Consider the following 72,089-nt stretch of genomic DNA (forward strand, 5'->3'; position numbering starts at 1 on the left):
AGGCACAATCTGTGGGAGAAATAACTGAGAAGCTGGACTTCATTAAAATTAAAAACTTGTCCTCTGTGAAAGACAATGTCAAGAGAATGAGAAGACAAGCCACAGACTGGGAGAAAAACATTTGCAAAAGTCATATCTGATAAAGGACTGTTATCTAAAACATACAAAGAACTCTTAAAATTCGACAATAAGAAAACTAACAATCCAATCAAAAAAGGGTCAAAGGTCTTAACAGACATCTCACCAAAGAAAATATACAGATGGCAAACAAGCATATGAAAAGATGTTCCACATCATACGTCATCAGGGAAATTAAAACAATGAGATACTACTGCATATCCATTAGAATGGCCAAAATCCAGAACCCTGAGAAGACCCAATTCTGGTGAGGATGTGGAACAAGGGAAACTCTCATTCATTGCAGATGTGAATGCCAAAAGGTACAGCCACTTTGGAAGACAGTTTGGCAGTTTTTCACAAAACTAAGCATGCTCTTATGTGATCCAGCAGTCATGTTCCTTGGTATTTGCCCAGTAGAATTGAAAATTTTTATTCACACAAAACCAGAATGCAGTTGTTTATAACATCTTTATTCATAATCACCAAAACTTGGTAGCAACCAAGATACCCTTCAGTAGGTGAGTGGATAAATAAACTGTGGTATGCACCGAAATGAGCTATCAAGCCATGAAAAGATATGGAGGAAGCTTAAATGCAAATACTAAGTGAAAGAAGCCAATCTGAAAAGTCTACATGCTGTAAAATTCCAACTATATAACATTCTGGAAAAGGCAAAACTGTGGAGATAGTAAAAAGATCAGAGGTTGCCATGAGTTAGAGGGAGGGAAGGACAAAGAGGCAGAGCAAAGAAGATTTTTAAGTTAGTGAAATTATTCTGCATGATACTATAATGGTAGATACATGTCATTATACATTAGTCAAAACCCGTAGAATGTACAACACCAAGAATGAACCCAGAATGTAAGTCATTCTGTTGAGGGCAAAAGTGATGTGGCCTAAATACATGGTCTCTGTTGGTAATTTGAACTCAGAAATTTTTGGAATTCCTAATGATAGATCATTCCCCAAGCCAGTATCCCTAAAAACAATTTCTTCTGCCAAGGCTTTGACAGGCACAGGGTAAAAGAACCAAGGTATTCTCTTTAGCAAGAACTTGGAGTAATGATACCTTCATTGCTGATCTGCAACAAATCCTTTGGATATCACATAAGCAAGTAGTAAAGTTAATCTCTTATGAAAATTAGGAAGTCTAACAGGTTCTATTCTTGCCTGAATAAGAGAAAATTCCACTTGCATATGTACCCAGCATAAGGATTTTCCCCAGAACGTGTTCACCAGAGACCACAGCACTCCATTCTTTTGCACATAGCAAGGATTATTAAAGCAGAAGAATGTTAACATGTTTGATGAAGTGGCCCTAGGCATCTGTCTAGCCGTAGAATAGCTTCAGTAACTCCCATGGAGGAGTTCTACATAACATGGGCCCCTGCTATGCTACCAGACAATAATTGTAGACAGTAAGGCTACATCACTAGATAAATTAACCTGCTATACAGAGTTTCATTTATTTATCTCCAATACATTAAAGACTAATTGCTGGGCACCTGGGTGGCTCAGTTGGTGTAGCGACTGCCTTCGGCTCAGGTCATGATCCCGGAGTCCTGGGATCGAGTCCCACATCGGGCTCCCGGCTCAGCAGGGAGCCTGCTTCTCCCTCTGACCCTATCCCCTCTCATGCTGTTTCTCTCTCTCTCTCTCAAATAAATAAATAAATAAATAAAATCTTTTTAAAAAAATAAATAAAGACTAATTGCTAACATTATGTTTGTTAGATAACACTTGTTATAACCCTTCCTGATTTGTACATATTAAATCTATTTCTCTTTCTTTTAATAGCAATCCTGGTTAATCTCTACCTTAAAAATAGATATTCATGCTATGCACTATGGCAAATCCTCAATTCAACTAAATTTCATTAACAGACAATGGTTCTTTGTGCAGTTGCTCAAAACACGATCTCCTGATGACCTACCAAGTTAAGACAAACTCTGTGGAATGACCTTCAAAACTAGATTTGTCTCAAACTACTTTTACAAATTTTTGCCCATGTGTTTTTTTCTCTCCTTTTTATCCTTCTGGCAACCAAATTGGACCCAACCCTGTTTCTGAACAGAATTTTTCCCATTGGTCTTGTTCTCCTCTTGCCCATGCTCCTTCTGTTACATTTGCACGTCGGAAATATGTATCCTTTAAATTAATTATCAGTTCTTAAAGCATTTTCTGATACTTCCAGTTAAATGGGAAATCTCCTTTATATTATTAAATGCCTTGTACCTATTCCTATAAAATTAACATTTTGATTTATCTTTAAAATTTATATACTTCTAGTGATACTATAAGCTCTATTAGAGTAGGAATTATATTTCGCTTGCCTTTCCACTAATGATAAATTATACAAAGTAAAATCTCAATATATATTAGAAGTGAAATGAATTAAATTTGACATATTTCCCTGACTAGGCCTCCACTTGTACGTAACTTTTTCTCATTTCCATGTGTTGCCTTGAGGAATAGTACTTACATTGTACAAATTTAAAAATAAATACAGAATTTGGCATTTCCCCCTCCTTTCTCTCTTCCTGTGATGATGAATATTCGAAGATGTTAATCCTTGTGAAGGTAAAACTTTGATGGTGTCCTTGGAAATCAAAGTCCTTTGAAAGATGTTCCAAACATACGATTGTCTTTCTTTACTATTGGAAACAGATTTGAGGGTCAGAAAGGTGTTATCTCCATTTAAAAAAAAATGATATATTTGGAATCAAGTATAGACTAGTCTAGCGTAAAAACAATTCCTTTTTCTTTCCCTGTAGCCATCATAAATAACATTCTCATTTCTGATAAATTACAAAGTTTCTGCTTTTGAATTTGTCTGAATACACGTAATCTTTCCCTCTTAGAGCAATAGATTGAATTTGTCTAAATGTTTCTAAGAGTTCTATGTACTTGGTCTTATTGTGGCAGAAGTAGATAACTACTAATTACAGATGCTGCTATTGTTATGCTCAAAAAAGAAAGAAAGGAAAGAAAAAGAACCCCTCTGTTTTAAAATTTGCTTGGACTGAGTGCATGGACTCCATTTCCCGAAGTGTAGAGTGATACAGCCCACTACATAAATAATGAAAGTTACTGTAAAACCTGTGTCCCGCTAACACTCCCTTGATATTAAACAAGGGCAGTTCTGTCTTTTAAAATACTAACCCGTTTATTCTTATAACATTCAATCTCTTCTAGGAATTTCAACTGCTTTTGAATTTATAGATTGTTTCGGATTATTCACAGTAAGTGGCCTGTTTCTCTCGGAGTTTCTTTGAATTGAGAAGCCCCCCGGGGAGGCCAGAAGAGAAGAGAAAGGAAACAAGCCTGACTCACCATAGTCTAGTTAGTTTACAGTTTAAAGTGAGTAATCGAGCCGTGTGACCAGCAGCGTGACCTTCAACTAGTAAGTGCTCCTTATGGATTTACAGTTAGGAGCCTTTTAATTTGTGCTCTAGTCTTATCCAATATAAGGCTTAATTAATCCCTCTGTCTTTTTGCAGCCTAACTTAGGACAATCATACTAACAAATTTAGAGGTGCTATGTCAATTTAATTAATCCATGCTCCGCTGAATTTCAGCATTCAAATATATTAATGTACTGATTGATCTTGTTCTTTTTTTTTTTTTTTGGTGGCGATTTTATACACACACACACAAACACGCACATCTGATGTCTGTATTATTTTCACTGAGTCACAAAATTTCACTCTGACATGGTTTTACTCTTTATTTTAAAAGACAAAGTGCTGAAAAGTTTAGAATAATGCTCTTTTTCCCTTTGCCCACAATAAAACTAATGTGAAAGAAGAAATATAATTTTGCCTTAAATAATTATATTAACTAATGGTCAATTAGTATAAAAATATTAAGTCCCAGTCACTCAAATGGCAAGAATTACCTCTGCACTCAGCTGCAGAGGCTGGTGCTCAGTTTCACTGGAAGGAAATTGGTATTAGTGTCATGTTGTAGGAGTATCTACTAATTTTACATAGAATTACCTGTGTAAGTAATTCTGCTGCAGAGACAAAAAAATAACAATGTATGAATATCAAAGCTTTAGGAATATTTATTCTTCATTTTCTCCAGGTTGAGTAACAGTCTGTGTTTATGATCTGTGTACCTCGGGGGAGATTAGTAATATTTATTGAATACTTTCAAAGTGCTTGGAAATAATGGTCAGAGAAGAACATAAGAGAACACGATCCCTGTGTTCAAATGTCTCTATTAAAAGGAAACAAGATCTTTTGAGGCTGCTCCAGGTATGTTCACTTAATGTAATAGTGTTTCTGTAAAGATATATGTAGATATATAGTTCTGCAGATTGAATCAGGTTTTTTTTTTTTTATTTGTTTAAATGTAATCCTCAAACCTGCTTTACAATAGTATTCTGTCCAAGCAGAGAACCTTAAGACTTGAGAATCCAGTGATGGAAAGTCTTTTCAAGGTACACAGAACAACTGCTTCTATCACAGCTCTCCTGGTTCTGAGAGGTGTGGTAGATTTGAAAAGAAATCATGAAATTATCCTAATTGGCTTCAGAAAACAGCCTTGAACTGAGTGAGCCACCCATCTTACATTTCTGAAAGTCAACATTTGTTTTGGTGACACTAGACATGGGGGCACTCCATGGGTAAGTGGTAGTTAAGCACCTGTCAGGTGGATGAGTTGCTTCCTGCCAGCTTTTATGCGTTGGCTTCCTCTGTCACTAAAATCCACTGTGGTGATGGCCATGGCTATCTCCACTTCTCCAAGAGAAACTGCTTGAGCAATAGCAACCAAAGTTGGGAGAGGAGTAAAGTTAGAACCACTTTCTCCAAAAGGTGGCCAACTATGGGGCATCCAGTATGGTTTCATGAACTCCTCCTTAAGTCAAAATGCATGTTATAAAACTAGATGTCTTTTAAGAGCACAGGAATGTGTGCTTGGATGTAGATTCCCTTCTCACCATTTGGGGGTCGAGGTGCCCTGTCTCCCTTCCTACTTGTGGTAAGAAGGATTTAGCTGTATATTGAAAAACCTCTACGTCTCTATAAGGAGTACTCCCACTTCTTCCAGTTTAGACCCTCACTGATAGGCTATGGATGTTGAACAAGAAGAAGGGGACAAGGCTGAATGGGATCCCCAAAGATTTAGCTTTCATAAATGAGACAAGTCAATGCATCCTCTATTTGTATCTTCTATTTGAGATAATAGCATTTTCCCTGAGTGGAAGAAGAAGGACATATTTTAAATATTCTTTGAGTTCTAGTCAAGTTTAATTAAAAAGACCTTTATCCTATAATTTTTTTTAAACTGGCGTCTTCTTGTATTTCCACTAAATGGAATTGGCTATGGCTACTTCCTACTTCCCTAAGCTCTGTAACAAGCAGGTATAAGGGAACAAACACTTATGTGTAGAGGAAAGTTTTGTGAGAGGGATAAACTTTTTGAAGAGGGATAATTTGATCACTTGAAGAAACTACCTAAAGGCAGACTTCAGGAATCTAGGTATGAAGTATCTGGAGACCTGGAAGTGGCGTCATCAGAAGAGACTGGTCTAAGCAGCGGATGAAGCAAGTGACAGAATCAGCAGAGGGCAGTGCTGTGATGAAAAGACTGAAGATTCAAAATGGACTCTAAACCACATACAAACGTTAATTCAAAGCGGATCATAAACATAGAGGCAAAATCTAAAACTACAAACATAGGAGAGAGTTTTTCAGATCTTAAGTTAGGTAAGATGTCTTAGGAGGGACACAATAATCATAAACCATAAAGGAAAATCTGATAAATTGGATTTCATCAATTAAAATCTTTTGTTCTTTGAAAGATATTGTTAAATAACTGAAAGGTCAAGTTGCAGACTGGGAGAAAATTTTTTTTTAATTTTTTTATTATTATGTTATGTTAATCACCATACATTACATCATTAGTTTTTGATGTAGTGTTTCATGATTCGTTGTTTGCGTGTAACACCCAGTGCTCCGTGCAGTACGTGCCCTCTTTAATACCCATCACAAGGCTAACGCATCTTCCTATCCCTCTCCCCTCTAGAACCCTCAGTTTGTTTCTCAGAGTCCATAGTTTCTCATGGTTCATCTGGGAGAAAATTTTTTAAAAAATTATATATCCAATGAAGAACTAATGTGCAGAGTACACAAAGAATTCTTTCTTTTTAAATTGAAGTATTGTTGACACACAGTGTTACATTAGTTTCAGGTGTACAACATAGTGATTTGACAAGTCTATACATTATGCTGTGCTCACCACAGCTCACCATCTGTCACCTACAGTGCTATTATAATTTTAATCTTTTTTTTTAAAGATTTTATTTATTTATTTGAGAGAGAGAATGAGAAACAGAGAGCACGAGAGGGAAGAGGGTCAGTGGGAGAAGCAGACCCCCCGCTGAGCGGGGAGCCCGATGTGGGACTGGATCCCGGGACTCCAGGATCATGACCTGAGCCGAAGGCAGTCGCTTAACCAACTGAGCCACCCAGGCGCCCCTATAATTTTAATCTTAATAAGAAAATAAACAACCTATTTTTTTAAATAAGCAATAGATTTACATAAGCATTCCCCCTAAGGAAAATATGCCGATGAAAAAGAGGCACATGAAAAGACGCTCAATATTATTATTTATTAGGGAAGTTAAAACCACACTGGATACCACTGCACACCAATTAAAATGATTAAACTGACAATGACTGACCATATTAAGTGTTGGCAGAATGCAGAGCAACTGGAACTTTCATACACAGTTGGTGGGAATGTAAAATGGTACTATCAGGAGGCAGTTGCTTATAAAGCTAAGTATGCATTTAATGTACAAACCAGTAATCCCATATCTAAGTTTTTACTGAAGAGAATTGAAAACATATGATTGCCCAAAAACTTGAATATGACTATTTATACTAGCTTTATTCATAGTGACCAGAAACTGGAAACAACCAGGTTCATCAGCTGGTGAATAGATAAACAAATTATAGTATATTTATATAATGGGATATTATTTAGTAACAAAAGGAACAAACTACAGATATATATATACAACATGGGTGAAAAAAGCCAGGCACATAAAACTGCATGCTATAAAATACCATTTCTATGAAATTCCAGAAAAGGCAAAACTATAGTGAAAGGAAAAAAAAAAAGAAAGAAAAAAGGTACCACCATAAGCCAGGCCATTAGAGCAAGAGGCATGATGGGACTTTGAGGAGTAATGAAAATGTTCTATATTTCAGTTATGGTGGTGGTTATATGACTGTATTAATTGGTCAAAACTTACCAAAGTATACACTTAAAATTCATTAACTTTACAGCATAGGAAATTATATTTAAATAAATCTGATTTTAAAAACTGACTTACAGGGGTGCCTGAGTGGCTCAGTCGTTAAGCATCTGCTTTCGGCTCAGGTCATGATGCCAGGGTCCTGGGATCGAGCCCCATGTCGGGCTCCCTGCTCAGCGGGGAGCCTGCTTCTCCCTTTCCTACAGCCCCTGCTTGTGTTCCCTCTCTTGCTGTCTCTCTCTGTCAAATAAATAAATAAAATCTTTTAAAAAAATAAAAAATAAATAAAAACTAACTTACAGTTACTGAATTTGAAAACAAAACCAGTAAATAAAGGAATTAAAAAGACCAGTAAAGACATTGTCATGCTTTAACTTGAGGGAGTTCACATACCGGAAGGAAAATATCATTTTCTCAACTAACTAAATGGACGGTCTTGGACAAATTGTATAACCTCTATGACCTTTAGTTGTCCCCAGACATAAAGTAAGGAGAGTCAACAAAGTGACCTTTCTTTATAGCTCTGAAATTGACAAAAGGTTTAGGTGTTTTTATATCAAGGATAACCAGTTTGAAGAACGTTTAATCAAGAATTTTAGTTCCATTTTATCAGGCTATATTAATAAAAATGAAAAAGGAAACTCTGATTTATGTAGTTTGACAGTATTTCAAAACAAGCTGAAATGGAAAGTTTGAATAAGCAAATACAGGAAAGAAAGTGGCTCCCTAAATAAAGTTTTCATATAAAAAATTCCTCTGATGTACCTCTATTTGCACAAGACTGTTTTAACAGTTCTGAGGATTAGTCACTATCAACACAGACCAGTGGAGTTTAGGGTATCAAAAACACATGGAGTTATTAAGTGGTAGACTTGAAAATATCCATTGGTGGTTGTCATTAAGAAAAAAAGAAACAATAGATGAAGTGTTAAAATGGTGGAAATATAACAGGGAAACCTTGTGTTTTAAGAACCACAATACTGAAATAACTTCAAGGGATTGGCTTACACTCAAACAGGAAATTGACCAAATCAACATTTGGCTTGAGATAATGAAGTGATAAAAGGAGCAGAGGGGGGAGCACAACTGTGCAGGAGAAGGAGGCAATGGAAGTTGTATGTTAAGCTACAAGGCTGTTTCTGAAAGTGTTTTTAATTAAACCTCTCCATTCACTGTTCTTGAAACTTAAATACAATACTGAATTAGTGCCTTTGGGAACAGGTATAATAAAAAAAAAAAAAAAAAGGAAAAAAGAAAGGAAGGGAGGGAGAAAAGGAGGAAGGGTAACAAATTGGACAAGCAAAAGCACCTCCATCTTTTCTAGAACAAATTCTACACTGTTTTTCTTTATTGATGGCCCTATTTCAGACAGTAACAAAGCAATTAAGAAAACAAACCTATCGTGAAAGCAGAGGAAGAAGGGACCAAATTGCACAAAAACAGCTAAAAATGAGTGCTGGCTGTGCCCTAATCCCTGCCTCCCCAATCTCTCTGACTAGGATTGAAGCTGAGTTCAGATCCGGAACCTGGTAATAGGAACTTGATTATTAGGAGGCAAAGCCTGGTAGCAAGACCCAGGACCACACCATATGAAGCAGTTAACCAATGAAGTCAACCAACAAGAGTTGAAAAAGTACATGAGGAGTTAAACCAACTGAGGCTTAGAGCCCAATATAGATTTAGTAGGTAAGCACAAACAGCCTAGGAGTGAACTAAGAAGGCTTTCAAAAGTTATATCAAAGCACATAAAAATGTTCTCTTTCTCTCTCTTCTCTCTTCTCATCCCTCTCTCTTCCCATAATTATTTATTTCCTTATCCTAATACAAAATGGAATTGACACAAATACAGATCACAGCAGGGCTCTAAATGGCATAGGGTATTTTAGTTTGTACATTGGATAGTCTTTGAAGTAATAAATAATAATAGCTAACATTTACAGAATACTTTCTATGTATCCAGCATTGTCTTAGCACTTTACAAAACAAAACAAAGCAAAAAAAAAACTTTGTAAGATAAGTACTGTTATCATCCCCATTTTATAATGACACAGTTTAAGTGACTTACCAGATGTCATACAACTTAAGAGGAAAGTGGCAGAGTAAGAATTAAAACCCAAGAAATCTGGCTCCAACTATTATTAACAACCATAGGCCAATGGAATAGCCTGAGAGGGATCCAGAACTAGAATGAAAACCACCTCTTAGCATGGAGATGATCCCTGGAAGAGCAGGCCCAAATACAGGTGCAAAGAGGAAGTTTAGTCCCATGGGTAGAGCATGGTGTCCAGAGGGTGTGGTGATATTTAACAGGTGGTGGTACAGTCCAGCAGTCAGACTCAAAGAGGTTCAGCCTGGGTTGAGGGGGTTCCAACAGATCGAGAAAGAGCATTGGGAGGAAATTCAGATAAGAAATTGTCAGTAGGGCCCCTGGCAGCCATTTCAGATGGCCCCCGTTCTAGAAGTAGAAATACTAGAAATGGCACCAAGATAGAATTCAAACAAAGAAAACAAGAATGGAACCCAGTTACCCTTATTGATGAGAATGAAGCCATCACCATGTTTGCACCAAGGCTCAACCTCCCCTGGGCTGCTCATAGCCAGTGACTGAGTACAGTAGGGATACCAAAGCAGACCATGTCCTGGGAGATGTGGGATTCTTTGACAGGCTGCTTTGGTTTGAAAAAGCCTTGCCTAACTTTCCTTAGATGTCATAGTAAGCTTCTACACAACACTTTTTCCTTCTTTTCTTCGCTAACCATCAGTTATGATCTAACACCCCCCCCCACCTTCCTCCTCATTTCTTTTTACAGATGTTTCCCCTAATAAAATCCTTGCACCTTTAATCCCATCTGGGTTTCTGCCTCTTGTAAGACCCAGACAAACAAAAACATCTTACATTTGTATAATACTATACAGTTTACAAAGCACTTTTACATATTTTTGCTCATTTGACCTTTCAAGAGTTTTGCAAGGTAAGCAGGGTAGGTACAATTATACCCATTTTACAGGTTTGGAAATTGAAGCTCAGAGAGATCCAGTGCTGTTGATTGTTGTGCAGCCTCTAAGGTGGCTCTTGACAATCCCTGCCTCCTGGTATTTACATCCTGTATATTCCCCTCCCCTTGTGAATAGACTGGACCTACTGACTGGCTTTTAATGAACAGAATATGACAGAACTAATGGATTGTCACTTTGCAGATTAGATTATAAAAGACCACACCTTCCATCTTGAGTGCTCTGCCTTGCTTTCCTTTGAATCATTTGCCCTGAAGGAAAATAGCTGCCATGTAGTTAAAGCAACCCCATGAGGAAATTCATGTGACAGGGTACCAAGGCCTGCCAACAACCATGTGAATTTGGAAATAGATCCTCCACCTTTACCCCCAGTCTAGCCTATGGCTGAGACCACAACTCCAGATGACAGCTTGACTGCAACCTCATGACAGACTTTGAGCCAGAGCTACCCAGCTAAGGCACACTTGGATTCTTGATCCACAGAAACGATGACATTATAAATGTTTATTATTTTAAACTGCTAAGTTTGGGGGTAATTTTTAAGTGGCAGTAGAAAACTAATAAATAGTAGTCAATGTTCAAAGTGAGTAAGTAGCAGAACACACCATTGAAACTTAACCCAAAGCTTTGTCTAGCTGTGTCATACTCTTATCTCTACCCTAAGTTGCGGTGCTACCTTTCTCCATTCTTTCTTTCTTTCTTTTCTTTTTTTTTTTTTTTAAAGATTTTATTTATTTGACAGAGGGAGCACAATCAGGGGGAGCTGCAGGCAGAGGGAGAGGGAGAAGCAGGCACCCCACTGAACAGAGAGCCTGACATGGGGCTCGATCCCAGGACCCTGGGATCATGACCTGAGCTGAAGGCAGATGCTTAACAAACTGAGCCACCCAGGTGCCCCTCCATTTTTCAACAAATAAATTTGACTCACTAGTTTTTGTTTTGTTTTGTTTTATGGTATGGTCTATTAAGCATTTTTGCTATGATAACAAACATCCCTCAAATTTCAGTGGCCTTCAACACTGAACATTTATTTTTGGTTCACGGGTCTGTCAGTTGGCTGTGGCTCTGCTAGACCCTTCCCAGGTCTGTTCAGGTCTGTTCTATATATCCTCAAATCCCAGACTAAAGAACCAAAGCTACAGGGGCTGTCTTTGTCCAGAAATGCTGTTATTAATGGTAGAGACAGGAATATAAGAGGCCAAATTAAATCATCTAAATATGTTTATAGTTTCTGCTCAGAAGTGTCATACATCATGTCCATTCACATCCCATTGGCCAAAGCCAATCAGTTAGCCAGCCCAACAATGTGACAGGATAGTACATGCTGCCTAGAAAGGCATGGGAAGTTACAAGGCAAAGAACATGGACTTACATTACGTGGGAGCTATAGGTGGGAAGAATAATATAATCTCCCACATATGATAATGAATGGTTATGAATTTAGATTGTATCAATGGTTGAAAAATTATTACCTAGAAATTTTAAAAATTAAAGCGTTAAGTATAATAAATTAGTCCCCTTAGAGTACATATGAAAACACCAACACTCACTGAAACCATTGAGCAGAAGGATAGAAAACACTAGATTGTCATTTGGAAAAGGAATTGGCAAAGCAGCCACGTTCAAAGTGCATGACTGTGGTTTAGTCATGATATCTTTTCAGTTATAACTTTTAGAGATGGGAAATTGAATTCTCAATACTACTCTCACTTAAGAGGTTTTTTTCTACTCTGTTTTTAAAATGGGCATGAAGTCCCATGGAGGAAACATGTGAGATCTCTTGCTTAATCCATGAAATGGTTACCACACCCTATCAACCCTGAATTGACCAGGAACATTATTAGAATTTCTGAAAAGTTGTTAGTGCTATCCCTTGAAGGAAAAAGAGAAAACGAAAAAAAAAAAAAAAAAGTGATGCAAATCTTCTCTCTCTCTCTCTTTTTTTTTTTTTTAACAACCAAACGTTCCGGTAATGATTTTCCACTCTTTGCCTATCTTAATGCTTTAAATAGATTCTAGGTTAAAAATAACTGCTAAAATAAAATAAGAAATAGGCAGCTAGCAAATTAGGAAGTAGGCAAAGCTAATTAAAATAATTCTAAAGACTATTGAAGGCACAGTCCTACTAGATTTTTTTAAAGAAATGTCAATGTTTCAACCTTTTCTAGACAGTTTTTTCACAGCTGATTTTGAGATTAACTTCAATGTCACCATCACATTTTTGAACAAAAATATCACAGCAATGATATGTGTTAATGTCTAGCAGTCCTGCTTATGCTTTGACCCTGGATAAAAAGTGACCTAATATGTACAGTGGCCGGAGAGGGGAAAAGTAAGGGTTTGAGGAACCAATGCAAAATTATTCTGCTACAAATAGCACTAGGAAGGAGGCATACACAGGGTGAGCTCTCTCTGCTTGCACCTGAGGCTGAGAGAGATGAACATTTCCAGGTTTGTATGAGCTTAATTTCCAACGTCAAGGTCAAAGTTTAGATCATCATTTAAAAAATTAATTAGTTAGTTAATAAATTAATTAGTTAATTAATTAATTTATGGTAAGAGGAATTGGAGAGTTCAGTTCTATTAGCTCCTTCCAGCCTCCAGTTCTTTCAGAGCTAGTTCATCTGGGTGGAAAAATACTTAGGTGCAATCTACCTGTTTATGCCCAAGGTTATAAAATTGCAGTATGGTTTTTAAGTCTGTTTAGCAATGTCTTAAACAATACAAGGAAAATATTATTCCCTGAATGTTTGTTATGTGGGTTGGTCATTTTTTTAAATCTTTTCTGTGGGTCCTTCCCCAAGTTATTGAATTCCCTAATTTTCTTTATATTTTTATTTCCTTTACGATTTTAACATTTTTAATTTCCCTCTCTCTTTCTCTCTCTCTCTCTCTCTATACACACACGCACACATTATGTTTCTCACACTTAACTAGCCATAAAAGCTGAAAAGCATTTTTATTTGTCGTACTTATCAGTAAATCAGGCTCTTTTTTTAAAACATAAATGTATAATGCAAGTAACTGAATTTTCTCTTTAAATATACTTTTTTTCTTACTTATGTACCTTATTTTTAATGTTGTAAGGGGCCTGCTCTGTAGATTTCAACATTAAAAAATGCCTCCTACTGTTTCTGTAACACAGTGAGATTGAGCATTGGGATGTTGACACTAAGGACCTCTCATAGATGTCATTAGGAATAGCACTTAAACACTGAACTTTTTATTAGATGAGCCCCATGTTAAATGAGATTAAATATGTTCTATTGAATATTCGATTCCATAAAAAGCCACATAGCTTACTATGTTAAAAACAAACAAACACTTGAGAGGCGCCTGGGTGGCTCAGTTGGTTAAGTGTGTGACTCCATTTCCACTCAGGTCATGATCTCAGGGTAGTGGGATCAAGCTCCATGTCGGACTCTGCACTCAGTGCAGAATCTACTTGTCCCTCTCCCTCTGCCCCTCCCCCAGTGCTCTCTCACTCTCTCTCAAATAAATAAATAAATAAAATCTTTTTAAAAAATTAACACTTGAATAATAGTTTAGAACTACTTTTAAATAGGTAAGTCCATATAGTGTTTTTGGAGTCTTTAATACATATATCTGTGGGGTACACAAACTCTAGGCCTTAATATCCTTGTAAAACAAGATCACTAACTTAAATGAACTTCAAGTTCTATTAATTTATTTACATATTTTCTGAAATTCACCAAACCATCTTTAGCAAGTCACATGAACTTCAATTACTTCTGCAAGATTTGTCATAGGAAGAATTATAATAAAACCTCAGATCTAAAAACTGCATAGATTAAGTAAAATGGTACATTTTTTAAAGGTATCTAAAACATTGAGAAATTGTATTCTGATATTTCTGGTTATGATTTCATTAATTAATATCTTGTTATACTTGAAGATACAGAAATTGTAATTTATGCCGTTCTAATTAAACACATTTAAAATACAAATAAATAAATGTAGTGCTATATACAACTTTGTGACTTATAAGGCCCACATGCTAGTTTATCATTCATACTTTTGTACTCCTTTTTCTTAACAGAAAATCTAAACTCATCCATATTTGGATACTAATATCACATGCATAGATTTTTGTAAATACATGAACTTAATAATATAAATAATAACAACTAGACAGTCCCCCAGGAATGCCATTAAAATCTGACATAACTAACAGGAAAATTACACTCACATTCTATGGTGAATCAGAACACTTAGTTAAAGCTCTTTCCATTCTCTTGACAGTGTTTCCTGTTGTTGGCCACAAGCAGAAGTACCAAAAGCTCTGAGAAAAGTCATTGTTGAAAAGAGCTGGTAGGTAAGTCATTCTCCCACAACTTCTAGACACAAATTCAAAATTAGAAGGACTCTGAGACAAGGAATCTCTGGTTATCCACTAGGACTATGTTTCCAAATATTTATTATGCATCTATCCACCGCTGATTATAAGAAACATTACTACAATGTTTAAATGAAAGCAGTAAAAATCAGTGACCATGAACATTATAATTTATTTCTATGTACACTACAACCAGCAGCACTTGAAATTTGTTCCAGTTTTAGTCAAGGCTCTGTCCTGAATGACTAACTGAAGCAACTGAAGTCCAAATTAAATCATATTGACGGTCCCTGGCTATGCAACTTGGCAACAGAGCCTCCTGGCATGCTGTGTAGACACAAGACAAAACTAACATGTTCAGGTTGCCTGTAAGCAGAGCTGTAGAGAGTAAAGCTATATTTTAGGCCCAGATAGTGATACTGAATTAATACTACCCACTATACAGAATTTTCTTTTCTTGTAATAAAATTTCTTTTCACCGATAGCTGTTAAATAGCGGGTGACAACCAAAATGAGGACTACTGTCAAAAGGAGCCAATCTTATGTGTGGGTGATTGTCTTTATCATATCGTTTAAAGTTGTTAAATGGAGGCTCTCAAAATTCAGTCTCCACTGTTGTCTGAAGTCTATCAGTAATAATTCCTTCTATTGGGGTACAGAATACTTTTTCATATGGCTGTTTTTCAGCGGAGATAATTTAGGGAGGGATGCCCAAATTAAATACCCAAAATCTTAGAATGAATGAATTTATCAGGTATTTTATTCATTCATCAATATTTTTCATTCTTTCACTTATCTCACTGATTCCTACGACTGAAATTTATCAAGTACCTTCTGCATGCCAAGCACTCTTCTAGGTGATGGAAATCTTGAGTAGCCCTTGAGGAGCTCACCCCCAGTTGGCAACAGAACACCGAGGTGGTGATAGGATCCAAAGGCAGGAAAGAGTCACAGAAAAAGGAAAAGAGATCCACCAAATCTGACTCTGCTACTTCACGCTTTTGCCCAATGCTGGCACTGATGGTGCCCACAGGTGTCCAGCCCCAACCACAACTGATGAAGCGTGTAAAAGCTGCCTTGAAAAAGGGAAGTTGACTTCAGAAACACAGGATTCCCTAGAGTCCATGATTTCATTGGTTGAGAATAAGTTTTCCTTAGCATTTAAAAAATGCTACACGCTGAATGCTTTAGTGGCAGGATCCAATTACTCTCCCAAAGAAACTGCTCAACATATTAAGACGCATATGTTCAGCAGATCTAAAATTGAAAACTTCATCTTCCTGATCAAGCCGGCTCCCCTATTTTTGTAAATGTTAACAGACATAAGAAACCACAAAATCACCTTTGACTATACATTCCAATCTTCTTTCTCAACTCCCCTTTTGGTTTTTTGGCCATATTCTTTTCATTCTTTTACAATTCCTTCCTTTTTCCCTAGGTTCCACCTCAATCTCAGCTAATGTATCAACAACTTAACTGATCTCTCTGTCTTCAGCATTTCCTTCCCTTGTACCTATCCTGAAAACTGTATTATTAACATTATTTTGATACTATCGTTCCTGCCTTTGGTGCAATGTAAAGACTTCTAAAATTTAGCTTCGGGCCCTTTTACCTCAATTACAATTCATGCTACAGCAAACCTTTAACCCTGCTGAGCTTCAGATTAAATCTAAACTCCTTAGCTTCATATTAAATTTGTCCTCAACCATCCTACGTGTAACCACACATCTTAGGGCTTCTATTTCAATCCAGAGGTTTACTCACCATTCCTTAACCCTCTTCATTTTTCCACTTCTATATATTTACTCATAATGGTTTTATCCACACACAGACAGAGACAGAAAGAGAGAGAAAGAGAGAAAACTATAGATTTGAGCTTTGTGCTGCTTCTGACCATTCTTGGAACTTGTATGAGTCTGATTTTCAACTGGAAAATGAAGTTGTATAACATACAAACTCCCAATCTTATAGAGTTTTCATGAGGATCAAGGGAACTAATATTTATTGACTCCTTGTTATGTACCAAACACTTTGCTAGGTGTTTTTTTTTTTTTTTAAGATTTTTTTTTTTTTTTATTTGAGAGAGAGAGAATGAGAGACAGAGAGCATGAGAGGGAGGAGGGTCAGAGGGAGAAGCAGACTCCCTGCCGAGCAGGGAGCCCGATGCGGGACTCGATCCTGGGACTCCAGGATCATGACCTGAGCCGAAGGCAGTCGCTTAACCAACTGAGCCACTCAGGTGCCCTAGGTGTTTTTTTTTAAGAATTTATTTATTTATTTGAGAGAGAGCATGTGCAAGAGAGAGCACAAGCAGGACAAGTGGCAGAGGGAGAGGGAAAAGCAGGCTCCCCCCTGAGCAGGGAGCCCCATGTGGGCTCCATGCCAGGACTCTGGGATGATGACCTGAGCTAAAGGCTGATGCTTAACCAACTGAGCCACCCAGGTGCCCCCTTTGCTAGCTTTAATAAGGTAATGTGTTATCTTTTTTTTTTAGATTTATTTATTTATTTTGGAGAGAGAAAACATTGGGGCGGGGGGAGGGACAGAAGGAGGGAAAGACAAGCAGACTCCCTGCTGAGCGCAGAGCTGGAAGCAGGGCTCTATCTCAGGACCCGGAGATCATGACCTGAGCCAAAACCAAGAGTTGGACACTCAACTGACTGAGCCACACAGGCGCCCCAAGGTAACAAGGTATCTTATTAAAATTTTCCAATAATTATGTGATATAGGTAGGTCTTATTTTTATTTTGCAGATAGGAAAATGAGGCAATAATTTGTATATAAATACTTTGCAAGCTGAGAAACAACTATAAAAATATGAGGTTTTTAAAAATCTATTTGTGACCTGCTATTAAATCTTCTATTTTATGCAATTTTAAAATTTTCTCCAACTACATTTTAAGTATTTTATACTTTTTTAAAAAATTTTATTTATTTGACAGAGAGAGAGAGATAGCGAGAGAGGGAACACAAGCAGGGGGAGTGGGAGAGGGAGAGGCAGGCTTCCCGCGAAGCAGGGAGCCCGATGCGGGGCTCGATCCCAGGACCCTGAGATCATGACCTGAGCCGAAGGCAGACGCTTAACGACTGAGCCACCCAGGCGCCCCTTAAGTATTTTAAAGTAAAAATGACTTTATGTATTTCTTTATAATCTCTCATGATAGTTGCTAGAGTTAGTAATTGCTTTGTAAATATTTTCAGATTTATTTTGATATATATCTTATGGTGATAGTTGATGGAGGATTTTACCTTTCCATCAGAGGAGCTTACAACCTTCTTTTCTCTATTTTTGCCTATTTGGCAGCCACATACCTGACAATAAAGAGACTATGGAGGAGTTACCAAGGAAAAGAGATAAGCCTCACTTATGTAGGCTGCCTCAAGTAGAAATAAAATTTGCAAATATTTCAAAATATATTTAAAGAAGCAATCAAATATGACCTAGTAAAGGGGAAAATATTAAGAGTAATTCAAAGCCATTTGCTGCATATTTTTAAAAGATCTATTAGGGATGAGGCAACTAAGGATAACTTCACTTTACTAGTGATAAATATAATGAACAAGAAATTCACAGATGCTGGCTTTGAAATCTGGCTTTGATGATTTAAATAGAGAAAGTAAAACTAGTTTATACTTGAGCAGGGATTTGTTTATTCTATTTACCTGATGTTAAAATCAACTATCAAAGCAGATTGAATGGCCTTAAGTCTTCATATTTGAGCAGAACTTAATGGACCATTTGCTAATAGATGAATTCCAGAAAATAAACCAGCTCCCAAATTTGTGTGTGTGTAGTATATGTATTATATGCTACTCAATTTTAAAGACAATCATGTTTTTTAGTAGAAAATTTTAAATGAGGGGTGCTGGCTGGCTCTGTTGCTAGAGCCTGTGGCTCTTGATCTTAGGGTTGTGAATTCAAGCCCCATGTTAGCGTAGAGGTTACTTAAAAACAAATAAATATTTTTAAAAAGAAAATTTTAAATAATAAGTACCAAACAACTTTCTATATAAATAAAGATGCTAGAGTCAAAAGGCTGGTTCATTCAACTGAATAGAAAAAAATACATATACTTTAGGTATACCTGTGATTAAAACTTCTAGGTTAAAAAAAAAGTGAGCTTCATTTATGCTATTTTTTTTCTTTTCTCTGATTAGAAAAAAACATGTTTTTATGGTGCTTTGTTCATTAGAAGTAAACATTTTAAGATGGCAGCCTCTAAACCTATTCTTAATATGAAACAGGATGCCTGGAATGAACTACATTTCCTTTATTGCACTGTGTTAGATTCCAAATACCGTTATACATCTTAATATAAGAAATATGTCTGACATAACACCTTTTACAAGACAATATGCTTGAAATGAAGTTATGAACTAGGGAAATTAATCCATCAACCTGTTAGATGATGACGGTTTAAGAAAACCCAGTCTCTTCCACCCATCAAGGCTATGTGTTTTGCCTTCATCCACTAGAGGGGGTAATGTTCTTCCATCCTAAAAGAACATGGAATTATCCCAACAAGATTTAAATGCACACAGTGACCTTATTTCTTCTGAAACCAGGTTAGTTAAATAATATAATGTAATGGATGCCAAAAATATCAATGAAAGTTGCTTCAAAAACATTTGTGACACAAGGTTCAGAAATAGTTATTGTTCTTGTCCATCCTAACATTTTGCAAAATCTGTGGTTGTAAAGATGGGTAAATTTGTTTTAGTTGAGAGAGGAAAATTTACATAAAGTAATGCTTTCTGTGACCATTGCAAAAAGTACTATGTACTTCTACTGTGTACTTTTTCATGTGATTAATTTCAATTTATTATAGTTGATCATTGGATTGTTTATCTGGTTTAGCAAGGAGGCAAATCATCTATTTTTTAAGGGTGTATTTAAGAAATAATGGGGGAATTAAATAGATCTATAGAAGTTTATACTAAATATCATAAATACATGAATTAGACATGGTGTAACATGATTGAATTGTGATACAGGGTTTGGAATACTTGAAGATCAATAACATATACTGGTTTTTTTTTTTTACATATAAATATTTAATTGTCACTGTTTATCATGGTAATGATTTTCTTTTAATAAATTTCAAGTCAATAAGACAAAAGTGTTTTTTTCTTTAAACCTCCTGGAAAATAGTTTGAATTGCAGAATAGCCAATCATATTTGGTTGTTAAAAGATAATCAAAATAATTGGTTAGAAATAACCAGTTGCCAAACTGATGAGATGTCATAATTATAATTAACTGTGCTATTAGGTCAGTTGTTTAGTTATTTCTATGAATAAGAAAAAGCCTAATCAAAATGCAGAATAATTAGTTCCGTTGAAAAGAAGAGATATAATCTGTAAAAAGCAAGTATATTACGTCAACCGTATTTTTTGTAATTCTAATCATTTTCTAAAATAAAATATATTTCTAGTTCCTGGAGATTATTCCCCTTGAATAATAGCAGTTTCAAATGGTGGCTGAATACCAGACTCACCATACAACTTCTGAAAATATTCATGCCCAGAGCCCCGCTGTGGGAATGCTGATTCAGCAGGTCTGGGGTAGGATCTCAGCATGGGGACTTTTAAAAAATCTCCATATCCTAATCTGCAGGCCTGGTTGAGCATCACTGCACTGCACAAGGAGTTAATCATACCTGACTAGGTTGTTCTCCTTTCTTTTTGACCCCCAGAAGTAGAGTATTAAAAAGTCTTTAGAAGCAAAAGAAGAAAATCATAGTGAATTATTATGACTTTTTACAGGAGAATCTCCTATTGTTTGAATAAGAGTAAAGGCCTCAAAATACCTATGTGTGATAGGGAATTCCACATTATAGTGCAAATAAACATGCTTTTGAAGTCCTGTATTGTTTCTTAGTAATTTGTGCTGCCTGGAGATCTTCCAAATACAGCTAACAAAAGCTTGTAGAAAGGACTTAGAGCATCATGGAAAAATTTTTGCTATAGACAAGAACAAATATTTACAAACAATAATTTCAAATAGACCAAAACCCTTATAAATAATGACTGTGTTCTTGTAAATATATTACCATAAAAATACAGTTATTTAAAAAGTAAGCAATATATTTATCTACTGTATACATTAAAACAAATTATAGTGAGGTCACATCTCAAGTGGAGATTTTATAATAACTGGGAAGTTAAATTATATGCATCTAAAAAGAATTTGGCCTGTTTCATGATGCAGTATGTGCCACATACAATTTATTTTACTATAAATAGGGTTTTCTCTATATAATATAGATAGCTTTTATTAATTTACAGTACATGACTTATTTTAATCAATATAAGAACAAACTTACTGTAAAACAGAAAAAGATTGATTTTTTTTCTCCTAGAGAGTCTTTTCCACCTCATTTTTTAGTACTTGCTGAAAAGGCACTGGGGTTACAAAGACCAAAGGGGCATATCTTACAGGCCTGTAGAAGGAAACTCACAGGCCAGTAGAAGGAATTAACATGTGTCCAAATAACTGCAGTGTAGGAGCCCATTCTGCATATATTGAAAGTGTTGAGAGCTATCAGTGCCCAGAAGAAAAAGTATTCAACTTTGCCTGTAAGAATTCCAGAGGTGGTGAACATGATAGCTGTGAACAATCGTTGGAGAGTCAGATATAGTTCCAAGATGGATTCATTCATTCATTTCATCAGTTTGTGGAGTAGTTGCTCCACACAGACGCAGCATTTTCCTTCAAGAAGCAGATAATCCCTAAGAGATATGTCCAAAATTAGCCAGAAAACAACATAGAGTATGATGGATGATGTGTGGAGGTAGAAAGTGCTATGGAGGGTTTAAAGAAGGAAAGATCTCCAAGAAGTACATGGCACTAAATGCACCTTGAAGTCTAGGTAAGATTGTTTTTGAGGAAAAGAATAGTGTCAGAAGGCAGAGGCAGGAAAACATGGGGAAGACCTGGGAATGCTTTTTTTTCTAGTTTGTTTGGAGAGTGTATTTCATCCCTTAAACCCATATCACATCCTCCATTCCAGTACTTGAACTTGTACTAGACTTATAACTGGAAACAGTTAAACATTTAATTATATGCTATTTTGCATTGCTTTCTAATTTTTTATTATATTTTTAACTTCTTAACCCTTTACATTCTTTGTAGCAGGGATTGATTTTGTACACATGTAATAGCTTTCACATTGTCTAGTATACTATTTAGACATACAGTTTGGATCCAGTATTTATTAGCTGATAATATGACTAAATGTAGTAATGGTTGGCTTGCCAGGGAAAATACAGGAAACCCAGGTAAATTTGACTTTCAGATACACACAAAAATTTAGTATAACAACATTGATGGGGCTTATTTATACTAAGAGTCATTTATTGTTTATTTGAAACTGAAAATCGAATTGAACTGTGTATATACATACTTTCTCCCCCACCCCTAAACCCGGCAGCCCTAGGTAGTGGTGTATTTTTTATAGCTTTGTCATCATTTTCAATGTACTATCAATTTCTGACCTTTCATCGGAGAATAAACTCACTTATTTTGTTGTTTGGAGGCTGATTCTTCCCTGAACAAGTGAACTGCATAAAATAAGAAGAATGAAAGAAAAAAGACATTTTCAAACCAAAGACTAGTGACAAAGATGAAGGAAGAGAAAAATCCAGTGATTGAATCAGAGTGGATGAACATGAGAGCCCAGAGACAATATAGAGGGCATGATACAGATTGAAGGAGAAAGTTGTCTGAAGATACAGATAGGAAGAAGAGATGGGAAATAAGAAAGTTAAAAACAGGAAGAGACAGGAGAGGCAAGTTTATTTTTTTAAAAAAATGCACAGAAGGGGCGCCTGGGTGGCTCAGTCGTTAAGCGTCTGCCTTCGGCTCAGGTCATGATCCCGGGGTCCTGGGATCCAGCCCCGCATCAGGCTCCCTGCTCAGCGGGAAGCCTGCTTCTCCCTCTCCCACTCCCCCTGCTGTGTTCCCTCTCTCGCTGTGTCTCTCTCTGTCAAATAAATGAATAAAATCTTTTTTAAAAAATGCACAGAAAAGGAATAAGAGAGTGAAAAGAGATAAAAGGGTGAGAATGAAAAGTTGATGGAAGTGGAATAGAAGAAAAGCAGGAGATGCAGAAATAGAATGAGGACTGAGAAGGTCTGAGGAATCATAGAAGCCTTCCTCCCCCCTTTCCCCAGCTAGGCACACACGTGTGGGATCTGGTGCTGCCATTGGTCGTCCTGGGGGCATAGAGAGGTTTCGTATTGCCCTTCTTAGGCTAGCCAAGGTTGAGAAGCTGACCACCCGTTGCAGGGAAAGGCGAGACAGTGGAGTGAGAGCAGTAGGCAGGCTACACAGGTGCACATGCACACGTAGGATTGGAAAACAGCCTCATTGTTGGTTAGTGGGATGGTGTGGCGAAGACAAGTTCTGTGGAAAGAATGTGGGCTAAGAATAAAAGTCTCTTAAAAATGAATTACTATTACATCCAAATGGGTTATTTTCCACCCTGACAAAGAAGGGAATTTTGCAATGTGCAACAACATGGATGAACGTTGAGGACATTATGCTAATTGAAAGAAGCCTGACACGGAAAGACAAAGATTGCATGATTTTACTCATATGATGTATATAAAATAGTCAAATTCATAGAATCAAAGAATGGAATGACCACTGCCAGAGGCTAAGGGAGGGAGAAAAAGGGAGTTACTAATCAACGGGCGTAAGGTTTCAGTTAAGCAAGGTGAGTAAGTTGTAGAGATCTGCCGAACAACATGGTACTTATAGTCAGCCATACGTTTTTGTGCACTTAAATAGTTGTTGAGAGGGTAGATCTCTTAATAAAATTAAATTAAATTAAAATATTATATACCATGAAATTATAGGCTGTGAGGAAGAATTTAAAATTGATGACAATTTGTATTTGTATGATGGCTTTTTCTGAATTCTTCCAGACAGCTTTTATCTTCCCAAATATCTCGGTAAGAATGTAGAATACTGAGTGTCATCTCACTGGCTTTTTGTAGACTCCAAGATTTATCTTCCCTTCCAACAGGAAGTGTTGAGGTGTTAACCAGCCATGAAACAGGCATAGGTAAGTAACGTTTTTAATTCATCTACTTCAAAATCCCGTGACATTAACCCAGAATCCTAGATAACCACTTGATAGGCAGTTAAAAAACTAGTTCTCTGCCTAGTTCAGTGGCTTCTTGGTCATACCACACTGATAAATGGGAAGAAATTTTGAAAAATTAGAATACACTAAAAATAAATTTTACTTTAACTGTGATTATTAACATGTATTTTATACATGTGTGGGAGGGACAGAGTGGGGGTTCACTGAAAAGTTCTATTGTTTTGTGTCCAAGGCTAAGGAAGAACAAAGAAAATCTGCCCTGATAGCCCAAGTTTATTTTCAGTTCAACTTCAAAGAAGGAAAACCTGCTTTTCTAGGGAACTGCAGGAGGGCTCTCTACTGTCCTGCCTTGAAAACCTGTCTCCCACATAAATCAGCTGTGTTGACATAGAGCACTTCCCTGTAAGAAAACCACAATTTCTTTCTCTAGTTCCTGCTTATCTTTCATGCATGGCACTAATCAAACCTAGATAGGATGAAAAATTATGGGCTACATACCTTTGTATTTTTATACATTATTCGTTGTATGTTCAAAAAATAGGACTGTAGTAAATGTTAATCTAGAGTCTGGTCTCTAGAGGCAAACCAAAGGGCTCTATCTTACCCAGTCCATCTTTTTCTTTTGTCAGAGACTTAGATGAAGACATAAAGGAATGCTTGCCAAATTTGCTTTTGATCATAATTTTGAGTTAAGAAAATTCCATGTATGATGGTGTTAAGATCAGCAAAGACAAAAACTGCAACATGTGCCAAGAAGGGGCAAATCTAACATGAAACTTAATACAGGCAAATTTGAGACTTAAGACTTGGGTCTCTTTCTCATTTCTGTCTGTCTGTCTCTTTCACACACACGTACACACACACTTGCATTCCTATAGGCTGGCTTATTGGCACTTGTATGACAAAGATTCGTGGATTTGATTTCAATAAAAGCTGGCAGTATGATGTGGCTGCTGAGAAAGCTAATGTATGATTGAGTGTGGTAATAGACCTATGATGGTTTGAATGAGGGAAGTGACTGTCCTGCTCTGGGAGCTGATTGAAACAATCCTGGTGTGTTGCATTCAGCTCTGAGAATCTGGGAAACACAAACAAATTATACTATATTCAAAGAGGAATAGTCCTTGGATGAGAAAACTCAAAACAGATTTCTGTGAGTTTCATCTGAAGGAACTGGGAATATTAGCCTAGAGAAGAGAAGATTCTTGAGCAAAGATAGTTAGCTTCAAATTATTCATCAGATATTTGAAAGGGTATGATGTAGAAAAGAAATCAGACATAGTCTCATGAATGGCCATGCTAGAGCTAATAAGTTGATGTTACAAGGAAGAGAGATGGGCCCAATATAAAGAAATATTTGCTGTCTGAACCTAGAGTAGATTGTTTGAGAGAAGTTCCCGATTGGGGAATGCAAGGATAGGCTGGAAAACCACTAGGCTGAATGCTAAAGAATTCAACATCAAAAACATAAATGTATCAGATAATATTTAAGGCCTGGGAGGTAGTATAATATAGCCAGTATTGTTACATTCTCTAAAAAACAAATCAGATCCAACATTTGGAGTCTATTTGATACTGACAAAATATAAAATTTTATTCCCTAGTCATCTGTAAAATAAAAAAAATAGAAATCAACTCAGGATTACTGGGAAGATTAAATAAGAAATACATATACAGTGATTAGTACAGAATAATTATTTAATAAACAATGTTTTGTTTTATTTTAAGATTTAGGTCCATTCCAACTCTGGTGGTTGGGAATCATTTGTAACAAAATTTGTTTGACTTGGACAATCTTTGCATCGTGTCCTATTTCAATATTCTCTACTGCTACTATGCTTGGTTATCTATCTATCTATCTATCTATCTACCTATCTATCATCTAACATCTACCTGTTATCTATTTATCCCACTTAACATGATTCAGAAGCTATGAAGAAGCCCAAGGACTCATTCATACTCCGCTGGCTGACATTATATTATAGTTATAACCTATTAAGTATTTAAAAAGTTTTTATTTCTTGTGAGTATCAATGTTACCTTGGGAAAATGCAGGAGCAAAGTAACAAATTTATAGGTCTTGATATCAACCTTATGACAAACTCCTCACATATAATTTCACACCATTAATTAACATAGAGTGTTTTTTTAATCATTGCTTCTGATGTGGCCTATTAAAACATAAAGAGAACTACATGGAGGAGCTAGAACTCTCAAAAGGTGATTACAGGCAGTAGGAAGATGTTTCCTCATAAGAAGACAGAGAGATGATGCACTCAGGCTAGTGGGCAAGGAAGGAGTACAGAGAGATTGGATCACAGGGCATCCTGGCACTCAAGAATGGGACCACACGTTTGTAGCATGCATCATCTTCTCTAAAGATATAATCCTTGCATTCAAGAAAAAATACATATGTATATATATGTATTTGTGTATATGTATGTAGATGTAGATGGTGTATGTGCGTGTGTGTGTGTGTGTGTGTTTGTATACAGGAACAGCTTCATGAATATGTAACCTGCACAGTTGTATGGGGCTCCATGCTTAGAAGAGTTTTGCACTTGGTTTAATGATCAACTGTTGGAGTATTAAAATTCTTTTTTTTTTTTTTAAGATTTTATTTATTTATTTGAGACAGAGAGAATGAGAGACAGAGAGCATGAGAGGGAGGAGGGTCAGAGGGAGAAGCAGACTCCCTGCCGAGCAGGGAGCCTGATGTGGGACTCGATCCCGGGACTCCAGGATCATGACCTGAGCCGAAGGCAGTCGCTTAACCAACTGAGCCACCCAGGCGCCCAAGGAGTATTAAAATTCTTAATAATTTTTGAGCATGGAGCACATATTTTCATTTTGTACGGGGGCCCACCAATTAGTTACGTGTGTGTGTTTTTGTGTAATCTTAGAAGCAAAGGGATCTTACCATTTGTCTAATTGAACATTTCTTCCCACCTCCATTTTTTACACTTCGTATTTTCTATAATATGGATATATCGTTATTTATTGGTTTTGCTTTCATTTTTCATTTTAAAAATAACACCAGTAGCGAATAATTGATGTATATCTTTTAATTTTGTAATTAATATAGATGAATATATATGTTACTTTTATATATATATGAGATCATGCAATAAATATTCACTCTTGTTTCACTTGATGACTTGCATTAGAGATCTTTATATGTATGTACATATCGGCTCTCATTGTTTCTGAAGATTACTACTAGTAGTTTAGCAAGCCATCCTTTAGTTCTTGCAGTACCCTAAGCTGTGATTTATCTGGACCAGAAGAGCTGGATTATTTTAATGCAATAGGTACTCTCCTGTTATTTCTGCATATTTTGGACTTCAGCTGTCTTGTCTATGTTTATACTATTCCTTCTAGTTTCTGAAGATTATTCTTTTTAATAGAAAGATGGAAACAATATAGAAATGATGTCATTCTCCCTCCACATTCTCATCTGTCAGAATTATATTAATTATCTTGCAAGAGACCTAATTCTTCCTTTTAATTTTTCTGCTCAGTAGCTAAAAATATTTGGTTGCTTCACAGTTTTTTTCTTTCCCAATAATCTCAGTTTAGTTTGGGCTTTCAATTTTTCTGACATTATTTTTAAAAATTCATATTGTTCTTTCATATTATTCTTTTTTAAAAAGTTTTATTTAAATTCCAGATACTTAACATATAATGTAATACTAGTTTCAGGTGTACAATATAGTGATTTCAACACTTTCGTACAACACTGGGTGCTCATCACAAGTGCATTGCTTAATCCCCATCACCACCCATCTCCCCACCCACCTCTCCTCTGGTAACCATCAGTCTTTTGTATTATTCTTATCTCACTTCCTTTGTGATATATGCTTATCTTCTTCACATCTGAGCTCAAATAGTTCCCTGGGTTATGTTATATGTCTCCCCTGCTTTATCCTCATTGAAATAATTAAGGTAATACTAATTAAGGCAGCACTGTAGAGAATTCTTCTACCCAACCCAAACCCAAATAGCTATTTGTTAGAATCTCTGATAATTAATCATAAATATATGTTATTTCATCTTTAAAAAATCATGTTTTAATTCTTATTCATATACCCAAAATAAGCATAAATTAGGTTTTGAGGAGATATTTGTAGTCTAGGCATGTATAAAAGAACTACATGTGTCTAACTCAGAGCAGGTCCTAAGTAGTCTAGTATTAGTACTAGTGTTAGCAGAATTAATGAATACGTATATACATGAATTTAAGACCAGAACCATATAATATTTGGTCCTTTAGATAGATATATAATTAGCTAAACTTTTTAGTTGTTACTGTAGACTTGCTTTCTTATATGACTCCTTTCTTACATTTCAACTTTGATCAACCTATGGAGTAAAATACTAAATTAAATATGAAATTCTCACACTTTTGAAAGGATATAATTCTTTCTATACATTGTTAGATTCAATTTCCTGATAATTTATTGAGGATTTTTGTGTCTATGTTCATGAGAGATATTGGTCTGGTTACTTGCAATATCTTTATCTGGTTTTAGAATTAGGGTAATGCTGGCCTCATAGAATGAGTTGGGAAGTGTTTACTCTGCTTCTCTTTTCTGGAGATTGTAGAGATTTGGTCTTATTTCTTCCTTCAGTGTTTGGTAGAAGTCGCTAATTAAACCATTTGGGCCTTGTGCTTTCTTTTTTGGAAGGTGAATCATTGATCAATTTCTTTAGTAGATCAGGTATTCTATGTTTCCTTGTGGGTGTTTTTGCAGTTTGTTGTCTTTCATGGAATTGGTCCATTTCATTTATCTGATTTATAGGTATATATATATATATTTTTTTTTAAACTTTTTTTTTTAAAGATTTTATTTATTTACTCATGACAGACAGAGAGAGAGAGAGAGAGAGGCAGAGGGAGAAGCAGGCTCCCCGCAGAGCAGGGAGCCCGATGTGGGACTCGATCCCGGGACCCTGGGATCATGACCTGAGCCGAAGGCAGACGCTTAACCATCTGAGCCACCCAGGCGCCCTATAGGTATATATTTTTTAATGGTATTTCTTTATTATCCTTTTATTGTTCATGAGATCAGTAGTGATGATCCTTCTTTCTTTTCTCATATTGATAATTTGTATCCCTTCTTCACTATTGTTAGCCAGGAGAGATGTTTATCAATATTATTAGTCTTGTCAAAGAATCAGCCTTTGGTTTTCTTGCTTTTCTCTATTGTTTTCTGTTTTCAATTTCATTGGTTTCTGCTCTAATCTTTATTATTTCTTTTTTTCCCCTGCTTGCCTTAGACTTAATTTTCTCTTTTCTTTCTAACTTCCTAAGGTAAGCTAAAGTATTAATTTTTAGATTTTTTTCTTTTATAATATATGCATCAAATACTGTCAATTTCCCTCTAAGTAGTTGTTTTGCAATATCCCACAAATTTTAGCAAGTTTAAAATTTTTTTTAAATTATTTTTTTAATTGAAGTATAGCTGACACATAATGTTACATTAGTTTAAGGTACACAGCATAGTGATTCAACAACTCTTAATTATGCTTTGCTCACCACAAGGGTAGCTACCATCTGTCACCATACAATGCTATTATAGTACCTTGACTATATTCCATGTTGTACCTTCCATCCCCATGACTTATTCATTTCATAACTGGAAGCCTGTATCTCCCAATCCCTTCACTCACTTTGCTCATCTACCCATTCTCATCCCGTCTGGCAGCTATCAGTTTGTTCTCTGTATTTATGGGTCTGCTTCTGCCTTTTTGTTTTTTGCTTGTTTATTCATTTGTTCTGTTTTTTAGATTTCATATATAAGTGAAATCTCATGGTATTTGTCTTTCTCTGTCTGACTTATTTCACTGAGCATGATATCCACTAGGTCCATCCATGTTGTAAATGGCAAGATTGCATGCTTTTTCATGAATGAGTAATACTTTTTGTATATATCTACTATGTCTTCTTTATTCATCTGTCAGTAGACACTTGGGTTGCTTCTGTGTCTTGGCTACTGTAAATAATACTGCAATAAATAATTTTAGTAAATTTTTGTTTTAGTTTAATTTAGTTTGAAATATTTTTAAATTTTTTTTGAAACTTCTTTGACCTATTCGTTATCTACAAGTGTCCTATTTAGCATATGTATTTCCAAATATTTGGGGATTTTACAGCTATCTTTCCTCTTTCTGATTTCTACTTTAATTAAACTGTGGTCTGAGAACATACTTTATATAAATTTTATACTTTTAAATTTGTTGAGGTGTGTTTTATAGTCAAAATGTGGTCTATCTCAGTGAATGCTGTATATGAGCTTGAGAAGAATGTATATTCTGCTGGATTGTTGGATGGAATATTTTATAAATGTCAGTTAGATTAATCTGATTGATAATGCTGTTCAGGTCATCTATATCCTTGCTGATTTTCTGCCTGCTGGAATAATCAATTAATGACAGAGGGAAGGGGAAGTTTGCAACTATAATAGTGGATTTGTCTAGTTCTTCTTTAAGTTCTATCAGTTTTTGCCTCGTGTATTTTCATACTGTGTTATTAAGTGCTTACATGTTAGGGATGATTATGTTTTCTTAGAAAATTGACCCCTTTATCACTATATGGTACCCTTCTTTATTCCTGAAAATTTTGCTTGTTCTGGAGTTGGTTTTGTCTGAAATTAATGTAACTACTCCAGTTTTCTTTTCTTTCTTTCTTTTTTAAGATTTATTTACTTATTTTAGAGAGAGAGCATGAGTAGGGGGAGGGGCAGAGGGAGAGAGAGAGAGAGATGGAGAGAGGGAGAGAAGCAGAGTCCCCACTGAGTGCAGAGCCCAGCATGGGGCTTGATCCCATGACCCCCAGATCATGACCTGAGCCAAAATCAGGAGCTGGATGCCTAACCAACTGAGCCACCCAGGCACACCCCCAGTTTTCTTTTGACTAATTTTAGCATGGTATGCCTTTCTCCATTCCTTTACTCTTAACCTGACTCTTTATATTTAAATTGGTTTTCTTGTAGATAACACGCAGTTTTGTATCATCTATCTATCTATCATCTATCATCTATCTATATCTTTAATTGATGTATTTAGACCATTCCCATTTAAGAAATTATTGATAAGATTGGATTAATAACTATATCTGTAACTTTTTTCTTTGTTGTATTTGTTCTTTGTTTCCTTCCCCCCGCCCTTTTTTTCCCTGAATTCTCTGGTTTAATTGAGCATTATATGTGATTCCATTTTATCTTCTCTATCAATTACATTGTTTTTAATTTTTTTTAATAGTTTTCTCTAGGTCTTAAGATATATGTTTTAAACTAATCTAAATTCACCTTCAAATAACACAATACCACTTCACATGTGGTACAGGTCCCTTAGAACAGTCTTTCTAATTCTTCCCTCTGTCCCTTGTGACATTGCTCATTTCATTTATCCATTTGCTCTCATCACCCAATAGATTGTTATTATTATTAATTTATACAAACAATTCTTTTTAAAATCAAGAGTAAAGAAATAAAAGACTTTATTTTACTTATATTTATTCTTTCTTTCTCTTCCTTTCTTTATGTAGATCCAAGTTTCTTACATACATCACTTTCCTTTTGCTTGAAGAATTTCTGGTAACATTTCTTTTAGGTCATGTCTGCTGGCAATAAATTCCTTAGTTTTTATTTGTCTCAGAAAGTCTTTATGTCTCTTTCACTTTTGAAAGATAAATCTGTTGAAAGTTAAATTTGGCTGGATATAGAATTCTAGAATGGTAAACTTTTTTTCTTTCACTGCTTTTAAATTTTCACTGCATTTTCTTCTGGCCTGTTGGTTTCTGTTAAGTTCACTGTATTCTTATCCTTGTGCTTCTCTAGGTAAGGATTATTTTTTCCCCTCTGGCGTCTTTCAAGATTTTCTCTTTGCCTTTGGTTTCCGGAGATTTGAGTACGGCTTGCCTAGGTGTCGATTTTTGTTTGTTTGTTTGTTTAATATTTATTCAGCTTGGTGCTATCTATGCTTCCTGGATTTATGGTTGATGTCTACTAAATTTCTGAAGTTGCCATAACAAATTACCACAAACTAGATTGCTGATAACAACAGAAATTTATTCTCTCACAGTTCTGGAAGCTAGAAGTCTGAAATCAAGGTGTCAACAGTGCCACACTCCCTCTGAAGGCTGTAGGAAAGAATACTTTATTGCTTCTTTCTAGCTTCTGGTAATTGCTGGCAGTCTTTGGCATCCTTTGGTGTGGGACTACATCTCTTCAGTTTCTGCCTCTGTCTTTACAAGGTCATTTTCCCTCTGAGTATGTCTGTGTCTTCATATGAACTTCTTATAAGGACAGCATTCAGTGGATTTAGGGCCCACTCAAATTCAGTATTATCTCCGCTTTTTTTTTTTTTCATGTATCATTTTTTTAATTCTTATGTTAATCCCCATACATTACATCATTAGTTTTAGATGAAGTGTTCCATGATTCATTGTTTGTGCATAACACCCAGTGCTCCATGCAGAATGTGCCCTCCTCAATACCCACCACCAGGCTAACCCATCCTCCCACCCCCCTCCCCTCTAGAACCCTCGGTTTGTTTTTCAGAGTCCATCGTCTCTCATGGTTCGTCTACCCCTCCGATTTCCCCCGCTTCATTCTTCCCCTCCCGCTACCTTCTTCTTCTTCTTCTTCTTCTTCTTCTTCTTCTTCTTCTTCTTCTTCTTTTTTTTCTTAACATATATTGCATTATTTGTTTCAGAGGTACAGATCTGAGATTCAACAGTCTTGCACAATTCACAGCGCTTACCAGAGCACATACCCTCTCCAGTGTCTATCACCCAGTGACCCCATCCCTCCCACCCCACCCCCCACTCCAGCAACCCTCAGTTTGTTTCCTGCAATTAAGAATTCCTCATATCAGTGAGATCATATGATACATGTCTTTCTCTGTTTGACTTATTTCACTCAACATAATACCCTCCAGTTCCATCCACGTCATTGCAAATGGCAAGATCTCATTCCTTTTGATGGCTGCATAATACTCCATTGTGTATATATACCACACCTTCTTTATCCATTCATCTGTCGATGGACATCTTGGCTCTTTCCACAGTTTGGCTATTGTGGACATTGCTGCTATAAACATCGGGGTGCACGTGCCCTTTCGGATCCCTACTTTTGTATCTTTGGGGTAAATACCCAGTGGTGCAATTGCTGGATCATATGCTAGCTCTATTTTCAACTTTTTGAGGAACCTCCATACTGTTTTCCAGAGTGGCTGCACCAGCTTGCATTCCCACCAACACTGTATGAGGGTTCCCCTTTCTCCGCATCTCCGCCAACATCTGTTGTTTCCTGACTTGTTAATTTTAGCTATTCTGACTGGTGTGAGGTGGTATCTCTTTGAGGTTTTGATTTGGATTTCCCTGATGCCGAGCGATGTTAAGCACTTTTTCATGTGTCTGTTGGCCATTTGGATGTCTTCTTTGGAAAAATGTCTGTTCATGTCTTCTGCCCATTTCTTGATTGGATTCTTTGTTCTTTGGGTGTTGAGTTTGATGAGTTCTTTATAGATTTTGGATGCTAGCCCTTTATCTGATATGTCATTTGCAAATATCTTCTCCCATTCTGTCGGTTGTCTTTTGGTTTTGTTGACTGTTTCCTTTGCTCTGCAAAAGCTTTTTATCTTGATGAAGTCCCAATAGTTCATTTTTGCCCTTGCTTCCCTTGCCTTTGGCGATGTTTCTAGGAAGAAGTTGCTTCGGCTGAGGTCAAAGAGGTTGCTGTCTGTGTTCTTCTTTAGGATTTTGATGGACTCCTGTCTCACATTGAGGTCTTTCAACCATTTGGAGTCTATTTTTGTGTGTGGTGTAAGGAAATGGTCCAGTTTCATTCTTCTGCATGTCGCTGTCCAATTTTCCCAACACCATTTGTTGAAGAGACTGTCTTTTTTCCATTGGACATTTTTTCCTGCTTTGTCAAAGATGAGTTGACCATAGAGTTGAGGGTCCATTTCTGGGCTCTCTATTCTGTTCCATTGATCTATGTGTCTGTTTTTGTGCCAGTACCATGCTGTCTTGATGATGACAGCTTTGTAATAGAGCTGGAAGTCCGGAATTGTGATGCCACCGGCTTTGCTTTTCTTTTTCAACATTCCTCTGGCTATGCGGGGTCTTTTCTGGTTCCATACAAATTTTAGGATTATTTGTTCCATTTCTTTGAAAAAAGTGGATGGTATTTTGATGGGGATTGCATTGAATGTGTAGATTGCTCTAGGTAGCTTTGACATCTTCACAGTATTTGTTGTTCCAATCCATGAGCATGGAACATTTTTCCATTTCTTTGTGTCTTCCTCAATTTCTTTCATGAGTATTTTATAGTTTTCTGAGTACAGATCCTTTGTCTCTTTGGTTAGATTTATTCCTAGGTATCTTATGGTTTTGGGTGCAATTATAAATGGGATTGACTCCTCAATTTCTCTTTCTTCTGTCTTCTTTTTGTATAGGAATTCCACTGATTTCTGTGCATTAATTTTATATCCTGCCACTTTACTGAATTCCTGTATGAGTTCTAGCAGTTTTGGGGTGGAGTCTTTGGGGTTTTCCACATAAAGTATCCTATCATCTGCAAAGAGTGAGAGTTTGACTTCTTCTTTGCCGATTCAGATGCCTTTGATTTATTTTTGTTGTCTGATTGCTGTGGCTAGGACTTCTAATACTATGTTGAATAGCAGTGGTGATAGTGGACATCCCTGTCGTGTTCCTGACCTTAGGGGGAAAGCTCTCAGTTTTTCCCCATTGAGAATGATATTCGCTGTAGGTTTTTCATAGATGGCTTTTATGATATGGAGGTATGTACCCTCGATCCCTATACTCTGAAGAGTTTTGATCAAGAAAGGATGCTGTACTTTGTCAAAAGCTTTTTCTGCATCTATGGAGAGGATCATATGATTCTTGTTCTTTCTTTTGTTAATGTATTGTATCACGTTGATTGATTTGCGGATATTGAACCAACCTTGCAGCCCAGGGATAAATCCCACTTGGTCATGGTGAATAATCCTTTTAATGTACCGTTGGATCCTATTGGCTAGTATTTTGGTGAGAATTTTTGCATCCATGTTCATCAGGGATATTGGTCTATAACTCTCCTTTTTGATAGGGTCTTTGTCTGGTTTTGGGATCAAGGTAATGCTGGCATCATAAAATGAGTTTGGAAGTTTTCCTTCCATTTCTATTTTTTGGAACAGTTTCAGAAGAATAGGTATTAATTCTTCTTGAAATGTTTGGTAGAATTCCCCTGGGAAACCATCTGGCCCTGGGCTTTTGTTTTTTGGGAGATTTTTGATGACTGCTTCAATTTCCTTATTGTTTATATGTCTGTTCAGGTTTTCTATTTCTTCCTGGTTCAATTTTGGTAGTTGATACATCTCTAGGAATGCATCCATTTCTTCCAGGTTATCTAATTTGCTGGCATAGAGTTGCTCATAATATGTTCTTATAATTGTTTGTATTTCTTTGGTGTTGGTTGTGATCTCTCCTCTTTCATTCATGATTTTGTTGATTTGGGTCCTTTCTCTTTTCTTTTGGGTAAGTCTGGCCAGGGGTTTATCAATCTTGTTAATTCTTTCAAAGAACCAGCTCCTAGTTTCGTTGATCTGTTCTACTGTTCTTTTGGTTTCTATTTCATTGATTTCTGCTCTGATCTTTATTATTTCTCTTTTCCTGCTGGGTTTAGGCATTATTTGCTGTTCTTTCTCTAGCTCCCTTAGGTGTAGGGTTAGGTTGTGTACTTGAGACCTTTCTTGTTTCTTGAGAAAGGCTTGTATTGCTATATACTTTCCTCTTAGGACTGCCTTTGCTGCATCCCAAAGATTTTGAACAGTTGTGTTTTCATTTTCATTGGTTTCCATGTATTTTTTTAATTCTTCTTTAATTTCCTGGTTGACCCATTCATTCTTCAGTAGGATGCTCTTTAGCCTCCATGTATTTGAGTTCTTTCCGACTTTCCTCTTGTGATTGAGTTCTAGTTTCAAAGCATTGTGGTCTGAAAATAGGCAGGGAATGATCCCAATCTTTTGGTACCAGTTGAGACCTGATTTATGACCCAGGATGTGATCTATTCTGGAGAATGTTCCATGGGCACTAGAGAAGAATGTGTATTCCGTTGCTTTGGGATGGAATGTTCTGAATATATCTGTGAAGTCCATTTGGTCCACTGTGTCATTTAAAGTCTTTATTTCCTTGTTGATCTTTTGCTTAGACGATCTGTCCATTTCAGTGAGGGGGGTGTTAAAGTCCCCCACTATTATTGTATTGTTGTTGATGTGTTTCTTTGCTTTTGTTATTAATTGCCTTATATAATTGGCTGCTCCCATGTTAGGGGCATAGATATTTACAATTGTTAGATCTTCTTGTTGGATAGATCCTTTAAGTAGGATATAATGTCCTTCCTCATCTCTTATTACAGTCTTTGGTTTAAAATCTAATTTGTCTGATATAAGGATTGCCACCCCAGCTTTCTTTTGGTGTCCATTAGCATGGTAAATGGTTTTCCACCCCCTCACTTTCAATCTGGGGATGTCTTTGGTTCTAAAATAAGTCTCTTGCAGACAGCATATCAATGGGTCTTGTTTTTTAATGCAGTCTGATAGCCTGTGTCTTTTGATTGGGGCATTTAGCCCATTTACATTCAGGGTAACTATTGAAAGATAGGAATTTAGTGCCATTGTATTGCCTGTAAGGTGACTGTTACCGTATATTGTCTGTGTTCCTTTCTGGTCTATGTTGCTTTTAGGCTCTCTCTTTGCTTAGAAGGACCCCTTTCAAGATTTCCTGTAGGGCTGGTTTTGTGTTTGCAAATTCCTTTAGTTTTTGTTTGTCCTGGAAGCTTTTTATCTCTCCTTCAATTTTCAATGACAGCCTAGCTGGATATAGTATTCTTGGCTGCATATTTTTCTCATTTAGTGCTCTGAATATATCATGCCAGTCCTTTCTGGCCTGCCAGGTCTCTGTGGATAGGTCTGTTGCCAATCTAATGTTTCTACCATTGTAGGTTACATATCTCTTCCCCCGAGCTGCTTTCAGGATTTTCTCTTTGTCTATGAGACTCGTAAGTTTTACTATTAGATGTCGGGGTGTTGACCTATTTTTATTGATTTTGAGAGGGGTTCTCTGTGCTTCCTGGATTTTCATGCCTGTTTCCTTCCCCAAATTAGGGAAGTTCTCTGCTATAATTTGCTCCATTATACCTTCTGCCCCTCTCTCTCTCTTTCTTCTTCTTCTGGGATCCCAATTATTCTAATGTTGTTTCGTCTTATGGTATCGCTTATCTCTCGAATTCTGCCCTCGTGATCCAGTAGTTGTTTATCTCTCTTTTTCTCAGCTTCTTTATTTTCCATCATTTAGTCTTCTATATTACTGATTCTCTCTTCTGCCTCATTTATCCTAGCAGTTAGCGCCCCCATTTTTGATTGCACCTCATTAATAGCCTTTTGATTTCTACTTGGTTAGATTTTAGTTCTTTTACTTCTCCAGAAAGGGTTTCTCTAATAACTTCTATATTTTTTTCAAGCCCAGCTAGTATCTTTAAAGTGATGATTCTGAACTCTAGATCTGACATCGTACTAATGTCCGTATTGAGTAGGTCCCTGGCAGTCGGTACTACCTCTTGTTCTTTTTGTTGAGGTGATTTTTTTCCGTCTTGTCATTTTGTGCATAGGAGAATAGATTAATGAGAGAACAAAATGCTAGCAGAGTAACAATGTCCCCAGAAAATATACTCTAAACAAATCAGAAAAGACCTGAAGAAGTGGGAAAAGAAATGGAAAGAGAGAAAAAAGAAAAAGAAAAAGAAAGAAAAAGATAAAGATAAAAACAAACAAAAACAAACAAAACAAAACAACAACAACAACAAAAAAACAGAATGTGATCAAATATGATCAGGCTAGTATATAGATCTGTGCCACACACTAGATTTGGGGTGTGTTTTGGTCTTTTAGAAGAAAGTGCCTCCCAAAATTTTTAAAAAAGAAAAACTTATATATGTACAAAAATAAGGGTTGATATGATGAAGGGATGGAATATGAGTGTAAAAATGGAAATTATAAAAAAATTTATAAAAGGAATTGATAAGAAGTTGTTTGAAAAAAGAAAGAAGAGGATTTAAAAAAAGAAAAAAAAGGGAGAGAATGTGATCAGGCAGGGGAATAGAAAACACCATATACTAGAGATTTAGGGTATATTTTAATCTGTTAGAAGAAACGATCTCAAAATTTTAAAGAGAGAACAACTTATATATATATGCCAAAAATACGGGTAACTACTATGAAGGGATAGAATATGACTAAAAATGAAAAATAAAAATGTTTTTTTAAAAAAGGGATTGATAAGATGTTGGTTGAAAAAGGGAAAAAGAAAAATTAAAAAAAAAAAAAGACAGTTAAAAAAAATTAACTTTAAAAGACTAAAGAATCATGGTAAAAAAGCCATGAATTCTATGTGCAGTATTCCCCTAGCGCTGGAGTTCTGCCGTTCTCATTGATCGGTAAACTTGGTCTTGGCTGGCTGTTCTCGCTGATCTTCTGGGGAGGGGCCTGTTGCCGTGGTTCCCAAATGTCTCTGCCGGAGGCGGAATTGCCCCGCCCTTGCCCCCTCCCGGCTGAGTAATCTGCTCGGGTTTGCTCTCTGGGCTTTTGTTCCCTGCGAGCTTTCCGTACAGCTTTGGAGGCTGAGCGTGAAAATGGCGGCCTCCCAATTTCTGCCCCCGAGGAGCCGAGAACTCGGGGCCCCACTCCTCAGTGAGCCCCCAGAGAAAAGCCGACAGTCACTCCCGTCTCCCCGGTCTCCGGCCGCACCCTGTGCTCGCCCGGCCTGTGACCGCGCGTTTCTATCTCTGGCACCCGACTTGGTGTGGAGTCTCCAAACCCAGCAGATCCCTGCGGTGCACCCCCGCTCCGCTCCCCCCGGGGGAGGAAGGTGAGTCTCCCCGATCTGCCGCTTGTTGGGTCCCTGCTGGAGGAGCAGGGGCCCGACGGTGCCGCGGATCACGGTCTATGGCGACCCCGAGCTGAGAGCCCGCGCCTGGGCTCCGCCTCTGCAGCCGGCTTCCCTGCTCCGATACCTGGGAGCTCTGCCGCACTCAGGCACCCCCAGTCTTTCTGTGACCCCGAGGGTCCCGAGACCACACTGTCCCAGAGGGCTCCACCCCCCGCTTAGCCACCAGAGTGACGTCCCTCAGCGGAGCAGACTTTTAAAAGTTCCGATTTTGTGCTCCGCGGCTCTATCACTTGCCAGAAGTGACCGACGGAGGCCCCTCCCCCGCCGTCTATCCTCCCGAATATCGCCTCGGATTCACTTCTCCGCACGTCCTACCTTCCAGAAAGTGGTCGCTTTTCTGATGAGAGAGTTGTTGCTCTTCTTTTCTTCGATCTCCTGTTGAGTTTGTAGGTGTTCAGATTGGTTTGATCCCTATCCAGCTGAATTCCTGAGAGGAGACGAAATCCAGGTTTCCTACTCCTCCGCCATCTTCAGTATTATCTCCTCTTGAGGAATTCCATCCACCAAGACTCTATTTCCAAATAAGGTCACATTCTGGGGTTCTGGATGGAGATGAATTTTGAGGGGACACTATTCAAACCAGTACAGTGTCCATAATTAATTTTGGAAAGTTATTGGCCAATATTCCTTCAAATATTTCTTTTGCCTCTTCTTTCTTTTCCTTCTGGTGTTTTAATTATGCATATATAACACCTTTTGAAAAGATCCCATGGTTCTTGGATATTCTGTGTTTTTCATTCTTTTTTCTCTTTGCATTTCAGTTTGGCAAGTTGCTATTGACCTATGGTAAAACTCACTGATTTTTTCCCTAAGCTGTTGCAATTACCTATGAGCCCATCAAAGGCGTTCTTCATTTCTTTTACAGTGTATTTGATTTCTAACATACCCTTTTGATTCTTTCTTATATTTCCCACCTTTCTGCTTACATTACCCATCTGTTCTTGTGTGTTGTCTTCTTTTTTCTGTTAAAGACCTTAAGATGTTAGTCGTACTTATATTAATTAATATCTGGTAATTCCAACATTTCTAATATCTGAGTCTGATGATGACTTTTTCTCTTCAGATTATTTTTTCTTGCCTTTGGCACAGCTTGTAATGTTGTTGTTCTTGAAAGCAGGATACGTTGTTTCAGATATTAGAGACTGGGGTAAATAGGGCTTTACTGTGAGGACTTCTATTAATATGGCTAGGAGTCAGGCTGTAGCTATAGCTGTGTTAGCTGAATTACTGGAGGCTTCGAATTCCTCTAGTGTCCTTGCTTTTATCTCCCCTCCTGACTTTGGGCTTCCCTAAATATTCCTTCTCAGAGAGAGTCTGTGTCTTGTAGTTCTTTCAGGCTCTATTCACTGTTATTATACTGAAGCCCTGCTGTGGTGATGGTAAGTATAGTGGAGGGGGGGGCATTCTATAATCTGATTAAATCTCAGTCTTTTAGTGGGCCTGTGTCTTGGGGCTGGGTGTGACCTTCACAAATATTTCTCCTGTGGTATAGATTTTCCTCCCAGTTTCCTAGTTCCTTCCTTGGCTGCCAGGACTCTAATCTGTTTTCTTTAAACCTTATTGACTATGTTTTCCCCCCTCTTAGGTGAAACGGGTGAGACAAGAAGGCTGGAGTGGCTGGCTGGGAAGAATGTCCTTCTTCTCGCTGGGATAAAGCTCTGGTAAAATCTTTTCAGTAGACCTTTGTTAAGGAGAAGGCTCTGAGTGTATTATTTCACAATGACTACTTATCTTGTCCCCCCCCATCCCCAGGAGCTATGAGACAATGGATCTTCATAATGACACCTTGATGGGGTTCCTGGAGTTAAGTCCACCAAAGTAAGGTGGGGGCTATTTAAGATAGGAGTTTCTCATTCTCCTACTAGTTCACCAACAGCGTCCAGGAATTCATCAAAATTACCATTTCAGTGTTCCTACAAGTCAATGGCTCCAGCATCTTCTGATCCTGGTAAACAAATCTTGACTGTGACTTTCAGGATGTGCTTGTCTCTTAAGTGATGTACCCTGTGATCTCAGTTCTCTGATGGGTCCAAGAAAAGTCGCTGAACTTTTGTTTGCATAGCCTTTTCTTATCTTAAGGATGTTTGGAATGATGACTTCTAAGTTTCTTACATGTCAGAGTGGAAACCAGAAATCCATTTGGAATAAATTTAATAATTTTTTCCTAGTCTAAATTTCTTTTTTGCTTATTTATAAGAGAAAATTTTGAAATCTTTAAAAATATAAAATAAGAATTTAAAATTTCCTTCACATATTCGGTCTTTTTTTTTTTTTTTTTTGGATACTAATGCACACCACCAAGGTTTGTTGCTGTTTTTCCCAGCATTTCTATGAGGCAGATATTAGTTGTGTGACCTTGGAAAAGTTAATTATCCTGTCTGTGCTCCAGTTTTCTCATTGGTAATATAGACTATAAATAGTACTTTCTTTTAGGATTATTATGGAGATTAAATGAGATGATGTATATATGAATACTTAGCACAGTAAATACTTGACATAAAAATGTTCTCAATAAATGTGAATTTATTAACACTTTTGTTGTCAGTCTTATTCTCCAGACAGAGCAAATAAAGTAAATGTTTTTTGTTTTTTTTTAACTGATTCTCACTTCTAGATTCTTTATTTTAGAATTTTCTGCACTTTGAGCTGCAGCTGGCCGTATAGATGTGGGAGCTGCAGGCTTGACCACACTGGAACTTGGCTAGATGAAGTGCCATCATCCTAATTGTGTGCAAGGGCCACAGTTAACTGCATTAGCTCCTCTGAGCTCTCCTGTCCTCTCCCACATGTTGGCAGCATAAGTCAGTATACACAATAGCTTTAGATCAATCCAACCTGAAAGTGGCCCCTGAAGAAAGGCACTAAGTATTCTTTGCTGGTCTCCTGCAAAATTTTAAAATCTAAAAAAAAGAGAAGTTCTTTAGTCCTCAATTATGATAGAAATGTTGTATTTTAAAAAGATTTCAACTGGTTTATTTTAATTATCTTTTCCTACGAAGTCATCCTCTTTTTCTCCAATTTTGCTCATATTGTATTATACTGAGGTATTGGTGGTTGAAGGAAGATGGGGTGAATAATTTCAAAAAAGGTCTTGCATGATTCAGAACCGCATAACCATATGCTCATTTCTAAAACTCCATTTACAGCAGGGGCCAAGGCTGGAAGTTCTGACAATGCCATAGGGGAGCATTCTCCCTGGAAAACTGTGGCATTGAATGATGATGAACACAAGAGCAAACCAGGGCACATTTAAAGAAATTCAGCTTTAAAAAGATGTCTGAATCTTAAGTCTCTGCATGAACTTTCAATAGTCAGGTTTTCTATATTTATATGTAGAAGAGGGAAGAAATCTAGCCCCTATGTCATAATTTCTTACCATTTGTGTTACATTTAATTTTTTGAGTCTATTTTACTTGGTTTATAATGCTATCATTTTCTTCCTCCTGAAATTATGGTAAATTTTTATACACATATAAATGTTTTAGTATTTAATGCTTTTATACTATTAGTGGGACACTTGATGGGACAGTAAAGGTCTAGTCCTGTTCCTAGTAATTTCCAATCTAATAGGATATCAAAGACTGTTTTCTAATCTTTCTTTTAATATAGACAAGAGTGGAATTCTGTAACCTCTTTATTGTTTCAATAAGTCCATAGCATCTTTAATTTTGACAAATTATTTTTAAAGTCCAATAGCACTTGATATAATCATCTTTGAAGGTTACCATGTTTGTAACCATCATCTCAGTGGACCCTTATAACAACACATGAACAAGGAAGTGCAAGCAGCTGTTGCTAGAATTCTGATATAACCAAATCTACATGCTCATCTAGAACTGTGGTATATCAAGGCAATCCTCTAGGATTGGTTTTTACGTAAGGTTCTGATATTTCCTGGTGAGTTGCAAAAGGATTTTGTACCCTTTGTCTCTAGGATTCTCATTCCCAAAGGGGAAAAGACAAAGTTTGCCCCTAATCTCTAATACTGGGCATGTGTAAGGATGGCTGGATGCAGGGTACTCCAGAAAGCAGGGATCTGACCCTGAAGTAGGAGAGAAAAATGACATTAGTCACCATTTTAGGAAAGTCTTTCCTAATTAAAACTATTCCTAGTCCAAAGTAATTCCTTCAATCAATCTCTATTATTCTACATCCTTTTTTTTTTTTCTTAAAGCACTTACCACTCTCTGATACTTTTGGTCATTTCCTTCCTTAGCATATATCTTGCTCCTGTAGAACTCATGATTTTGTAGAGAGAGGACCTGGTCTTTTTTGGCTATCACTGAATCCACAGTACCTAGAATAATACCTGACAAACAGTAGGAGCTCCATAAATATTTCTCTCTGTGACATTAGTTCCAGGTCTCATATGAATAAGCTTAAGAGTAGTGTCCCTAAATGAGCTCTACCTGGTCACATAAGAGTGCCTTAGTACATTCAGGCTGCTATAACAAAAATACCATAGGATGAGTGCCTTAAACAACAAATGTTTATTTCTCACAGTTCTGGAGGCTAGGAAGACCAAGATCAAGGCATCAGCAGGTTTGATACCTGGTGAGGACCTGCTTCATGGTTCATGGATAATAGTCTTGATGTAGTCTCACATGGTAGAGGGAGTAAGAGAGCTCTCTGAGGTCTCTTGATGTAATACATGACATAACACAAGGAAGCTAGGGCACCAGGAGAAGCATATGAATTTGTGTCAGTCAGAATGAAACAAGGTTTTGTCAATTGTGTGTTTGTATATATTTGAGAGGAGTCACATTTGAAGCTGCTCTTGAAAGCATCAGGTACAGCAGAATAGTTTGGGGCCAATCAGTCCACATGAGTTTTTCTGTTTTCATAGCACATAGATGGGGATGAGCCAGGAGTGGGTCAGATTGCCAGCAGACTGTGGTACTGGATCCAGGAGACATAGAGAGCATTAACTGTTTTCCACTTCACCTTTAGTGCCTCCTCAGGTATGAGGTGTGCCCTCTCCAAGTGCCGAAATTGTTGTTCTTTTCCCATAGTTATGAAATTGATGTATCCATCCCAGTATAACATCATCTTTCTTTAATGAGCTCTGACTTGGACCAGACCTTTTGCCTAGAAGGGTGAGGTGCATGTGAGACAAGGCATTTTTACAAAACTTACAAAGACCCATAATGTCCTCCATTTTGACCCACATGGGCCATGTAGGAGAGCTCATATATGAAACCAAGTGGTCATCATCCTTATGATCTAGAACCTTGTCAATCCTAAGAGATATTCTGGGTAATTGAACCAGAATTAAGTTTGTTTCCCTACAGCCACTTTTGTCAGGGCTGTGATCCAAAAAGTGAGCCAAACAGAATGGTCCAGGGTTGATTTTCGGGAAAGAAAGACTGGACATGCGTAAGAATGGTCAATGTTGGATGCTATGCATGCAGTGGGTTTGGATGGTGGATGAGGAACCTTGAGTTTGGAGACTTCACTGCTTTTATAACAAGCGGTAAGTAAACTTACTCTTTGTTTTGGAGGGAGATATTATTTCATCTTTTACAGTTTGCTTGTTGTAAACATAACCTTGAGAAATGGCCTGGGTAAAGAGTGGGCATTGCATTTTTGGCCTGTTTTGCATGACATAGAAGAGCAAGAGGGACCATGGAGGAGTGTCTCTTCCAATAGACTATAAGAAACAATCCTCTGAAACTCATTTCTGTCTTGACCAATGGGAAGTATGTTTTAACATTACTCAGTGCCCTTGAGAAGGGGACCCCCCAAATTTTCTATTTGGTCTTGATATGAGGAATAATAATTGGGCTTCACCCTAACAGTTGGAAATGTGGAAATGGATCCTTTTTCTTCCTTCTTGGCTGCTGGAGAGACTAAAATCAAATATGTACAATCTCTGGCACAAGGAGGTCTTTGATAAATCATGTGAATGAAGGATACAGAACTGTAAAGTGGGATGTGCATTTTATGGTGGACTCACCCGTGGTTCCATTTTATTCCCTGCCTTTTTATCCCTTTATCTCATTTTTTCTGTCATTTAAATCTGAATCAAAGATCCATACCTTTTATTTTTTATAAACTGGAATTCACATCTAGGTCTACTAATTCCAGTGCCCTATGTTGTATCTAGTTCTATTCTTTTTGAAGTTGGAAAACAACTGGTTAATATTTTTATCTTAAACAATTTGTAAAGAAAGTTATTCAGTCTATCTCCTCTCTCACTACCATGTTGGTTCTGTTTCTAGTGGTTTAGTCAGTTTTGTTATTTCTCTCTGTACTCTAGACTCTCATGTTTTGTACATGTAGACCCAGACCCTCTGCTGTTAATTTGAAGACTTGTCTCATCTTTCTTCAAGCTGACATGCTCAGGCCTTTTAGCTATGTATATTACTGATAACCATATTAAAGCTATTTTTTTCCACACAGTACCATACTTAGTTATGTCCATTATCCTTCATCCTGTTATTTCTATTACTTCTTTTTGGACTGAAAAATTTATGAGGATTTATATGTTATAATTTCCTGCTATAGGCAGACAGAAAAATACATTGTGGGTTGTAGCTATGCCCAGGTAAACACTCAGAATTCAGAAGCTGCCTATAGGAATCAAATGTTTTTATTGTATAAATGCTTGATCATTTGTTTATGCAACAAAAATTAAAAGTAGCTGAAAAATGAATGGACATACTGCACAAAGAGTTGTTTAAAATAACTGAAAGTGGTATGACCACATTTGACTACTGGGGTAGTGATCCAATTGACTACTCTGTCCTGGAACAAAGTTACCTGGAAAGCAGACATTTTGAGCATACAAAACAATGTGCAATAATTTAACATTTTCTTTTTAAAATCAACCTATGAATTAAATTCTAAGTTTAAGTGTATCACCATCAATGAGAAGATGGGGGTAGAAGTCCCAGATACCTATATATTGAATTTTTATTTACTCTCTTCAAATAATTTACTGGGATTTCAATAACAAGGACATTTTTTAGTGATTGTTTAAACCATCCTCTTCATTTGATGTGCTTTTGTTGACCTTTCATTTTGTCCATTCTTTCACTCTCTACTATATTTCACATAATATATGATGCAATTGGTAATACAGTACCATACGTTTGAAAAGAAGTTACAGAAATAATAGTCATGAATTCAGAGACCCAAATATCTAAACCTTACTGAGACTCAAGCTTGATATTTTATTGCCTTGCTTGACAATGAGTTCTGTTACTGATTCTAAGTTAGCAAAACATATCAGTCATTATCCTTTTCCTTATAAATAAAACCATGTATCTCATTGCAGGTAGACCTCTATTTATGACCCAAATTTTGTAGCAGTAGAGAACATAGAATATGCTATGAAAGCTGAGCCTGAACGAAATCCACATATTAAAAAAAACCCACTACTTTTACATGTGTAAGTCCCCCCACATTGTATACTCATTTTTTAAAATTAAAGGACAGAAGTCAAATTAAGAAACAGTAAATTAAGAGACAAGATGTGGGGATTACAAGTGTTTCACTTGAATAGAACCAATCTCGTTCACTTTCTTTTTCTCGCAGGAAAGGAAAATTTAACAATCAGAGTAATGAACACGCTTCAATAATGGGAGCAATGCAATTGTGGTTTTGGCTGTGTAAAGTATCTGAATTTTATACATTATTTCCCCTTTTCAAAACTGTGGCTGAAATTTTTAAAAAGTTCATTCTAAATACTTAACCAAAACGAGAAAGCTTAAAAAATGAGGATTCTCTTTTAAATGTAAATGCTATGTCACATTTCAGTCAACTTCCGGCAGCAAAACCAGTGTTGGCAGTTTTACCAACTGTTTGTAACCAGTTCAGTTGGGTCTGGCTCTCAGTTGTTAATATAGTACTACTGATCTTAATTCGTAGGACCACAAGGGAATGTTTAAATAAAAGAACACTCGATTTCATAGTAGTTTTTAAATGAAAACATATGTATCTGTAATAGGCCTTTAAAAGTTTTTTTTCGGTAAGTACTTAATGTGTGGCATTTGCTAGGTATAGTGTGTCTCTGTTTTTCTGAAGAGACACATCAAACTCAGTAAAATTAATATTTTAGATGTTGGTATCTTGGGATTTATCGGGGTTAAGAATGCCCAGGGAAGGAAGATTATTGTCATTATTTCTCCTTCCATACATAATCCCTTGTATTGTATTTAGGGCGAGAAGAAGAGGAAGGGAAGAAGACCTCAAAATACCTTCTCAAAGATGGTTGATTTGAAGAAGTTCACTTCTAAAATTTGATATGCCCAGTGTGTTTGGTGAGACATGTAAAAAATAGACATGGGATAAACTGTTTGTGTACTTGGGATTTTTTTCCAATATTTTAAGTTCCTTTGAGTGGTGTCAATGTTTCAGTCCATAATCACTAAACTTAAATTACCATTTTATAATACACTCTTGTTAATGGAATGAGGGTTGATAAATGACATTAATTTTTAAAAAATGGATAATTAATAACCATTAAAATGGTATTACATATTGCGTCTCTTGTATCATCTAAATTTCCCTCTACTTCTCAGGCCACAGATTTTCATGTTTATTAGTATCCTCTTTAGGATTCTCTATCCTCCTTAGGATTCCCAAGTACCCTGTCTCTATCCTCTTTAGGATTCCCAAGTACCCTGTCTCTGCTATTTTTAACATAGATGACCAAATAAATCCAAGATGAGCTTTGGGCAAATCAGCTAGGGTCAAATATTCTATATTCCTAATATGTACTAGCATCCCCTCAATATCTCCAAATATGTTGGGGGGATTAAGAATGCCTCAAACAGACGAACCATGAGAGACGATGGACTCTGAGAAACAAACTGAGGATTCTAGAGGGGAGGGGGGTGGGGGTACGGGTTAGCCTGGTGATGGGTATCAAGGAGGGCACGTACTGAATGGAGCACTGGGTGTTATACGCAAACAATGAATCATGGATCACTGCATCAAAGACTAATGATGTAATGTATGGTGATTAACATAACATAAAAAAAAAAGATTGACTCAAACAATTTTAAAGATTTTGAATACTTTGGACAAAAATAAAGTCCTCGGGCGGCTGGGTGGCTCAGTTGGTTGAGCGACTGCCTTCGGCTCAGGTCATGATCCTGGAGTCCCGGGATCGAGTCCCACATCGGGCTCCCTGCTCAGCAGGGAGTCTGCTTCTCCCTCTGACCCTCCTCTCTCTCATGCTCTCTGTCTCTCATTCTCTCTCTCTCAAATAAATAAAATCTTAAAAAAAAAAATAAAGTCCTCTCCCATCAATAATATTTCTTGAATATGGGAATGCAGATTGATACAAATCCCAGTTGATTTGCCTTAATTTTTCCCTATATTTTAGCTATAGATGTATCTGTACTTGATGTGTGTGCGTGTATGTGTGTATATATATATATATATATATATATATATATATATATATATATATATAGAAAGCATCCAGAGTGGTTAAGAGTCTTGAAGCTAGATTACTTTGGTTTGAGTCCAGGCTCCATCACCTGCTATTTGTATAAGCTTCAACATGTTATATAACATCTCTGTACCTCAGTTTCCTTATTTGTAAAATAATATAATAAAATTATGTACCTCATGAGGTGGTTGTGAGGATTAAATGAGTTCATGCACAAAAACCACTTTAGAACAGACCTGTAAAGTTACAGGGATTCGCTTTGAACACTACATCAAAAACTAATGATGTACTATATGTTGGCTAACTGAACATAATAAAAAAATTTAAAAAAAGTTACAGGGATCCAAAACTTTAGTAATTGTGATGATATGCATCATATGAATATATACATAGGTGCATATAATATATAATTGCTTAGTCTACAAAATAAGATGATTTTATGTTTTTATATACATTGCTAAATGCATTTTATGTGTAATACATTGTATATATGTATACTCCATATATGACACATTTTGATTTTCTTGAAAATTTCAGTTATCTAATGCCCAATATGAGAATACCAATGCAGCTCATGTCTGGACTGTACATAGTATAAATTTGGCATTTTAAATCTACCCATTTAATGAATTAATATTTCTCACTGAATACTGGCTCTAATTCCCAGTGTAAGTGGCATCAATGTGAAGCAGAAGAGCACAGGTTTAAGGCAGGAGTGCTCTGGATTCTCATTCTGACACAACCATGCAGAAGCTATATGGCTTTGGGCAAGTCATTTAGCCTCTTTGAGCTTTAATTTTTTCATCTGCAAAACAGGGATGCAACATTTCTTGCAAGTTTGTGGTGAGAAGTAGAAGTACATAAAAGAAGCACTTGGCCAAGAGCCTGGCACATAGTAAATGCTTGATAAATGGAAACACTGATCTTTAATGTGTCAGTCCCACTTCAAACGTGGCTATTATTTTAAAGACCAACACAAACAAACATCGCACTGGAAATGTTTGATCAGCTATAGCTGTTGCTATATAACGATCATGAGTTAGTCTTAAGGGCATGTGCTTTCAATAACCATAATGGTTGGAAGTTCTGCTGCTTGTAGGAGCAAAAGGGAAGAGGTTGGTGTAACTCAAGTTTCATCAGTATCTTACCAGGCAGCTTGCAGCTTTGCCCTTTATCCCGCTCTGCCCAGCCTCACCTCTCCTGCCAGTAAGAAGCCCCAGAAGCAGTTACACTGAAAACGCTGTAGAAGCTGAAACCCTGTGGGCTGGCAGCACTCTGCTTGGTGGGGTTAGGGCAAGCAGGCATGTTTGTCACCCATTGGCCAGAGACCCAGGGGAAAAAGACTCACTCTGTCCCTTTATTTTTACTGAGTCTGAGAGAAATGGATTAAAACCTCAGGCAGCTCACTGTAAATGGCAATTTCTTTTCAAATGTTACATATTTGTATATAATTGGTAGTAAGGGGCCATTGTTTTTGTGTAGTTGGGCCTAATTCATCTCTTGCACATTATATAAGGATTTGGGTTTGACATAGTAATAGCTAATTGTGAAAAGCAACTACATATGTACTCTGAAAGTAAATCATTTAATGTATGCCAAGAACTCCTTAGAATAAAAATAATACTTAATATTTCAAGGGATAGTGCAATTATTGATAAATTCTTATGAATTCTTATATTCTTATTACACAAGTGGGTCTGACATGAAGCTTGCATGATATAAGAAACCTGAGGAAAGGTAGCATATAGGAAAGGTGTTTCATGCACACGTGCAGAGAATTTTTCACACGGTTGGTGAAGCCAGATTGATCCAGCAATTTGAATGTTATTATTATCCCTGGTCCCTCTCATTAAATACTTAAGAAAACATAGTAAAATTGTTTAAGGATACACATTTAGAATGCCATATCCAGAGCTATATCCAAGTAGCAAATGATTACACTGCTTATAAATTCTAGGCAGATGATAATTTAGAGTCCCCATGAAAGCCCTGAGTTTATTTGATTGTTCTCCTAATTACTGGGCTCTATGCTATCAAATATTTGTGGAAGAGGAAGCTTTTCTTTGTGGGAGTGGATAATAACTGTGCTTACACTTTGAAAATTTTGCCTTGAGTTATTAAGATTTGCATTTCTCACTTTTGTTCCAAGGAAAGGTGTTTTGCCATTTTTAGAAATCAGGTACCAAATAATCAATCATCAAACACCCCAGAAAGTTTCCACTCTAGACAAGTGCAAAATCTCAGGTATTAGCAGTCCACCTCCAGAAACAAATCTAGGAAGAGTGGAAAGGGGGAGAAAGGATGTATCACTTTTCTAGGTGAATATATTGTGTTGCGTGCATTAAGAAACTATATTCGCTTACTAGCTGCCATTTAGAAACCAGCCAGAAAAAAGTCTGAGAGAGACCGCACAGACAGGCAAGCCTTAAGCCTCGCTCCCATGCTGCTTCAGTGCCCTGCTCTTCCAGGCGCGTGAAGAATAAACAGACTGTGGTCATTGATCTGCTGGTGGTGGTGGTGCACTCTGGGAAATGCTGGGGGGTGCCCAGGGTCGCGGCTTAGTCAATGGATGCGCATCTGAAGAAAATCACCGAGATGAGGAAAGAGAACATGCAAATCGGCTAGAGAAGAGGAAGGGAAGAGCGAGAAAAAGAAACGTGTTGCTCGTATTGTGTCTTAGTCCCTTACCCGCTGCCTCCCTCGTGACATCTCCCTTCTTGCCCCTTTCTGGACACCAGTTCTAGGAAGATCACTCGGGAACCCCGACTCCCCCGGCCCCCCCCCCCCCCCGTCCACCCTAGTTTGAGATTTAATAGGGTTTCTTTTCTTTCTTTTTCCCTTTCCCTTTCCCTTTTTTTTTTTTTTTTTTTTTTCACCCCTGGCAAACCGGCAGCTGTTACAAGTCAATGAAAGTAAGATTGGAAGAGATAAGCGCCAGAGCAGCCTGGGAGCTGTCAGAGCGCACACTTAAATCAGCCCCACAGCTTCTGCTCCGAGCATTACCCACGGAGTTTCTTCCCATGGTGATGTAACTCTGAGGGTCTCTCTCTGTCGCCTTCACGCGCTGACTCCAGTGTCGCTGGAGTCGAAAGCCCAGCGCTGAGCCTGTCCCCACTAAATATCATTCCTTGGTTCTTGGGCACTGGGTCATTTGGGTTCACCCCCACAGAACAAAACCATTTCAACTACCCCGGAGGCAGGGGTGAGAGCGGCTCGAAACTTTTCTCCCCCCGCACCCCAAGGAGTAGGTGGGTTCAAAGTGCCGGCGGCGGGGACCCGCGGGCGCACAGCCGGGCTCGGGGAGATAGTGGTCGCTTTAAAAACGAACCTCTCGCTGCTCCAGCCTTCGCGCCGGGCAAACGGCGGCTCGCCTCCCGGAAGGTTCCGGGGACACCCGCAGACCCCCACACGCGCCCCTCGTGCGAGCTTTACTGTGTGCAAACGGGGGTGAGGGGCAAGCAGGGGCCCAGGTAATGGTTCCAGGGCAGCGGGTGAGGTTCCAGCGCAGGGAAGAAGTTGACAAAGGGGACCTGACTGAACATGAATGCGTATTTATAGATGCGAGCTCCATCGAGATCCGAGATCCGGAGATAGCCCACTCTCCCTGCCTTCTTCCACTCCTGCCATTTCATTTTATCGCTCCTTTAAGTGGAGGGCAGATTTTTTTTTTTTTTTTTTTTTTAAACATTCCTGCACGGTGTGGGTAATCACCGCGTTATTTACAATCTAGTTACTCTGCAGCAGACGGGGAAGCAAACTCTGGGGCTCCTTCCCTTCGGATGGACAGTGAGGGCGGCCAGGCGGCGAGCTGCAGGAAGGAGGTCAGGGTGGGTTTGCGGGAGCTCGGGGGCGACCTGGAGGGAGTCGGAGCCCCCGGCGCCGCCCCCGCGCCCGCCCCCGCCGCACCCCCCGGGGCGGGCGCCCGGCCGCGGTGACCGCCGGCTGGTGCGCTGCCCTCGCCTCCCCCATTGTTCCTACTGTCTTTTTGCCTTTTGTTATTTGCACTCGCATTGTGTTGTTTGCCTCTGAAGCCGCCTCATGACCAGCAAAGGGATTTCACCTCGTCCTTGAGAGCCACACGGGGAGCGAGAGCGAGCGAGCGAGCGAGAGCCGGGGGGGAGAGGGACACGCGCGCGCGCACACACACACAGACACACACAGACACACACACACAGAGTGAAAAAGGCGAGCCACCAAAACCCATCTCCAGTCTCCTCCCGGGGGCCCCCAGCCCGCCACTGTGCCACTTTGCATCCCACGCCAGAGGAGACGTTAAGGAGACCCGGTAAGGTGCGTGAATCGCAGCGTTTTAACTTTGTTGTTCGTCCCGATGTTGTTGTGGGCAGACCTCCAAGGCGCAGAGCTCCCCTCAGCCGCTCGCCGTGCCCGCCACTCAGCACTCGCTCCCGGCTCCAGCTGGAGAGCCGGCTGAGGAGGGAGGGGGCCGCCACCGGAGTTTCCTCAAGTACCGAGGGAGGGGGACTGGGCTGGCGGGGGAGGGGGAGGCGGGAGGCGGCTCGAGACTTGAGGTGGCCCTGTCATCCTCGGGGGGCGGCTGGCCGTGGGGGACCTCGGAGCGTGGGCTTGGCCCCCGTTCAGGAAATGGGATAACTTTAGATATTTGTGGGGGAGCCTGCGCGCTGTTGCCGGCATTGTTTTGTAAGTGGTGGCGGTGGAGGTGGTGATTCGAGATGAGGGCAGGAGTGCAGCGAAAAGCCCAAGCTAGTCTGTGCATTTCGGCTAACGCCAAACCGCAGACCCTAAAAGTTGGACAAAGCTCTTTACCCTGCCTAGAATATAAACGCGGCCGCCAGCCCACCCCACAATCTTAATATTCCCCCTTTTCGTCTTTTTGTTTCGCTTTCTGCAATCCCTCTCCCTACCAGCCCTCCTCTCTCCCGCCCGGAATTTCGGAGACAAGTCTCATCCTTCAGGATTCTAGGGATTCCAGCGACCGGAAGCTTTAATTTTAATTGCAACTACTTTCCCCAGACCCCCTCAGTGTACCAAGTGAAACCACTCACGTGTTGTGTCACTTTAAGCGCGGGTTTGGGAAATCTCGCTTGCACTTTGGGGCTACGGTAATCAGCAAGGAAAAGAGGTTATACGACTTGAAATCAAATGGGATTTGGAAATGTTTGCATCTGATAGCAGCAGTTTCTTGAGTAGTGATCTGCTGGCATCGGATGCACATGAAGCACTGTTTACATATTTTAATAGTCATTTTCCGTACACTTTGCAAAGCGAATATATTAATACATAGATTGACCCTGGTGACTATCTGAAGACACTGGCCTCTCTGACTAAATTCAGAGTGTGGTGAATGTGAATTCATTTTGATGTCTTCCCTTCTCAACTGAAGCAGGTCAAAATGAGGAATTCTGTGAATATGTAGAGCCCATAGTCTCACTGTCAGCCAACCCAGGCACTCTGGGTGGCAGTCAACTGTACTTCAGAAAAGTTTAGGGATTTGTTCTATCCCATTTGAGAGCCTCACAATATCCAGATATCCAAAGTAGTTTGTCAAGAAAGGCATGAGCCGATTTCCCCAGAGACTGCCTTCAGGCTCAGCACAATTCTTCAGTCAAGGGCAAGACCAAGGGAGATCTGTGGGATTTTGGGTAATAAGTGTGGGAATCTGCAAAGGGACTAGACAGAGGATTTCTTTCCTTGCTGCTCATGAATAATGGCCCCTAGTATCCTTAAAAAAAAAAAAAAAAAAAAAAAGCCCACGCAAACAAAACAGGCCAATGAAGTAGGCGCGTGGGAGATTTGTAGGCAATGGACATTTCAATCAGAAAAAATACAGCAGAGTTTTTGATCAGGATTACAGGAGTGAGGCTCGATTGCCAAGAGTGATTAGGTTAAGGGCCAGATGGTTTTAAAGTATACAGAAATGTTTTTTAAGTTTGACTTTTATAGGACTAAAAGGCAGACGATTTCTTAGAGTCTTTACAGAACTGCAAAATTTTGATCTGTCTAATTTTGAAGGAATTCAGCTGTATGTGAACTGTTGTTAGCTCTGATAGGGAAAGAATCTGGTTTCAAATGTAGATACATGGGACAAAGTTTCGGGGGGTCCTTCTTCCTGATTTAAATATAGCTCCCAGGCTGAAGCCTAGATAAATTCAGTCACAGCGACTTAAAATCAAAAGTACTTACACTGAAAGTTCTCTTAGGCATTGTGCAAAGTTCTCCTGCAAATTATGTCATCAACTGTTTATTCCTCAGAACTGTATAAGATAAAAATCATAAGCATCACTTAAAACTGATGCAATACAGCTTTAAATCCTCAGACTGGTAGGGATTGCTTTTGTTTGCCTAAAAGGTAGATCTTTCATCACATGAGTTGTTTAAAAACATTTAATTGTGGGGGTGGGAAGGGATGTGTATAATTATTTAGTTATTTGTGTTAATTATATAGTAGCATACTCGCTTGAAATTCCTTTTTTTTTTTCTTTCCAGTGGTCTTCTAACAATCTTGTACATGAAGAATTAATAGAGTTTTTTGTTTGCTTGTGGGTTTTTAAAAAATCTTTTTGTAGCCTTTTTGAATGGGCAATATTAAATCAATCTGAGATGGACTTGAAAGAGTAAACTTAGTACAGGAAAAAAGAGCTTCAACTCTTAATAGACAAACTCTGTATTAGTTTTGTTGTTGAGCTTAAACAGTTCTGGTTGAATGGCATGTTATATACAGGATTCAGAACTCTCAAACTTATTTGGTAAATAACCAGGCATTTGAGATTCAGTGGTTATTTCAAGTTAACTTAGTTCTATACATGTAAATGCACATCCTGTTTAGACTGACACATGACTTTGTAAAAGAAAAAAAAATGAATATACGCTTATAAAGATGTTATCTGTGGAGTGTATGGGGTAAATAGTAAATAACAAAAGGGTGAAGTTTATACTCAGGTATGATGGCTTTTTTTTGTTTTGTTTTTGGTCCTTTTTGGGGGTAAGACATGAGCTATAGGGAAAGTTTAAAATTTCATTTTCTAGGTAAAAGAATGAATTTGAATGCTTGAATAATTTTTCTTGCTTTAAGCAAATGAAAGCTATGTAATTAAAAGAGCATACTGTCTTCTTGAAAAAGCTCTATTCATTTACTAAGTGATAAGCAATCATTGTTTTGAAGTCATGTTCAGATTATATAAAAAAGCAATATATAGGGCAGGATAAAACTTGTTTTTAGTGATCTTCTAAAATATACTGGGTTTCAAATAACTCAGAGTTCTGAGGTTGAATGCTATTTACATTTCCATCAGGTAAAATTGTGGGATATGATTGATTGGCATAACCGGGACCTTCCACTCAATACCCAATCACCTGCAGTGGTAGAAAATGCTATAATTAGAGTTTTGAGAGTAACCTAGAAAATTTATTTGTCTAGGCCTAAAGTCAGTGCATTCCCTCACACACTCGTCACAATTTTTTAGCCTGAGAAATGTAGGCCTATTTTAAAGGCGAAGAAAGTCCTTGGCTGTTTCAAATAAACTATATCCTGAACCTAGATTTGTAGATAGTTAATAAAATAAAAGTCCAATTTTGTTCCAAACAATGTTTAAAACACCAATTTGTAAATTGTCTACATTTGGTTTTCATATGTTAATGATTTGGGATCTGAAACTTCTTTCAGAAAGGCATTTTGGTTTATCTTAAAAAACACCATACAAAACTGTCTAAACAACTCTGTAAATAAACTGTTCCAAATGCCTCAATTTGATGAATGAATTAAAGAATTATAGTTCTTAATCCAATTATGATCAGTCTTGTTATTCCATTTCCCATTTGGGGGAGCTTGGGAATGGTAAATGATTCTCAAATGTGAGTGGGGTCTTTTGTTTATTTTCTGTGTGTGATGTAACATAAATAATTACTCATACCTAACAGGAGAAGGATCTTAGATGTAGAAAAGTTATTTAATGATTTTCAATTAAACCAAGAATTCATTTGCATGAAAAGTTGCTCTTAATGGAAGAGTAAAACAAAATTTTTAAGAATACAAAGCAAGGGTCTAAGCTTTTGCTTAAAACTAGTGATTTTTTTATATTTAAAGGGGGAGAAATGGAGCACTTACAGCTCAGTAGTAGGGCAGATATTCGGGCACTTTTATTTGCTTTTAGCTGGGCCATGTTGGGACATTTCTGGGGTGCTATTTAATAAACTTTACTACATTCAATTTCCTTGTCTTTAAAATTAAGGGTAATATGTTTTTTGGGTTGTTTCCTCCAAACCCCTACCCCTTTAGCTGCCTACATGGGTACTTTTGAATGCTCTCCTGATCAGGGGCCTGAACTGTAGGATGGGCCCTTGATAACATCCCAGTTTGCTTTGAAGGACCCTTCTGAATTCCTGCCCCATTTGACCAGTTTAACCTCTGGCTCATAAACTAATTAATTCAAAATTATTAATAGCTCATGATGGTTTAATTCTCTAGATGTGGTTACTATTATTATTACTGTTATTGTTACAGTTTATTATGACCATCTAATTCCTTAGAGAAAGAGCTGTGGAGATTACAGGTATCATGTGAAACCGCCAGAGGAAATATTTATGAACATAGGGATTTTTTTCAATACTACTTAAATCATACCTTATAGGCAAGTAATTAGTTTGCTTACTTGTAAGGACACTGGGCAGGCATATTGATAAAAGTAGGGGGGAATGAATGTATTTAAGGGATATATTAAATAACCACCTTTAAAAATTGAGCCTTAAAAATAAACCCAGAAAAAAAACTGTGTCTCCAGGAGAGGTGGTATTGAATTCTATAGGTACAGGTCCATTCAATAGGTACTAATGTAGGTGTTTCATAAAAGCTTAAAGTTCATTGTAAGTTAAAAAGGAAAAGAAAAACCTGATTCTATCTTTGATGCTCAATTACTTGTCATTCAATTATTTTGTGATTATATGCTATCACGTGTCCAAAGGGGACAAATAATGCAGCGGTCAACGGGATGGGAGGGCTCTGACTTGACCTCCAGTTGGAGTTCCCTAGAAGCTCAGGTATTCTGTTGTCACCCGCAGCACCAATTAAAGTCTTAGATGTAGGGAACTCAGGAAGGAACTGGGATGCAAGAGGCAATCTCACTCGCTTTTGGAGCTTCTCAGTTTAGGTCTATGTGTAATTCTTCTAAGACTTCGCTTGGAGTTGTGAGCATTCAGTGCTCTGCCCCTTTTACTCACCTCTAAAGCTGGAGATTATAATGCTTGTTCTTATATGTATATTGCATGGATTATACTAGATATTGTATGCCAAATTCCTAGCATAGGGTTTGTCCTGAACTAGGTACTTAGTAAATGTTAGCTACACTCTTCTGTCCCTCCAGTTAAGTCTTTTTGATCATTAATAATGTTTGAAGCTTAATTTCGTACTTGCTTTGTACTGGACTTAATTTGAGTCCAAGAAGAAAAATATATCACTTCCTTGAGGCTGAGATCAACACTTTAAAACAGTGATTCAGTTAACGTCTATATATGATCTCTGACAATGTGGTTTTATTAAGATGCTGTATTTGGTGCAAGTGTGAATTCTATCTTTTATTCATAGAGATGTTCCTTCAGTAATTAACATATTATCCTACGTAATAGGTAAAGGCAAACAAAAACTCTAGGACCTCACTATAGATCTATCTTCTTGTTATCCTTTCTGATTTCCCATTACAGATACACACTAGTGAAAATTTATTGGGTCCATAGATAGTTATCTACCTCTGAATAATATGAAGTTATAGTACACATAGATAGAGATTCCATTTGGAAAAAGAAATAAATCTGACTTTGTAATGTTTGCCCTTTGGAGTTAGCAGTTCCTTCAAAGAGAACTTCCTAGGCTTGTTTATATGGGGTACAAGGAGAAAGGCACAATAAATATACTATTACCTGTGTGAAGAGATGATGTATAGCAATGTGGAGAAATTAGTGGATGTTTTCTCTTTACAGTGATAGGGAAAATTTCTCTGTAAGTACGGGCTTCCCCCACTATCTGAAAGTAGAACATTCCAGTGAAACCTTTCATGAGCTGAAATGGTATAAAGTGAAGAAGCAATTACCATTTTTATAAAAGCAGAAATCCTCTTTGGATTAGTGAAAATAGGTACTAATGTAGGTGTTTCATAAAAGCAAAATGGTGTAAAGCCAACCTTTTAGATATTGGGGTGGGGGAACCTATACATGTGACCAAAGATAAAAGAAAGGTTTTTTAAAAAAGCAAATAAATAACTTGGTTATTGCATTAATTTGGATCCCTTGAGAAGCAGATGGCAGGAGGGGATTAGACATGTACTAAGAGGGAGCAGAAAGCTGGAAGAAGCTTTCAGTTGTGATCCCGGTTTGACACCTATGGAAGGAGAGATGGAAGGAAGGAGGATTAAGTAGAAAGAAGCTCTATTGTCATGCAGTCCAGGACAGGTTGGTTGACCCAGCAGACGAGGGTCAGCCATTGGAAGAGTCCTCTGTCCCCTGACTGCGTTCAGTCACTGGACGGAAACAGCCTTCCTGAAGCATGGCCTTGGTGCACAACTTTGCTAGAGACAGGGGCAGCAGGTGGGGCACTGAGTCCATTATAATCTTGCAACAGGAGATCTGGGTGGTATAGTGGTTTGGCCGTCTAGCCTGGGAGTTAGTAGCAGTGGGTCTGGTCAGGTGGACTTGGCACTAAAAAAAGACCTGGCAATTTCTTTAGCTCTCAGATGCTTTATTTTCCTCCACTGCAAAATGACCATGATGATAGTATCACCTCTCAGAGTCCTCGTCAGATTAAATGAGGTTGTATGAAATTATGTGTAAATTCATAGTATGGTGTGTAGCATAGAGGAACTGCTCAATGTATACAGTAGTCCCCCCTTATGCACAGGGGATACATTTCAAGACTTGAAGCCATGGAGAGTACTGAACGCTGTATATGCTCTGTTTTTTCCTATGCATTCACACATACCTATTATAAAGTTTCATTTATTAATTAGATGCAGTCAGAGATTAACAAAAATAACTAATAATCACAAAACAACGATAACAATATACTGTAATAAAAGTTATGGGAATGTGGTATCTCTTTCTCTCAAAATTTCTTTTTTTTTTTTAAAGATTTTTATTTATTTGAGAGAGAGAATGAGATAGAGAGAGAGAGAGCATGAGACGGGGGAGGGTCAGAGGGAGAAGCAGACTCCCTGCCAAGCAGGGAGCCCGATGCGGGACTCGATCCCGGGACTCCAGGATCATGACCTGAGCAGAAGGCAGTCGCTTAACCAACTGAGCCACCCAGGCGCCCTCAAAATTTCTTTTTGTACTGTACTTACTCTTCTTGTAATGATGTGAGATGATGAAATGCCTGTGTGATAAGATGAAGGTGAATGATGTAGGCATTGTGACGTAGTGTTAGTCTACCGCTGATCTGACCATACGTCAGAAGGAGGATCACGTGCGTCTGGAGCACGGATGACCTCAGGTAAGTGAAACCACAGGTGAGGGGCGGTGCTGTATTACTGTATTGCACTCTTTCTAACATACTCATAATATGCAACTGAGTGGTATAGCTGAATGTATCAGGTGAGAGTAAATCTACTTGAACAATAGATACTACATGTAATTAGAAGGCATTGTTTTTGCAAGCAAACATCTTTAATGTTTGCCTTTTAAACATAGCTCAGTTTATTTCTCATGCCTCAAACCCTTATTTCTATCAGGTTATAAACCGCACAAGGGATAGACCAACTGACCTTGGCCATCTTCAGGTAATTTGCCCTAAAGCATGAGGTAGACAGAAGGCTGTCTTCATTTCCTTACCCCTCTAGGCTTCCTATTCAGTTGAGAAGCAACTTGCACTGTAAGTCTGCATTTTATCTTGAGCCTCAAACACCTTGCAAGGCTTTGCTCCCCTATGTTACTGTTCCTAAACCAACTTGCCGCACCACAAAGCACTGAACTCAAGTGGCCCTCAGTGCTTGCTCCTGCTGGGATGAGTCACAGAGCCACCAGCACTTTGTTGCGTTAGATTTGATCACTGCCATGAGCAGTCCTTCGATTGTCAGCTAAGAGACCCTTCAGGGAGTTGTCCCTTAATAGAAAGTCTCTTTTCTTCCCTCCTGTTGTAACTTTAAATTAAAAGAAACTGTAGAGGGGAGCGGGTGGTATTGCAGCAGTTCATTCTTCTACCCACTGGGAGAACAACATCTGAGAAAAGACGTTATTGGACTGAGAATTGAGTTGTTGCTATTTTTTGGGCCAGCATGGGGGGGGCCGTTGTGGTGGAGGAGGATGAAGACCATGTCGTTTAGACTCAGACTGATTTTCAGTAATGCAACGGAGACCAGTCCTTCTGTGTGTGCTAGTGAGCATTTTTTTTTTTTTTTTGGATACGATACACTGACTTAGCATATTAATTTCTACTGGGATTCACAGGACCACTGGCATTTTACTCCTGATTTTTAGGTGGTTCTGTGAGTTCTAGTGTGGGAAACTGGCACCGGGACAACTTCAGGGTCCAAGGAGGATGGGAGGCAGGAAAAGAGAGCTAATTTTTGACACATTCCTTAAACAAGTGACCCCTCTAGGGAATCTGTGCCCAGGATAAGGACTGCTTGCTGTGAGCCTTTTGGCATAGTTTTCCCCAAATAGTGAGCACTGGCTACTTTAACGTTAAAAAGGCTGATGAACTTAACATTGGTGAGAGGAAAAGAGATGTTGGTATTTTTGATGACGTGTTTCCTAGATGCTGTTTCGCATTAAATTTCTGATTTAATTCTCTGCCGTGCCGGGCTTTATGCCCTCCGTAGGTGCTGGTCCATTCCCATTCTGGGTTAGGACCTGCCCCCAAATCTGATGTCTGCTAAGATTTTCTGGTGTAATTCATGGCTACTAAAAGCTAAGTTGTTTGATGTGTGACTGAGGTTTGCATGTGAGTTCTTGCGATGCTTGGTGTTACTATGCAGCATTGGCAGTCTTTCCCATGTATCTGGCACATTCAGTCTCATTAATTTACTCTTGCACTGGGAACTGCTTTTGAACAAGTGCATATTATTTCTCCTAATTCTGTGTTGACTTTTCTTTCAGCCTCACTCCACTGTACCTTCACTACCAGCAGGATAGTAGTGCCTTTTCTACATTACATCAGGAAATGAAGGGATAATTTTTAATGCATACTAAACAGACAAACAGCTCTGTCCGTATGCAGAGATCCTTAATGCTCCCCCTATTTATTTCTAGGAACTTACTCAGACCCCTCCCCCACCAAATGCTGTTCCCTCCCTGCTTCTTTTTCCCCATCACTGCCTATTGGGATTTTCTTAACTTTTCTGTTACCACAAAGTCTTTATTATCATGGCACCACTGACCACTCTGCATTGTGTGAGTCTCACTGGATGAAGCGACAAGTGAAAGGTGTGCCTGACTGCATTGGTGCCTGGTTTGAAAGGGGTAACTCAGAGGGTGACCAAACACTTCTCATTAGAAGGGAAACCCCATGAGGGCAGTGTGTTGTGTCTGTCCCTGGCATAATCACGATGCCTGGGACAGAGCAGCAAAACAAATCATTGTTGAGCCAACATATCTTGCAAAGTGAGCTTCATTTTTGATTCAAGACTGCCCTGCAGGACAGGGAAGCGGGAAAACTAACAGCCCTAGAGCACTGACGTGTTCCAGGCAGGGTGCTAGGCACTTTATGTGGGTAATCTCCTCTAATCATCACAGCCCACCTAAATAATTAGGTGGGTATTATCACCTTTTCATGGATGGCTGAACAAACTCCAGTGGGTCAGGTGCAGGTCTTTTTTTTTTTTTTTTTTCAGCGAGGCAGCAGAAGAATCATTGCCTGAATTTCAGTCTGTTTGACTCTGCCACTTGTATTCTTTCCATCATGCTGTGGCCAACATGCTGGTGTGGGGAGCACTAGACATATCTGCCTGTCTCCCACTGGGGATAAGTAGGAGGCACAGGCGAGAAGTCACAGAAAGAGATGCCTGAGATGTAAAGTAAATCCTAAATGTTGGTTATTATTATCGAGAACCCATTCGTTTATTAACAAAAAAATATGGGAGCACCTGGGTGGCTCAGTAGTTGGGCGTCTGCATTTGGCTCGGGTTGTGGTTCTGGGGTCCTGGGATTCCTGCCCCCCCCCCGTTGGGCTCCCTGCTCGGCGGGGGGCCTGCTTCTCTCTCTCCCACTCCCCCTGCTTGTGTTCCCTCTCTCACTGTGTCTCTCTCTGTCAAATAAATAAAATTTTAAGACAAATATGTATCGATCACACAGATGCATGTTGTTTGCACTTTACTTAATAGGAAATATTTTATGATTTGAAGCAGAGATTCTGAATACTTAAAAACTGACATCAAAGGAAATGATAGAACAGTATTTCTCAAAGGTGATCACTCAGTCACCTAGTTGAAAACCATCTGGGATACTTTTAAAAATCTACCTTTCTGACCCCTACTCAGACAGGGAATCTGAATCTCTGTGGTTATAGCTCCGTAACCCTGCATTCTTAACAAGTATGACTGGCAATTCTTTTGCACATAAAAGTTTGGGAACCAGTGATAAAAAAGTATTGACTTAGTTTGGTAATAAGCTATATATATATATCTATATATATATCTATATATATCTATATATATATAGCATCTGGAATTAAAGTAAGATGTTCAAAGAATAGTGGCAAGTGCCAAGATAAAGCACAACTGATTGCTAGATTTTTAGACTTTTTTTGATGATGTGGTTTTAGGAGTTTTGACATAAAATATAAAATACCTTTAGTAAATTTGAATATATAGAATATCAGCATGCTTAAAGTCAAGAGTGAGGTGACCTGTCACAAAATGGGTTGGGAAGGGTGTCAGTTATGTGCCTTCTAGGCTTGGAAAGAACTTTCTAAAAAGACCAATCTAAAATGGCTAAATTGAAGTAAACTGAAGACCAGAGGTTGATTTATTTATCCAGCTCTGTATCCCAAATATTTAAAACAGTGCCTGGAACATAGTAGGTGTTTCAAGGCCTTTGTTTAATGAATTAATAAAGACAGGCAGAGGAAGAGAGTAATATGTGTAAAATAGATTAGAATAGTTTGATCATGATTATTGTGAATAAAGAAGTCAAGAAAGAATATGCTGAAAAGGAATCCTAGTGAAATAAGACAAGGACAGGGTTTTAATTAGACAAATATGATCCTTACAGGAAAGTGCCTTCATGCAAACAGATAAACAATGCAAAAACAAACCTGAGCTTTGTATAGGATTAAATCATCAGGCTACTGTCTGTGTATATTATCTTGGGAGCAGCAATTACTACATGAGGACAGGGACCAAGTCTGTTTTGTTCTCCATATGATTGTAGTACTCAATAAATATTTATTGAAAAAATGACAGAGTTTCCACATGAACTGGAAAAGAAAGCTTTTAAATGACAGAAAAATGTCTTGTAAAAAGAGGAAACAAATCTTTTTTTAAGGTCTTTATTTTATTTTATTTTTCTTATGTTAGTCACCATACAATACATCATTAGTTTTTGGTGTAGTGTTCCACAATTCATTGTTTGTGGATAACACCCAGTGCTCCATGCAGAACGTGCCCTCCTTAATACCCGTCACCAGGCTAACCCATCCCCCCTCCCCCTCCCCTCTAAAGCCCTCAGTTTGTTTCTCGGAGTCCATAGTCTCTCATGGTTCGACTCCCCCGCTGATTTCCCCCCTTCATTTTTCCCTTCCTTCTCCTAATGTCCTCCATGCTATTCCTTGTTTTCCACAAATAAGTGAAACCATATGATAATTGAGTTTCTCTGCTTGACTTATTTCACTTAGCATAATCTCCAGTCCCATCCATGTTGATGCAAAAGTTGGGTATTCATAGAAAAAAAATCTTTACAATGGCTAACCAATAGATTGGTGATCATGAAAATAACAAATCTTCATAGGACTGCATGTTCTCAGTCTCTTTAGAGTTTAATAAAGTCTCCATCTGATTGTTTGCCTGTCACCAATGCCTTTCCTTCAATGCCACTTTCATTTTACTGTTTCAAAAATTAGCTATTTAATTAGTCTTTGTTGAATAGTTCAATCAGTGAATGAAGAGTACTGACTTGGGCCCAGGAGGGGGAGGTGGGTGATTGAAAGCAGAGGAAGAAGAGAGTTGTCCTCATTCACTTAGAATTCTCAGAGTGACACGAGATCCAGAGACCTTTGAGTAGGCATATTTCCCATATAGCTCAAGGCCTGATTGTTGGGATCTTGAGGGGAAGGATGTTTGCTAAGGTAATGGCTGCAAAGGTGGGTTCAGCATTGTTAGAAGAGGCAATCATTCCTTTGATCTGGGAAGTCAGGCCAGAAAATGTATTGTGGGAAAGATGGTAAAAAGTAATCCTAAACCTAACAGGAGTTTCAGTGGAAAAATGCCTCTAATTCAAGCAGTGTAATGTTAACATCAATGTGCGTCTCATAGCTCAAGCCCCGCATATTGCTTTGGAAATAAAAGGAGATTGTGTAAAGAATTAGCAATACAAGGCATTTTTAAGTGCTTTATTGCAGAGGCCTGTGATACTCTGTGAAATCTATGCAGGCTTTTTCTTCCTGCTGTGCCTAATTTCAGAATCTGATGCTATTACCTATCCTTGGAGGAAAAAAAAAAAGACTCTGTTAACTCTTAAAGACCGAGTTTAACATGGCACTTGCTTTCAACATAATCTTTCTGACATTTCTTGGGAAGAGAGAAATGGTGTATTTAGCCACAGGTTTGCCTTCAAGTTTAGTACATAGGATTGCTTCTAGGGGGCAGCATTAGAGTAAGGGCAAGTTGGAAATAAATGTTGAAAGCATAAGTTTAGAAATGGCTCAATCAGCTTGAAGAACAAGGTCCCTGAAAGAGTTGGCATAGATTGTGTTTGGCATGAATCCAGACCTGAAGCCAGAGAGGTAAATGTGTTATAAGATCAGGCAGAAGAAGGCAGAACAGGAGTGAACTCTTTACAATATAGGTGGCTATCTTCTTGGGACATGAAGACACGCCCACCAAAAATAAGTTCCCTGGCATGCCATCACTGTGCCCTTTCTTCTGTCTAGCTTGAAATAACAGTTGACCTTGATTGATAGTTTATTATTGCCAGGCATTGTGCTAAGCAGTTTATTTTTATTTTTATTGATTCTTCCCAGTACTTCTCTAATGTAGATGTAAACGTTGCCCCATTATAAAGATAACATTGAGTTTGCCCCAAAGTAGCATAGCTGTGTAGTGGTGGAATTGAGACTTGAACCCAGAGTGGTCGATTCTGAAGCCTGGGCTTTTACCTATGGTAATATGGGAAGCATATTTTAAGTCCTGTTGAGTCATCCCTCAAAATGATGCTTATATTTCCCCCTTTCTTTATAGATGCACTTCTATTACCCGAGGATAGGCTTTTTCCAGCTTATTTCGGACCTACTGCGAAGTTCCACAAACTAGTGTCCCTCCTTACAATCTGCTGTGTTTACCACTGTCAGGTCAGTCTTCCTGACATATTATTTAAATCATGTGGCCCCTTTCTCAAAAATTCAAAGTGCCTGAGTCCTATACACAGATGGGACCCAGACTCTTAAGTCTGGTTTTTGAGGGTCTTACAATCTACCTCCAAGTCTTCTATCTTTTCAGGCTCATATTTGAACTTTTCCCTTTGAGAATAATTTGCTTCTGATCTGGATTCAAGCTGAACACAATTTCCCAGATGACTCCCAAAGGATCTGCAACGTGTCAGCCTTATTAGCTCTTCTCAGAATGCTCCCACCAGAGGCCATCCCATTGCTTAAAAAGCCACTGCTCACACCTGAACACTGTCGGACTCAAAGAATTCTTCCAGAGTTTCTTTTTCCATCTGCTTCAAATTTGCTCATCAATTGGCTTTTCTTGGTTTTTGATCCACTTGTCTATATTTCTGCTTTCTCTTTTTGTTTGTCCCTTCATTCATTCAGCAATCAACAAACATTTATGCAACACCTACTATGAACCAGACACCATGTTAAATGTCAGTGATGTAGGGAGTAGGCATATACCTTGTACACAAGGATTTAAAGTCTATGAGGGAAGATAAACTTTAATCAATTACCTGCATTTATGATTACAAATTGTGCAACTCTATTTCACAGAAGTATATACAATCTATAGGAGAAGTATCTGATATATTTGAGGGGGCAGTCAGAGGAGGCTGCCATGAAGAAGTCACATTTGAAGAATGGCTAATGAGGTAAAGAAGACAAGACAAAAAACTTTTGAGACATGAGGAGCAGCATGTGCAAAGATTCCAAAGAGGGGGAAGGGTATATTCTTGGAATTACAAGGCCAGGATAGCTGGAGCCAAGTGATTGGGAAATGAGGCTCTAGAAGTAGTTTGGGATCAGATCATTAAGCCTGATGGGCCATGTTAAAAAGTTGACAAAAAGGGTGATAAGAAAACCACTGAATAGTTTTCGGCAAGAAACTAATAAAATTTGTGGCTATAGCATGTAGACCAAACTTAAGAGAGGCTATTGATGTTATTTACACAAGAGAAAAATGGTGGCTTGGAATTGGACTCTAGCAGTATTGTTAGAGATGAAGACAAGAGGAAGGACTTCAGGAAAAAAACATGAAAAGTCACCCAATTTCAGGTGCTTTGTAAACTCTGCCTTCCAACCCCATTCCAGCAACTTACTGGGATATTCCCTCTGGTAATTACCCATTTGTTTCCATGTTTTATATGTTCAGAAGAGAGATGTATGAGATTGTATGTCTCCTGAGATCTCCCCTGGCTGGATCTGTACCCGCTGTAGACCTTGACTATTCACGCAGAGAGATTTGACACAAAACATATAGTGCTTCCTGTCTACATCTGTATATGTGTCTTCGCATTTCTATGTGTTCCTTTTGTATGTATCATCCCTTCATTTAGATTTCCTGAAACTCTACCCATCTCTTAATTTCCAAATTAAAATTTGCTTTTTCATAGCATCCTCATAGAATATACTGACCGGAGATCTCTCCTTCTGATCTTACGTTATTTACATCTATAACCACTTTTATGACTTAATTATATATTGTACCGTATTGTAAGCATGTTGTGAACATGTCTTATCCTTTGAGATATAATTGTGAGTTTGTGCTTTGGAATGTAGATGCTGTAGTTCATTATTATACCCCTATTTTGGATCATCATTTACCTCTTTTGAGCTGGGCAATTTACTTAACCTCTCTCAGTCTGTGATTCCTCATCTGCAAAATGGGGATAATTATATCAATAAGCAGTTGTGAGGAATCAACGAGAGAATGGATACAAAGTACTTAAAACAATCCTTGGCACATAATGAGCTCTACCATATGATGACATTTTATGGTTATAAATGTTACTCTTTGAAATCAGAAACCTGTATCTTATTACTACTTTTGCCTACTTGGAGCTCAGTAAATATTTATTGAATTCAGATTTGAATTTAACTTTATCACTTTTGCGAGGGGGTACAAATATAAATAAATCTTGGTTATTGTTTGCAAGAATCTTGATTTGATAGGGGAGCTAGTAACATAAGCTGGTAATTATGTATCATTGTGATGGGTGTAGTGATATACTATTTGAGAGCACAGAAGAGAGGTTGGGAAGGGTCTTCTAAGTGAATTAATGTATGAGTTGGGTATTTTATAAGTCAGTTAAATACATATTAAGATAATGTATGTACATTGTGTAAACTCAAAGTTCTATAATAAATAGCCCTCCTGTCTTAGTAAGGACCATGCCTACTCCATTGCTACTTCTTTTAACTCTGTATTTTTTTTCTTTTAGAGAGGGAGAGGTGTGGGAGGAGCAAGGGGGGAGGGAGAGAGAGAATCTTAAGCACTAGGTGTGGAGCCTGACACCCGATGTGGGGCTCCATCTTACAACACTGAGATCATGACCTGAGCTGAAATCAGGAGTCAGACGCTTAACCAAGTGAGCCACCCAGGTGCCCCACAAGTCTGTATTTCTGAATCAAGTGTTTACTCCTTATTTTTTTTTTATTTAAGGAAAAACATTATTTATCTATTTCTTAGTATTTGGCTTTGTTATTCTACTCTTCCTCTACCTTGCTGTCCTAAAACCACACATATTCCTTTTCCCTTTCTTCCAATATAATTTCATCCTTTCATTTGTGTGTGTAGGAGGGGTTAAATCAGTTCAGGAAACAGTTACATTGACTATGTAAATGTTGTTTATCTCTGAGAATATCATGTATTTATTACTTTTACCTTTTATACAACTTCTTTGGATTTCTTGGAGTTAATGATGATCTATATTCAAACCTAAAGTTTTACTAGGATTGTCCAATGTTAACTGGCGTTCCTAAGTCAAAGCTTAAAACAGGTGAGTGGCACATCCTGGGTGGGTTTAGGGGCAGTCAGCCTCAGTGGGAAAGACCATTTTATTACTTACACAATTTAGAATTGTTGGATCCAGATGATAATAAAAAGCCCACTGCTTTTAGTTAGTTATATTATGCTTCTTAAAATTTCTGCAGACTTTGCACCCCTTTATTGCCAGCACTTGGGCACACTGCTCCCAGCAACCTGCACTTTGTAAGGCTCTGACTTAAGCTAAGTAGGGCAGGGAGTGGTGCTCTGAGAAGGGAGGTGGGTATTCCAAGCAGGCAGTGCGACATAAGTAAAAAGGCGAGGAGGTGAGAAATGGCATGGTATGTTTGTGAAATTACAGAGAGTTTGGTGTCAGTAGAACATAGTAGAGACCAGCTGAGATGAGGCTGTGATTGTTGACAGTAGTCAGATCAAGGTGATATTTTTATCATAGACTCATATGCACCAGATTCTGTCTTGTAGGCCATGGGGATCCTTATAGTGTTGAGTAACATGGTCAGCTTTGCTTGTGAATGAACTAATGATGTGTTACCCAAAAAATGGAAATCTGGCTCCTTAAGTCGGCAGTTAAAATGCTGTCTTTGCATATTTGGTGACATATTAATACTTTAGGGGTACCCCATCAGTAAAATTTTTAGAGTACACAGTTCTCTAGAATGTGCATATGCTGTTCTTTAGCTAATATTCAGGTCACAATAAACATTTAGAACAAGGTTGTGTTTAAATGACAGTAGAAGTAACAGTGGTAGTACATCAGAATTCCCTGGACACCAACTCTGACATGTAAATATGTGTGCAGTGGGTTTACTGGGAGGGCTTTTGAGGGGCTGAGAGAAGCAGGATGGGCCTAAGGAGAGGTTGACTATGTCACACCTGAGGCTTCAGCTAATCTCTGGGAAGTTCTGGAACTGGATGGCTTCTTAGAGATGTCCTGAACTGAGGCAAGGGGGCCAGGCCTCTATAATCTCACATTGGTGTTGGATATGGGCCATCCCTGGGAAGGGAGTAAACTTTGGATGAGGACAGTTCTTAGGAAGGGCCTTAGATGTGAGTCTTCAGCAGCCAACACTCCTGGCAGCTGGGAAATGTGGGCCACCAGGTAGCATGCCACAGCATCCACTAAACACAGCTTTCCAGAGAATTTTTCTCTCTGTTTTTTTGAATTCTTATAGATTGTCCTTGAAATATGGCTAAAAAAGAACTAGCAGTGGTCTAAGATATACAGTTTTGCCATTTTCCTGTGTTCATTTATATTTACATTAGTATTATTTGAAAATCCCTAGATTTTTGTTTTGTTTTATAGGAAGTCTTTTTATTAAAGATTAATTAATTAATTTGGGGGGGAATTGGGGGGGAGCGGGAGAAAATCTTCAAGCAGTCTCCCCGTTGAGCATGGAGCCTCAAGTGGGGCTTGATCTCATGACTTTGAGATCATGACCTTGAGATCATGACCTGAGCCAAGTCAAGAGTCAGATGCTTAACCGACTGAGCCATCCAGGTACCCCTTATAAGAAGTCTTTTTGAAACCTTTGTCCACTTTATGAAGGTTAAGTTAGCTAAAAATTAGACAATGTAATCCATAATCCATTTCCTGAAGCATATGAGATTATAATGTGACAAAATGATGAAAGAAAAGAGAGAGAATGGCATTAACATGAACTTCTTCCTGTTGTGAATTGAGGGCCCTCGTGGCAATCTATTAATAGTTAGATGAAAACATAAAACCATTCAGAAAACAGTATTGCATTTCCTTAAAAAATTAGAAATAGAATTACCATATGATACAGTAATTCCATTATTGGGCATTTACCCAGAGAAAATGAAAACACTAATTTGGAACGATATGCATACTACTATATTTATTTCAGCATTATTTACAATAACCAAGATATGGAAGCAACCCAAGTGTCAATCAATAGATGAATGGATAAAGAAGATGTGGTATATGTACACAATGGAATATTACTCAGCCATAACAAAGAATGAGATCTTGCCTTTTATGACCACATGGATGGACCTAGATAGAAGGTATTATGCTAAGTGAAATAAGTCACACTAAGAAAGACAAATACCATATGATTTCATTTATATGTGGGATCTAAGAAACAAAACAAACAAACCAAAAAACAAAAAGCAAAAACAGAGCCATAAATACAGAGAACAAACTGATGGTTGTCAGATGGGTGGGCAAAATGGGTGAAAAGAAAAGAAAAATCATGTGGATCATCTTGAACTTCTAGCTTTGGATAAAATGTCTTTATGGAATGAGGCCAAGGGAACATTTTAATTGGACGTAGGAGAGCTGACTGGACATAGACATGTGGTGGTGGAAATGGTATCTCTGTGCATTGGTTAGAGAAGAGGAATTCTTGCCCAGTATGTGCACAAGAGTGTAGGCCTAGGTTTTTCAGGTTCCCAGATTGGCATCTAATTCACTGGTCTCCTAATTTTTTTAGATCATGTATGTGTACCATTACTAAAAGGATTATTATTTTACTCTAGTGGTAAATATCAAAAAATAGAAATTAAAAGGGTTGAGATAAAGAGGGAATAGAGTATCTATAGAACAACTAATTTAAATATATGTAATTTTTTTTCTAGCACGCCAGTATATTATTTTTTGCATGCACCTTGAAGACTTCTGAACTAGATTTCTAGAGAATAAGTTAATTACTAAATGGGGAGAAATTGCACTGGAGACAAATTTTGACCATTTTTTGAGTTTGACCCATGTAACTATTTAAATAAGATCATGTGAACTCCAAGTATTAAAAAATAGATCAGGTTTTAGAATACAGTTGTGATGCTTTAAAATATTTTAAAACTCGTGGAGGGAGTGTGTGTGTGTGTGTGTATTTGTGTGTGGAGTTAAGGTCATAATGACTTAGCATTTCCTCCTGTTTAACAATTCCTCATAATTAACTAAAAGGTTGGGGCCACACTGACACCATTACCCCTGTGTATATCTGGCTGTAATTTATGATCCATATCCTGCTTTATATTCCAGAATGCTTTTACTTATTTTTCTCTGGTTCATAAACTTATAAATCAGTTACATGTGATAATTAAAAGATACTTTTATTTATATCATCTCAGCAATAAAGAACCTGAAAAGACAAAACCTTTCATAAATGTAGTAAGTTCTTCATGTCTGTTTGGAATTTTCATGTTTATAAGCATTTTTTCTGGCAAAACTCAGCCCAGCTTAAAAGAATTATCCCAGATTCATCTTGTGTCTGAACTTCAGATAGCTTAGCTTCTTTATGAACATCTTTTATTTTGTTAATAAAAATTCATTTTAGTTGTGTTCTCCTTTTTATACTTAATAGTGTGCTTATAAGATACTGGTTGCTTTGAATTTCTTGAAGGAAGCAAGCAAATACATCTCAGGTAGCATTACTTTTCATCATAGATAAAATTAAAAGGTAGCCAGATTTGGAACTAGTATACAGAAATCTTAATAAGG

At 38.0% G+C, this 72,089-nt stretch overlaps 1 protein-coding gene and 2 long non-coding RNA genes across 8 annotated transcripts in view; all 3 read left to right on the forward strand.

The window, feature by feature from the left end:
* The first annotated feature begins 3,299 nt into the window (after positions 1-3,299).
* Positions 3,300-9,070, forward strand: LOC135364337 (uncharacterized). Its single transcript, XR_010411216.1, has 3 exons — positions 3,300-3,523; positions 4,207-4,379; positions 8,890-9,070. It is a non-coding gene; the product is annotated as an uncharacterized LOC135364337 (long non-coding RNA).
* Positions 9,071-14,682: 5,612 nt separating this feature from the next.
* LOC135364338 (uncharacterized) lies at positions 14,683-41,317 on the forward strand. Its single transcript, XR_010411217.1, has 4 exons — positions 14,683-14,741; positions 23,765-23,832; positions 40,473-40,548; positions 40,640-41,317. It is a non-coding gene; the product is annotated as an uncharacterized LOC135364338 (long non-coding RNA).
* Positions 41,318-51,976: 10,659 nt separating this feature from the next.
* Positions 51,977-72,089, forward strand: part of SOX5 (SRY-box transcription factor 5) — a 1,012,222-nt gene continuing 992,109 nt past the window's right edge. For 3 of the 6 annotated variants that reach the window (XM_045873750.3, XM_054507151.2, XM_054507149.2), the window contains exon 1: positions 51,977-52,580. The gene's annotated coding sequence lies outside the window, so the exon portion shown is untranslated. The remainder of the gene's footprint in view (positions 52,581-72,089) is intronic. The other 3 variants (XM_054507147.2, XM_064591498.1, XM_054507153.2) reach the window with 1 other exon arrangement.

Source organism: Mirounga angustirostris, unplaced genomic scaffold (assembly GCF_029215605.1).
Source record: "Mirounga angustirostris isolate CCGP_5_RB_7025 unplaced genomic scaffold, mMirAng1.0.hap1 SCAF_5, whole genome shotgun sequence".
Classification (NCBI taxonomy): Eukaryota; Metazoa; Chordata; class Mammalia; order Carnivora; family Phocidae; genus Mirounga; species Mirounga angustirostris.